At 44.0% G+C, this 72,089-nt stretch overlaps 4 pseudogenes across 4 annotated transcripts; 3 read left to right on the top strand and 1 right to left on the bottom strand.

Moving 5' to 3' along the window:
* Nucleotides 1–10,875: 10,875 nt before the first annotated feature.
* LOC310776660 (alpha-N-acetylgalactosaminide alpha-2,6-sialyltransferase 5 pseudogene) lies at nucleotides 10,876–11,763 on the bottom strand (annotated as a pseudogene). Its single transcript has one exon. The product of its transcript is annotated as an alpha-N-acetylgalactosaminide alpha-2,6-sialyltransferase 5 pseudogene (transcript).
* Nucleotides 11,764–36,447: 24,684 nt separating this feature from the next.
* On the top strand, nucleotides 36,448–38,175 carry LOC310776661 (GTP-binding protein 2 pseudogene; annotated as a pseudogene). Its single transcript has one exon. The product of its transcript is annotated as a GTP-binding protein 2 pseudogene (transcript).
* Nucleotides 38,176–40,970: 2,795 nt separating this feature from the next.
* On the top strand, nucleotides 40,971–41,909 carry LOC310776662 (E3 ubiquitin-protein ligase RNF144B pseudogene; annotated as a pseudogene). Its single transcript has one exon. The product of its transcript is annotated as an E3 ubiquitin-protein ligase RNF144B pseudogene (transcript).
* A 6,734-nt stretch (nucleotides 41,910–48,643) lies between these two features.
* On the top strand, nucleotides 48,644–49,495 carry LOC310776663 (E3 ubiquitin-protein ligase RNF144B pseudogene; annotated as a pseudogene). The gene has a single exon. The product of its transcript is annotated as an E3 ubiquitin-protein ligase RNF144B pseudogene (transcript).
* The last annotated feature ends 22,594 nt before the right edge of the window (nucleotides 49,496–72,089 follow it).

Consider the following 72,089-nt stretch of genomic DNA (forward strand, 5'->3'; position numbering starts at 1 on the left):
ACTTAGTGTGGGGGGGCGGGGACATACTTAGTGTGGGGGGGTGGGGACATACTTAGTGTCGGGGTTGGGGACATACTTAGTGTGGGGGGGTGGGGACATACTTAGTGTGGGGGTTGGGGACATACTTAGTGTGGGGGGTGGGGACATACTTAGTGTGGGGGGGCGGGGACATACTTAGTGGGAGGGGGCGGGGACATACTTAGTGTGGGGGGGCGGGGACATACTTAGTGGGAGGGGGCGGGGACATACTTAGTGTGGGGGGTGGGGACATACTTAGTGTGGGGGGGCGGGGACATACTTAGTGTGGGGGGGTGGGGACATACTTAGTGTCGGGGTTGGGGACATACTTAGTGTGGGGGGGTGGGGACATACTTAGTGTGGGGGGTTGGGGACATACTTAGTGTGGGGGGTGGGGACATACTTAGTGTCGGGGTTGGGGACATACTTAGTGTGGGGGGGTGGGGACATACTTAGTGTGGGGGGTTGGGGACATACTTAGTGTGGGGGGTGGGGACATACTTAGTGTGGGGGGGCGGGGACATACTTAGTGGGAGGGGGCGGTGATTTAACAAGTCTATCTTCTCCATCACACACCAAGATGCTTTCAGGATGTCTGAAATATGAAATAGTTCCCCTCTGATTTTTTTCCCTGTTGTTTTTTCTTTTCTTTTCTTTTTCTTTTTTGAGAAATTGGCATCTTATTTTTTTTCTTTTTTTCTTTTCTTTTTTCAAAACTTGGTGCAAAGTTTCTCAGTCTTTTTCCTGGAAAATGCATGCAAGATTTTCCACTTAGTTCCTTAAACAGTTGTATTAAGAGGAATAAAACAGTCCTAATGACTTAAATTGGATTTGCCAGGCGGAGCGCCTCAGGCAATTTACCTCCATATAATGCATGGAGAGCACAAAATGCCCAAACTTCATCTTCATTTTCCTACTTTTAACAACAAAATATAGAGCTATATTTTTGCAAAATTATACAGAATTCAGTCCTATTAGCTTTGTAGACTTCATAACTATTCCAACCCACATTTCAGCTTCCCTGAGGGTCAGACTAATAACTGGGACACATCCACCCTACAGTATATAGTGATGCAATGGAATGCAATGTTACTTTTCTGCTTTGTGTGGACATTTGCATAACCCTTGCATTATGGATATTACATGTGCAACCAAAGTCTACTGCTGAAAACCTCAACTGTAGCATCTTGACGGATTCCAACAAATTCAAACGTCAAGTTGTCGGTTACTAGCCTGCTAAATCTGCTCACGTTTCGTTTTGTTTTGCGGGACCGTCTGGCCTCCAGCCCGGGGGCGGGCCTTTTCAGAAATTCCAAAGCACACGGGCCAATCACGGACCTGCCTCGTAGTTGACATCGTAACCGGCCAATCAGAGAATGTTAATGTTCGTAGAGTAAACACAGCCGTAAGTGATAATTATTGGAGAAATAGACCCAATAATTACTGTAAGCAAGAAGTATGTACCTGTGGAGTTTCTTGTCGGAAAATACATTTTTGCCGTTATTCCGAGTGGATTTGATGGATCCGACGCTGATTGGTTGAAGGACTGGATTTGGAAATACTGATTGGCTGAAGGAGTTGTCTGTCGAGGCAAGTAGTAGTAAATTCGTGTAGATGCGTTGAGTTTTTGCCGGGCGCTGACTTCTGAGTTGTCAAAAACAGATTCACGCTGATCAGCAGTGTGTGTGCCACAGCGCGCTGTCAATCTCTCCCCCCGCATCATGCACACACAGAAAGGCAGGGAAATACCAAAAGAAAACTGGACTGGAACACCTAATTGGATTGGAAGTTGGAAAGCCTCATTAATGTCTTGCTTGCACCTGTGTTACTTCATGCCTTTTAGACACAAAACAGCCTCTGTGAAAAAGGTCCATTCAGTATCATTGTAAAAGCACCGGTACCATAGTGGTATATTTCGGTACCCAAAACTAATTATGGCAGGGTAATTTTTTTTTAAATTAAAACAGCTTTAGAAACTGTTCTGAACTGATATCAGAAAGATAGGTCCTGCATGGTTTCTTCTTCAATCGATTTCTTGGTATTGATTTGATTGGACGAACTGTTATTTTTGGAAAATAGCAATTCTTGATAGCGCTTTGGCAATATTCCTTCTCATGCACAGTCATGCCATAACAGCTATGGCATGAGTGTGCATGAGAAGGAATCTTGCCAAAGCGAACTGAGAGGAAGCAGGTGTGTTATCCTGGGGTGGTGTGGTCTAAGCACCGGTCCACCCACTTCACTGCTGACCACACTCCCAGTGTGATCTCCAGTCAGGAGACATGTCAGCTTTTTGGTAATTACACTGTAATATGTCAGCTTTTTGGTAATTACACTGTAATATGTCAGCTTTTGGTAATTACACTGTAATATGTCAGCTTTTGGATAATTACACTAATATGTCAGCTTTTGGTAATTACACTGTAATATGTCAGCTTTTTGGTAATTACACTGTAATATGTCAGCTTTTGGATAATTACACTAATATGTCAGCTTTTGGTAATTACACTGTAATATGTCAGCTTTTTGGTAATTACACTGTAATATGTCAGCTTTTTGGTAATTACACTGTAATATGTCAGCTTTTGGTAATTACACTGTAATATGTCAGCTTTTGGATAATTACACTGTAATATGTCAGCTTTTGGTAATTACTAGGGGTGTCACAATATATCGTCCCACGAAATTTCGCGATAGTAAAACGTCACGATATGTATCGTTGAGATGAAATCTCATATCGCAAAAAAAAAAAAAAAAAAATTCAAAAAATAGACTAAGAAACGTCTTTGTTTGTTGAAGTTCAATGTGTGGAAAGTAGTTCAGTTGAACAAGTCTCTGCAGAGACACATGAGAAGTTATACAGGAGAGAAACCATTCAATTGAGTTTCTGGCAAAACTGTTTACTTGACAGGAAAAACTGAAGATGCATAAAAAATAGATTAAGAAAAGTCTTGTTGTTTGAGTTTGAAGAAAAACTGAAGATGCATAATGAGAATTTATACTGCTGAGAAACCTTTTAGTTCAAAGTAAATCTAAGTGACGGTGTAACTAATTCTATTTCAAGATAAGCCTTATCTCCAATCTCATGTTTTTTCTAGTTGTTATTGTAATAACAATTTCCCACAACAGCATGTTTTGTATTTGTGCATTTCAAATAAAATACTACTTTTCCAGTCATATATTGTCATTATTCAAGTTTAAAAAAATATTGTTAAAATCGTATCGTATCGTATCGTTATCGTGAACCCAGTATCGTGATACGTATCGTATCGTGAACTGAGTGTATCGTGACACCCCTAGTAATTACACTGTAATATGTCAGCTTTTGGATAATTACACTGCGATTTGACAATAACCCCCTCGTAACCCACTCGACCGTCCCATTGAAAGAGAGGAAAAGCAATGACCCCCCCTACGTAGTTATCGCTGTAGTATCGTCTGTACAAAAATTAAATCACCGTCATTTTGGCTCCTCTTAGTTGCACCATAATAATAACTTTGCTTGTATAGTAGAGAGGTGCAAAGTGCTTTACAGGCACTAAAACGATCATGAATCAAAGCCAAAAAGCTCAGGCAAATATAATTACTGAAAGGGGGAGGGGTGCTGTAATTTAAAAGGCTTCTGTTTCATTTAAAGTCAGCAGATTCTTCACTTCTACAAATGACGAAGGAGCAGAGAGGACAGATTCGTTTTGAAGACAGGGCCATGTACTTTCATTGTAATTAGCCTGGATGATATTTATTATCAGCTGGAGATATCATGTAAAGATATACACGTGCTGTGCTAAATCACTGTACTTACAGATGTAGGCTATATAAATCCACCAAGAGTGCTTTGAGCTCAGTAGCATTTCACTGGTCCAATTGACTCTCCACATTGTCATTCCCTTTGCAGCTCTGGTGACTTTGGGATTTCTGTAAATGAGTAGCGGGCGGGCAGATATGGACCAATAATCAAACTTCAGTATTTGTAGGCTGTATGGTGATACATACTGTATATACATAGTTATGGTACATTAGCCTCATATTCAAACTGCATTGTCAATTCATAAACTCATGGCCTCTTCAAGAAGACTGGCTGCTGTGAAAATGATCAATTGTTTGCCTTTCTCATCCAGGCCCCCAGGAATAGCGCCGGGCTGTGAAGCAAATTGAACATGTGGCCAAGCTCGGTATTGCAAGTCGCAAGACTTCCGGGTGTCACTCAAAGTCAAAAACGACTCTTTAATTATCAAATCATTTTTTATGGGCCCATTTTTTATTCAGAAGCCACTAAGAGTGGTATAAACCTCTATTTTCAGAAATTAATTTAGTGATGAAATAAAAATTTAAATTGTGAAAAACTTATGGCGTCTCACATGAACGCTGGTCTCCGTCCGTCCGTCCGTCCATCCGAGGTTCGTTAACGTGATATCTGAGGAACGCCTTGACGGAATTTCATCAAATTTCACTCAAACGTCGTCCACTTGGACTCCAGGATGAAATGATTACATTTTGGTGGTCAAAGGTCAAGGTCACTGTGACCTCACAAACGCCATTTTCAAGCTCGTTAGCGCAATATCTCAGTAACGCCTTGACGGACTTTCTTCACATTTGGCTCAAACGTCAAACTCTGGACAGACATGTATGTCCACTGCTCACTTGTCAGGCATATATCCGCGGTGCGGCCGTTCTAGTTAGAAAAATTATGAATTCATGCATTTTCCCTAGACCTAACTCTTCACATAACTTACACAGTGATCCATTTAACATTGCTTACCATGAGGTAAACTATGTCATATCAATTGAACACTGCTTCCCATGAGGTAAACTATGTCATATCAATTGAACACTGCTTCCCATGAGGTAAACTATGTCATACAGATTTATGTCAGCCTTAAAAGGTGGGCCGGGTCCATGAGTTGAGGCACATCTCTGGATAGGGGTTTGCTATTTACTCTGAACGCTACGATCCGTTAAGAAGAGCCAGGATTAACCCCGCACGGCGCGCCTTCAACTCTGCCTTACCAGGGCTTGATGTTAATGACGGCCATAAAACACCAGCACGCTCAATTTTACATTACGCCCCTCTGGGTCACCCGTACGGAATCCATTAAAGTAAATAGTTTGCCAAAGTAACGCCCCCTTCCAGGTTAGGCAAACAAACCAAGGGATTTCCTTTCACCATTCTATTTTCCATAGACAACTTGTAAAATGCTTCTAAAAAAAAAGAGGTAGGATCAGGGTAGACATTTCACTCAGACCAAAACATACAAACAAAACAGGGAAACTACATATATATATATATATATATATATATATATATATATAATAGATAGATAGATATCTATAGATATAGATATATAGATAGATAAATAGATAGAGACTACGGTAGATAGATAGATAGATAGATAGAGTTATATAGATATATAGCTATATATTACTCCAAGTGAAATGTTCTGTGGGCTCTCCTCCTAAATATAGTCGAATGACTTGGTTTGAACAAGTAAAAGTACTTTTATCAGCATTTTAGTAAATATATATCAAAAAATGAATGGCGGATGAAATCCCTTGGTGCATATGCCTAAACTGGAAGAGGGCATGACTTTGGCACTATTATGACCAGAGAGAGAGAGAGAGAGAGAGAGAGAGAGAGAGAGAGAGAGAGAGAGAGAGAGAGAGAGAGAGAGAGAGAGAGAGAGAGAGAGAGAGAGAGAGAGAGAGAGAGAGAGAGAGTCCGTGTGTGTGTTTCCATGCAGGGTCCATATCTGGTGATCAGCATGACAGATATTGTGGGAGTGGGTTACAGAGTGACAGACTGACAGACACCAAGCACCTTCTCTCCTTTTTGCCGACATCAACATCCAGCTCATGTCCCCTTCACACAAATTCCAACGTTACACACCGCCACCACCACCGCCAACGCTATCATACACTTTGAGCACAGCGGCTGGCAATCTCCAAGCAAATGAGAGCGCCCTTTGCTTCACTAGGTAGATTTAAACAAAAGGTGCTGGAGATTGGCCCTGATGGCCCAGCACACCAAAAAGGTACTTATTGAGGTGTTTTTATTATTTATGTGCAAATCCAACACCCTCCTTGTTTGAGGAGGTCTGAAGATGGAATATTCGCCAGGACCGAGGCCTCCCATTTTAGAGCTACAACCAGGGACCAAAAACCACCCAAACTCAATCACCTTTTGATTTGCTGGAATAGAGTTGATGCTGATACACAGACCTTATATTCCCACAGTGACCATTTTGAATTCATGTCACAATTTGGGTGAGAAAATCGACATCCCAGCGATGTGCTGCTGTTGTTAGGAATGCACCGATGGTCGCTATACCGATAACCGTTGTTCACATTGCTGTTATGGGGTCGATAACAAATATTTACGGATGTCGATAGGATCAATATAAAAAGCAAGTTTCTACGATAATCAAATGTTGAAGATGTTGAATGCTGCATAGATTTACCCCATTGTTTCCTTCCTGAATAAAGATTTTGTCTGGCCCCGATAACCGATATTAACATTTTACTCATCAGACCGATGCCGAAATGTAAAAGAATAAAAAATAAATATAGCCACAAGCGGCAATGGCAGGGGTTCAAGCTTTAGCCAAATGTATTTGATCTAGGCAATTGCAGTTGTTCAGTCCTTCACTGTGGACAGTGACACTAATCTATTGTAAATAGTCATACAATAGCAAGCCTTGTTGAAATGGCAGTAATAAAAAGCATCGAACATTCTGAGACACAAATCCTAAGAATAGTAATAAGAGCAGGCAAAACAGCTGTAATGTACCAAATAGCTTATTCTTTAATATTTTGATTGTGGTTCTAAATGTAGGTACAGATTATCAATTGAAATATCAAAATAATAAAGGATACACGGATTCACCAGTGGCAGTTTGCATAATGTTTCATTTCTGGTTAGTAGTAGTAATCTGGGTGGAGAAAGATTAGCCTAGCATGAGTTGTTAATGAAGCAATTATAGTCTAATTCTTTAACTGAAAATATTAAATATATTGTAATATATAGCAAATACATAAGTCAGCATAGACAGAGAAGATATGATTGATAATAATAACGGCAATCATAATAAGAACAACAATCATAATACAGTGTAATTGTATTCCATTTATCAAAAATAGACTACAAAAAAACAAAAAAGCGAAATAATAGCAATAGTGAAATCAGTAACCAAAATAATGCATAGCTTTACATGAATTTCAATGCAACTGCACTGAAAAATAAAACATTAAGGCACTAAAATACATTAAACAAAAATGAGAATAAATGGTCTATCACAAAAAGAGTGCCTTAAGAAGTGAATGCTGGTTTAGCAAGCCTGTAACCAGGAGCCAGGTCTTGATATTTACACTAAAATTGCATTATAGTGATGGCCTTGTGCAGCAGTTCCCAACCTTTTCTTACTCATGGCCTCTAGAAACTCTCAAAAATGTCCCTGACCCACATCTGACCCTAAACAGTATGAGGGAGATGGCCAGGGAACAGTAAGAAGCTCAATTTAAATGAATTAAATTTCAAGTTCTTGGAGCACTTTTTACTGCAATGATGAAAGGAGCTGTTCATCAGCAACACACACAAATGAGAAACTTTTACACAACAAAAATAAATGATAAAAAAAAAAAAAAAACATTCAACAATGGAGAAATCCATTCTCATACATAACAATAGTATGATAATAGTATGTTTTGCCTTGCAAGAATTTTGTAAATGATTTGGTGGCCCACTTGCAATATGTTGATGGTACACAGGTTGGAAATGACTGCCTTCTACCATTGTATTTACAAAGTTGTGTGTTGATTTCTAAACAGTGAAGGTATTTTTGCTAAAACAAACACAGATGTCAAAAGAATATCCTGAGAATGTATAGGCAAAGACCAGGTGAAGGAATGAGCACTCCATCAAATGTGTGGCAGCAGACTCCATTACATGAAGAGAGTGGAGGTATCAGTGGGAGACATCATGTCCTGGCTGGTGGAATTGTCAATTTGACAGAGCAGCTGACCAAGGAAATATAAAATGCATACAGAATTCATGAAAATGGTAGTCAAAGATTCTATGTAATTATTGAAAAATAAAGGATAGGGGATATGTACAAATAGGAATCCTATACCATGTCATTTCTGGAGCATCAGGGCCTTTGGTTGAGTTGTTGAATGTGTTCACTGGTAGCTATGGTACATGATGAATCGTTGGCTGGTGGAACTATTCTTGAATCTCAGTTTTCACTGAGTAGCTGACAAATAAATGATAAAATCCATACATCATTACACAGCATGTGACAATTATATATGGACAGAAAATTGGCCTATTAACGGGCCGACAGTCGGCCTGGTGACACGGCCTGATGATACAGAGGAATGTGCCACGGTGCAGACCAAGCAACGTTCAGCCAGGAGGGGGCGCTGCAACGTTTGACTCGCGGGGACCCTCGTGTGAGTTTAGCTTTATCTATGAAGGTCGGAGAAATGTAGCTCGTCCCATTTGACCTCCTCAATCCTTGAAACCCACAAACCAACAATGTGGGGACAAATCCTACATTCTCAAATAGATGGAGTGAAAGAACACCACGTGTGATTCAAATGGCAGGATCAGTAGAGCTGGGTATTGGTTCAAATTTCAAGATTTGATTCCGATTCGATTAATTTCAATATCGATTTGGTTAGTGATACCAAAATGTGTTTTTTGAGCTGTAACCGGAATTACATGACTGTCCAGTTAAGTAACACAGGGGTTCCCAACCTTTTTTGCGCCAAGTAGATACATGGGGAAAAAAAGTTGCGGACCGGTTGTCAATTTTAATGGTTTTAGTTACACATATATTTACTCACCAGGTGGTGACAAAGGGTAAATAACAGCCTTTTCATCTGTCAATAGACACTTTCACAATTATGCACAGTGATTTGATTTCAGCCTATATAATTCATAAAAGTAGATATTAATGATCAAACATTTCCATTTATGTAGCCTACAGTATTTATGTTTTTGTTTAAACTACAAACATAAATAAACGTCAACTTGAAACTATGTTTCAACTACCACACACAGCATAATATTTTAGCCTGTTGGACATAATGAATCGATATCAAAGGATTAAAATAAAAATCGGAGAATCGATTTTTTTAACCCAGCCCTAAGTATCAGTGTTCAGGATGTACTGCGACAAATTACAGTATATCTCCATTGTCAGATGAGGGGTGTCCTAGTGGTTATTTGTAAGCGGTGCAGCCGCTTCTACACGTCACTGTACGTGTCGTGTGTCCGGTTGTTTGTAGCGTAAGACTAGGGCCATAGCTAGGGATAGGAAGGTCGTAGAGTCGGGATAACCACCAGCAGTGAGTCCTTCATAGTCAAACAGCGGCTTTGTGTTTGTACACTATTACAATCCCGCTACAGCTTGTGTGTGTGTGTGTGTGTGTGTGTGTGTGGGAATACCCCCCCGTCCCCCCCCAATTACATTTTGGTAGAGATCCGGCTGGAAAACACATGGACACACACACGCATGTGCACACATAAACAAGAAGGTCCACAGTAAAACATTGCATGCATGGGCAGTGGAGTGTGTGAAGGTGTTGGCCCCTATCTTCCGACAGGCGCTATCCCCTAATAGCGTTTGCGCACTTGTTTGCACCTGCCTTAAGGCACAGAAGATAGCACTCCGCCTTGCGCCGTTCGCCAAGGTGTTCTGCCGAGTTTTGCTCCCCCGCCCAGCATAAAAAAAAGCATGCCCACCTCACGGGAGCATACTTGTAATCATTTATACAGAAATATAACTGTTTAAAAGTGATATAATTGTCTGGTAGACGTGACCTCCCTGATTGCTAAGTTAAAACAGCCCCGAAATATGTTGGGGATGCAATTCTCGGCGGGGTGCGCAAACGTTCGCAACACGTCAATCATTTGCGCCCCAAAATGCCTGCGCAAACGGGATTTGGGCGGTCTTAACTAGCAGAATTATTCACAGGCGTGGCCAGGCAAGGCTGGGCATTACGTCAATCAAAACCAATCAGATTCCCGTCTTGCAATGTCTGTTTGCAAGGCATGCAATATGCTGTAATTCTCTCCATGCGTAATAGAGTGTACTCACTCGTGCGAGGACAGAGAGAGCTTATTGACAGATCGTCTGTGGTGCCAACGACCCTCCGGGTTATGAAGGTAAATAGCCTATGTCCATTGTGCAACACGTTTTCTCAATTAATTTCCCTCTTTGCGATGTGATAAAAGTTTCTCAGTGAGTTATAGTTGATTGCCTCACTGAATTATCTGCTAATACGCAATTTTAGCAGCATAATTTGATGGCTTGGCGTGGCAAGGCTGTGCTTAATGACATATCCAAAAGGAATTCCTATTTGCGCGTAAGAGGTCCTTTTCAAAGCTCTTAGCGCAAAGTAATTGTGCGCTGCTAATGATAGCATAATGCCATCTATCACCACATTTTAGCGCTGAAACGCCTGCTTTGGCTTGTGGCAGCCAATGCCCAGTATACTTATCACAGGCATGCGCTTGTGTCCGCCCCCAATTTGCATTGTGCATGGTGTTAAACGAGCGCAAACGCTAAATTAGCGCTTTTGGGAAGATAGAGGCCGTTGTCTCCTAATCTAACCTTACATTAACAAGCTTTCCAAGCCAGACGGAGTACAGATGGAGGCAGGAACTCTGAGTTGGCGAAAGGTTCATAGCAATGTCCAGCGGGAACACCATCTCTGTCCACCTGTGTCCACTAGGTTTCTTATATACTTCATATGTCTCCATATCCCATATCTGCAGGAGGTCCGCTAACCAGGCAGTCCTTCCATATCCAATCCTCAGTCCCTTTGAGAAAAATTAGTCCCCACTTTCCACAACAGTCACGTCTTCTGGGGCACCAGAGGCGCCGCGGAGGCTGCCACAGCCTCCAGTGTGCGGTTGTCCGGGAGGGGCGGGGGGCTCCAGTCGGGCTGGTAGAAGTGGATGTCGAACGTCCGTGCCCAGTCGGCGAAGACACGCTTCTCGGTGATGAAGCGATGGCTGCCACTCCGGCCGTGCTCGTGGGAGATGTACATGGCGCACTCGTCAAGGCCGTGAGGCCCGTAGTAGTGGTACGGGACCGAATGGTGCTCCCTGCAGTAGTCAGGGGCAGCCATGCCATAGACATTGATCCTATCACACAGCTCCAGGGCAATGGTCATGGTAAACCAGCCGGTACTCAACCACGAGTTGGAAATCCTTCTGTCCTTGCCGGTCTCCTTCTTGAAGAGCTCGTCAAACTGCAGCATCTTCTGCCAGGAGATGATGTAGACCTTGAGGTTGGGCGGCAACTGGTTCATCAGACTCTTGCCGACGCCGAGGCCCCAGAAGATGAACACTGTGTCCTGGCTGGCGTCGAGCAGCTCGCGCAGTACCCAATATATGCTGGAGTGGGCGATGACACGCAGCGAGGTGCGGCGCCCCACGTCCACCGCGTAACCCCGGGCCGTGGGTGCGTCGTTCATGCGGATGACGCACTCGCTGCGGTCGATCTCCTCCCCCCGACCGCCCCCGATGAGATGACCCGAGCTGGTGACCAGGGCGCAGGTCTGACAGTGCATCTTGAGAGGCTTGTGGTCGATGATGCCGCTGCAGCTCTGGAGCACCGGGGGGTGAGGCTTGGGCACCCTGTACACAATGTACACGTTGTACAAGCTGGCACACAGGAGCAGCACCAGGAGCACGACTAGCGCATACGTGTCTTCATTTTGCTGATCGATCAGAACCATGGAGATGTCTTTTAGGCTTTATTGAAATATCAGGCAGATGGAAGCAAGACCGAAGCAAGATACAGGGAGAGGTAGTATAGAATAGCATAGTATAACATCGCTTTTATACCCCACACACATTTGAGGTATGACATCATTGATGACCTCACAAGTCTGACATCACACAATCAACAATCAAGACCGTCTGACATCACCGATGACCTCACAGGGGGAACTCTGACATCATTGCCGTTGGGTCGCAGGGCGCGCATCCGGTTCGTGGGCGCCTCCAGGCCTGGTCTCAGGGCCTTTCCTCCAGCCGTCCAGCCTTTTCTACAAGACCCTTCTTTTCATGGTTGCCATTTTGTGTCAAAAAGGCAGGGTAAACACAGATGCAAACAAAACATTAATGAGGGTTTCCAACTTCCACGATTGGAAGTTACTAACCCTCATTACTGTTTTGCCAGTACAAGCTGTACAAAAGAGCCAGTACAAAATAAAGTTTTTTGTGAATCATGCGAAGCTATTAGGCCAACAATCAAATAATAATGCGTCATATTAGCAAAATATGGGCCCTTTAAAGTTGCCAACTTTATCTTGGTGTTGAGTTTCTACTCAATGATGAGCATAATAAATTCTGGAAGTTGTAGTATGATTCCCCCTTAAAACGTCACAAATTTATTTCGAACAGATAATTAATCACGATCCGATGTAGACGGCTCAGAGGTCGATTGGGGGTCGGCCAATCACGATGGTCGATGCCATCGTCCATCGTGCCAACCCTATTATCGGTCGACATCCCTAATGTGTAATGCGTAGGGATAGGTATTGTTTGGATTTGATCAATACCGGTACTGCTTATCGATACTGATACTTATCAATACTGATAATGCTCTCCATTATTTGATGCAAAAAATAGAAATACCATGAAAATATGGAAAAAGATTCAACAGTTATTTTACAGTTATTACTCATTACAAGTTAAATCCTTGAAAAGGCCTATTTCACTGCTATGAAAATGTTGATTTATTAAATCTAGATCACCTATGTAGTAGAAATATGAATTATTTTTAAAACTGGAACCCTTTGACCAGAGAAAACTACTGTACTTTTTCCCATTATCACTCTTAACACATTCACTGCCAGCCGTTTTTTTTTTACTGTAGGTAGCTTCTGCCAGAGTTTTTTTTTGAGGATTCTGGCTCATTTTACAAGAGCCGAGGATTATTTTCTGCTTGGACTTTGTGAACACAAAGTTCACAAAAGTACTAATAGAATGTGTGCTTTCTCTGTCTAAAAGAGTTAGTTTGTAGAGTTAGTAGTTATGTAGATATTAGCCGTTGAGTACAGCATGGTTTCAGCGTCTGAAAATTTAAGCTGAGATAAATGGCTTTTTGTGAAATTCGATCACAGTCACTTTAACCATTCATTTTTGGCATCAGTAAGACATCAGACATCTAAACAATAGTTTTGAACAGTAATTTCCTCCATAACAGCAGGAAACCCCCCTCTCCTTCAAACTCCTCCCTCCGTGTGTGTTCTCCTCCTGCCTCCCTGGCTCTGCAGCGGGCGTGTCACAAGCGAGTTTCTGCTGCTGCCTGTCTGCTGGCGGCCGCTCTTTGGGCGAGTCTGGATGGGCTCGCTCGTTTCTTGGGGTTTCGGTTGAGAGCTTTGATGAAGCTTTTGCGATTCTGGTCTTATTTATGCTGCGTGTTTCAAAGTGTGTTGCACCCATAATCTATTAAGCAAATTTGCAATCCCCCACCGCCAGCTCCCTGCGCGAAAGCGAAAGCGTTTTCGCCAATCCATTTTCATGAGAATGGCTTCCTCACGCGGCTGTTTTTGCTATCTTTCTCTCGTCTGGAGAGCACTGTCGCCACTTAGTGGGTCGGTAAAATAGATTATACACATTCAATACCTCCCATATTTTAATAGGAGATGTAAAAGGGGTTGATCGACGTCCCACCGTCAAAAAAAAAAAAAAAAAATTTGGGACGAGATATCTCGCCGTTTGCTTTTATTTGGTATGTTACATACAATTGGCTAAATTATTAGTTAATTCAGAGTTAGATGATATTGGAGCAACCAGCCATTTTCTTTTTCTTTTTTTTTTAGCCGGAAGTCGTCACACGACCACACAACCGGGACAAATGGGCGTGGCTACATAAGGTGAATAAGATGGCTAACTCATGCTGTCGATGGTAACTCCCTATAAACTATAGGTTAACTATACTTATTATACTGTATACCATGGAGGTATACAGTATAATGATGTGGAAAAATGGCAGGCCATTCATTCCAATGAAAGTTGCTCACGCAGCGCCTACGTGTGCCAAAAAAGTTGACTCCTCCTTCCCGAAACCTTAGATTCTGCGCAGTAGTGTTTTTCTTGGCCCCACCTCCCTCACATAAGCCAGAGCCATAGAGAGAGAGGGAGCTCTAGAAAACGCCTCTTGGTGGCTTCTAAAGACAAATGGAGCCATCATTTAAAAAGTTTTTCACTTTGACACCCACAAAAAAACAATCTCACATTTACAGCTGCTTCTTTGCCCGTGTATGAGTGTTAGAAAAAGGCTTTGTGGGCCCTATGGTGTCATGTGACTTGCAATGTACCACCCCACGAGTTGTATTACGCAAATAAGAAGGTCCGTGGTTGGTCAATTCAAATGTATGTCACGCGTTTTGTTTCGGTCTTAGGGGCGGTCCTTAACTGCTTTTGAACAGTTGTGCCGACTAGGCGTGAGCTAACTGCTTTACTTTTTGTGTGACCAAGAAACGAATTAGCAACAAGAAATACAATACAAAGAAAAAACGGAGAGAAGAACACCAACCGCCCACCCACACCCTACTTTCAAACCGTCAGTGTAGTTGTTCCTTAAATTGCTAGCTACTAGCTGTTAGGTCTAACTGACGTCCTCACTTATGTTTGAATGCTGGAACAGGCTCAGAGCCTGGTCAAAATTGCGTCTGTCGATTTCAGCAGCAGATTCAACACAATCTCATTTCCTGGCAGACCGCAGTCAGCAAGTTAGATTCAACTCTGCCATTTCATCCTCTAAAATCATTACTACAGGATGTGTTTTAGCTTCTATTTTATTTAGTTTGTATATTAACTCATTGAGTGCCATGGACGAACATGTTCGTCAATTGGTTTAGTAACGTAGAGTGCCAAGGACGAACATGTTCGTCAATTGCGTTTTTTGACGGTGGGACGTTGATCAAAGCCTTCTGTATCTCCTGTACAAATATTGTAGCTATTGGGTGTGTATAACCTATTTTACGGACTCAGTAGGTGGCGACAGTGCTCTCCAGATTACAGAAAGGTCCCGCAAACTGCAGCAAAAGCCGTGATCAAAGAGAAGCCGATGCATGCTGCAGCCAGAGCCATATAGATTGCTCTGTCTGCAGCTGACGTCGGGCTGCGAACATCAGTCAATCCGCGCACACAACTGAGCTCCTCTGCCTCTGTCTGTCTGTCTGCATATAGTTTCTCCACACGATTACCCGCCAGAAAGGCAGCACCCGACGCCGAAGGGGCAAACCTATCCCTGCAGTCCCGTTTGGGGTGCGTGTGGGGAGGAGTTTGCAGCTGAGGCGGGGAGAGGGGGGTGGGGCACGCAGGCTCCACAGAACTACACCACGTCACTACATCAGAAAATATTAGCTAGCGTCAGTGAATGTGCTTGAAATGCTGCATTTCACAAAAGGCTGAATATCTCAGCTTATAATTTGAAAACTGTCTTTTTGCTCAAAACAGCCTATCTTCTCCGGCTCATAACTAAAGAACGGAAAATGGGATCAATAAACTTTTTTTTGCAGATGATAGAAGAGAGTCTCCTCGTTCTTTGTGCGTGTTCGGTGTTTACATAGTAATATCACACAATATTCTGTGGGCCTCGAGAAATCACTGAAAACGCTCTGAAACTCTGGCACTGGGAGCTTCCGTTCTCCAAAAGTGGCTGGCACTCAATGAGTTAATGACTGTCGGGCATCTGGTTTACTTCATACTTATTTTAAATATGCAGATGATACAGCATTAGTAGGGTTTTTTAAAACCAGAGAATTCATCTGTAGAGAGTGTTGAGAGGTTGTATGCAGTGGTGCTCTGATCCTTTTCTTGAGGTCAACGTTAAGAAAACTAAAGAGATTGTCATTGATTTTAGTAAGAAAAAGATAATAGTTCCCCCCTCCAAGATTAATGAGCAATTAGTCGAACAGGTCTCTACTTAGAAATATCTTGGTGTTGAAATAGATGACTGTTTAAAGTTGAATGAATGTGCACGCAGTAAATCCAAGAAACTACAACAGAGGCTGTTTTTAATTCAGAAATTTAAACATTTTAGAGTAGACTGTCATATTCTGCAGATGCTCTATAAAGCCGTCTTGCACAGTGTTCTGTCCTCTTTGGCCTGATGTCCACCTTCAGTAACACGCGTGTCCAACATCATGCCAACTTGCAGCACAGCTGTACGACGACCTTATTCTTAAAAAGGCTGACCAGATCCTCAATGATCCTACCCACCCTCTCCACCTGAAGTTCTGCTTGAGCAGCAGGTCAAATGGCAGAATCCTACAGCGGAAAATCAGAACAACAAGATACAGCTGTATATTTGATGTGTCATTGATAGATCATTCTTTTTTTTTCTGTTTTCCTTTTATAAAGTACATTGTGTAGGTTTTGATATTTGAAGGACCCCAGTGGAAATAAGCAGGCAGCTATAGTTTGCAACTTTAAGATGCTTTACTGGGCTATCCTTGGATCATTTTCTTCTTCGATTCTTTTTTCTTTCTTACTATTAATGTTAATTTGTAATGCTTTTATGTATTTTTGATCCGAAATAAACCAAACCAAACTAAGTCTAGATTGAATATTCTGACTGAGATAGGCACAGCTCTGACTACCATCCCCTCTCGATGGGACCGTCTCGTTGCAGGGACACAGGCCCAGGGCTCCTCCCACTACACACTGATAATGGGGAGTTGTATTGTTTTTATATGTTCCGGTCCACAGCAATATTATTACCCCTGACCCCTGACCCCTGACCCATAGTGTCACAGTGACCCTTTAGACACCTGGCCCATAGTGTCACAGTGACCCTTTAGACACCTGACCCATAGTGTCACAGTGATCCTTTAGACACCTGGTCCATAGTGTCACAGTGATCCTTTAGACACCTGACCCATAGTGTCACAGTGATCCTTTAGACACCTGACCCATAGTGTCACAGTGATCCTTTAGACACCTGACCCATAGTGTCACAGTGATCCTTTAGACACCTGACCCATAGTGTCACAGTGATCCTTTAGACACCTGACCCATAGTGTCACAGTGATCCTTTAGACACCTGGCCCATAGTGTCACAGTGATCCTTTAGACACACTGGCCCATAGTGTCACAGTGATCCTTTAGACACCTGGCCCATAGTGTCACAGTGATCCTTTAGACACCTGGCCCATAGTGTCACAGTGATCCTTTAGACACCTGGCCCATAGTGTCACAGTGATCCTTTAGACACACTGGCCCATAGTGTCACAGTGATCCTTTAGACACCTCTGGCCCATAGTGTCACAGTGATCCTTTAGACACCTCTGGCCCATAGTGTCACAGTGATCCTTTAGACACCTCTGGCCCATAGTGTCACAGTGATCCTTTAGACACCTCTGGCCCATAGTGTCACAGTGATCCTTTAGACACACTGGCCCATAGTGTCACAGTGATCCTTTAGACACACTGGCCCATAGTGTCACAGTGATCCTTTAGACACACTGGCCCATAGTGTCACAGTGATCCTTTAGACACCTCTGGCCCATAGTGTCACAGTGATCCTTTAGACACCTGGCCCATAGTGTCACAGTGATCCTTTAGACACCTGGCCCATAGTGTCACAGTGATCCTTTAGACACCTGGCCCATAGTGTCACAGTGATCCTTTAGACACACTGGCCCATAGTGTCACAGTGATCCTTTAGACACCTCTGGCCCATAGTGTCACAGTGATCCTTTAGACACCTGGCCCATAGTGTCACAGTGATCCTTTAGACACCTGGCCCATAGTGTCACAGTGATCCTTTAGACACCTGGTCCATAGTGTCACAGTGATCCTTTAGACACACTGGCCCATAGTGTCACAGTGATCCTTTAGACACCTGGCCCATAGTGTCACAGTGATCCTTTAGACACCTGGTCCATAGTGTCACAGTGATCCTTTAGACACCTCTGGCCCATAGTGTCACAGTGATCCTTTAGACACCTGGCTCATAGTGTCACAGTGATCCTTTAGACACCTGGCCCATAGTGTCACAGTGATCCTTTAGACACCTGGCCCATAGTGTCACAATGATCCTTTAGACACCTGGTCCATAGTGTCACAGTGATCCTTTAGACACCTGGTCCATAGTGTCACAGTGATCCTTTAGACACACTGGCCCATAGTGTCACAGTGATCCTTTAGACACACTGGCCCATAGTGTCACAGTGATCCTTTAGACACTGGCCCATAGTGTCACAGTGAGTGATCCTTTAGACACCTGGCCCATAGTGTCACAGTGATCCTTTAGACACACTGGCCCATAGTGTCACAGTGATCCTTTAGACACACTGGCCCATAGTGTCACAGTGATCCTTTAGACACACTGGCCCATAGTGTCACAGTGATCCTTTAGACACCTCTGGCCCATAGTGTCACAGTGATCCTTTAGACACCTCTGGCCCATAGTGTCACAGTGATCCTTTAGACACTGGCCCATAGTGTCACAGTGATCCTTTAGACACCTCTGGCCCATAGTGTCACAGTGATCCTTTAGACACCTGGCCCATAGTGTCACAGTGATCCTTTAGACACCTGGCCCATAGTGTCACAGTGATCCTTTAGACACCTGGTCCATAGTGTCACAGTGATCCTTTAGACACCTCTGGCCCATAGTGTCACAGTGATCCTTTAGACACACTGGCCCATAGTGTCACAGTGATCCTTTAGACACCTCTGGCCCATAGTGTCACAGTGATCCTTTAGACACCTGGCCCATAGTGTCACAGTGATCATTTAGACACCTGGTCCATAGTGTCACAGTGATCCTTTAGACACCTGGCCCATAGTGTCACAGTGATCCTTTAGACACCTGGCCCATAGTGTCACAGTGATCCTTTAGACACCTGGCCCATAGTGTCACAGTGATCCTTTAGACACCTGGCTCATAGTGTCACAGTGATCCTTTAGACACACTGGCCCATAGTGTCACAGTGATCCTTTAGACACCTGGCCCATAGTGTCACAGTGATCCTTTAGACACCTGGCCCATAGTGTCACAGTGATCCTTTAGACACCTCTGGCCCATAGTGTCACAGTGATCCTTTAGACACCTCTGGCCCATAGTGTCACAGTGATCCTTTAGACACCTGGTCCATAGTGTCACAGTGATCCTTTAGACACCTGGCCCATAGTGTCACAGTGATCCTTTAGACACCTGGTCCATAGTGTCACAGTGATCCTTTAGACACCTGGCCCATAGTGTCACAGTGATCCTTTAGACACTGGCCCATAGTGTCACAGTGATCCTTTAGACACACTGGCCCATAGTGTCACAGTGATCCTTTAGACACCTGGCCCATAGTGTCACAGTGATCCTTTAGACACCTGGCCCATAGTGTCACAGTGATCCTTTAGACACCTCTGGCCCATAGTGTCACAGTGATCCTTTAGACACCTGGTCCATAGTGTCACAGTGATCCTTTAGACACACTGGCCCATAGTGTCACAGTGATCCTTTAGACACACTGGCCCATAGTGTCACAGTGATCCTTTAGACACCTGGCCCATAGTGTCACAGTGATCCTTTAGACACTGGCCCATAGTGTCACAGTGATCCTTTAGACACACTGGCCCATAGTGTCACAGTGATCCTTTAGACACCTCTGGCCCATAGTGTCACAGTGATCCTTTAGACACCTGACCCATAGTGTCACAGTGACCCTTTAGACACCTGGCCCATAGTGTCACAGTGATCCTTTAGACACCTGGCCCATAGTGTCACAGTGATCCTTTAGACACCTGGCCCATAGTGTCACAGTGATCCTTTAGACACCTGGCCCATAGTGTCACAGTGATCCTTTAGACACCTGGCCCATAGTGTCATTGTGATCCTTTAGACACCTGGCTCATAGTGTCACAGTGATCCTTTAGACACCTGGCCCATAGTGTCACAGTGATCCTTTAGACACCTGGCCCATAGTGTCACAGTGATCCTTTAGACACCTGGCCCATAGTGTCACAGTGATCCTTTAGACACCTGGCCCATAGTGTCACAGTGATCCTTTAGACACCTGGCCCATAGTGTCACAGTGATCCTTTAGACACCTGGCCCATAGTGTCACAGTGATCCTTTAGACACCTGGCCCATAGTGTCACAGTGATCCTTTAGACACCTGGCCCATTGTGTCATAGTGATCCTTTAGACACCTGGCCCATAGTGTCATAGTGATCCTTTAGACACACTGGCCCATAGTGTCACAGTGATCCTTTAGACACACTGGCCCATAGTGTCACAGTGATCCTTTAGACACCCTTGGCCAAAATGCAGAAATGAAATTTCACATTTATCTTCTCAATCTTCTCAAACATGTATGATTGCATGTAATTTGTGTTTCATCAGGGAAAACATTTGTGCTAAGAGAGGGTGTGTGTGTGTGTGTGTGTGTGTGTGTGTGTGTGTGTGTGTGTGTGTGTGTGTGTGTGTGTGTGCGCGTGTGTCTGTGCGTGTGTGTGTATGTGTGCGTGTGTGTGCGTGTGTTCACAAAATGAATAGTCACACAACTCCACATTAATGTTTAATCTATCATACACATATTCATACAATGTATGATAACACATTATCATGTGGTGCTGCCCATGTGCCTCCCCCCCCCCCCTCTCTCTCTCTCTCTCTCTCTCTCTCTCACACACACACACACACACTGCTTGGTCAGTCCTGTCACAGCGCTGGAGAAACTGCATTTCGAGGGGACCCAGCACCCACGACGACTTGTGAAGAAAAAGAGGGACACCTATAGGTGCTGTGGAGGTACTGCACAGTGTGACATGTCAGCCGTGTGTTGTGTCAGTGTGAAGGGGCAGGGAGCGACTAAACCAGACTAAAAACATAGGACAAAGAACAGGAGGCCTATGTGAAAATAAAACTCTTTTCCCCCTAGTGGTGACATTTGCTTCAGGTGTATCGGTTACTATGCACACATTTAGTGCGTGTCTGTGAGCACACACACACACACATGCACAAAGACACACTCGTTAGGTAATCGTCTGACAATGTCCGTTAGTGGCTTTTGAGTGATTGCGTAACTGCATGCTGCCACATTTGGAGCTGTTTGACATGATTATAATATCTCATCATCATCTGTAACCGGTCTCAAATTACCTTTTGGGCCAATATGGCCGATATCATCCAAGCCTGTTTAAGTAGGATGAATCTTACCTCAAACAAATTTTGTTTAAAAGAAAATGCTCCATAAATATATATATAAAAAAATATGGCGTTGGACATAACCTAAGTTGAAGTAGTTTATTTTGCCTGGTGAATGTGTACATTTTGAAAAGGATTGTTTTTATCTCTGCATCTGCCAGTGGGCCATCACGATAAGAGTTGTATTGTCACTCCGGTTGCACAGGGACACTCGTGTGAACCTCTTACTAATATACACATGGGCATCAATATAGCAAAGCAACACGTGGTAAATATGAAACGTAGCATAAGAGAACACAAACACACAACAGCAATAATAATAATAATAATAATAATAATACATTTGAAAAGAGAAAAACAATAATAAGCAATAATAATATAAAATTGACAGGAGGAAAATAGCAATGAGAACACTAGCAAAGGCAGTGCAAGGTGCAGTGAAGTGAGTGCATCATTGCAATGGTGCAATAATAATATATAATATATTTATATATTAATTCTACTACAGGAGAGACTTGATATTCTCTGAAATTAGGAGGCGGAAATGTGTGCATGTCGGCACTGGTCAAAAGACTTGGAAAATATTGGATATCGTCAAAATACAAATTCGTGCATCTGTAATTTGAGGACCCCCCTCGTAAACGAGATGCTGCATCTCAAGGGGCTCCGACAAATCAATACATTTATGAGTAATTATCAGAATTATGATGTATGAATTGTGTTTCCCTCATGATGAATTTGACTTCAAAAGGCATCACTATACTTACTTGTTGAGCGCACGCACACACACACACCTGATAATGCCATTATTTACCTTTGAAAGATTTTTATAATTCACGAATTATTTTACATTAATAGATGTGAAGCATTGTGAAAATTATCTCTCATTTTATATAAATGTATTTCAAAGGTAGTACATACACACGCACACACACACACACACAGATACAGTACACACTTTCTCGGTTAGCGCACACATGCCCACTTTCACTCTATTACACTTTTGCATACACAGGCGCTGCCTCACTCTTGCTCTCACACACACACGCACACATGATGCACACACATGCACACACACACACACACACACGCAGCTTGGATGGAGTGACATGGTGACAGTGAGTGAGTAGGATAGCGGTTGTGTGTTTGTTTGCAGCACTATATCAAACCATGTCAAACGTGCCCTTACATTAGTGACAAAAGACCTGTCTGCCCATGTGTTTCTGCATGATAGCATACAATGTAGCGCAGGAGGCTGATGTCTCGCTCTCACACACACACATACACACACACACTCACACACACACACTCACACACACACACACTCTCACACACACACACACACACATGCACACACACACTCACACACACACACACACACACACACACTCTCACACACACACACACACACACACACACGCACACACACACACACACTCACACACACACACGCTCACACACACACACACACACACACTCTCACACACACACACACACACACTTCAGAGGCAAGCTCTTTGTCCAGCATTGCGCAGGCAGAACGCTGCCCCCTATTATAACGTGGCCAGACTGAGACTACAATACAAAGTGTTAATTAATCCCGGCCGATACAATGCACTTGCAAATGGAGCCTGTGTGTAATGCAGTCTGGTGAGTACAAATAGATGCAGAATGACTTCTTCTTTTTGGTCTCCCATCGCTGTTGGGGGGAGGGGGGTGTGTAGAGGGGCAAGCTGCTGGGGGGTGTAGAGGCTGGACGGGTGTAGAGGCTGGACGGTGTAGAGGCTGGACGGTGTAGAGGCTGGACGGGTGTAGAGGCTGGGGTCTAGAGGCTGAGGGTGTAGAGGCTGGACGGGTGTAGAGGCTGGACAGGTGTAGAGGCAGGGGGGTGTAGAGGCTGGAGGTGTAGAGGCTGGAGGTGTAGAGGCTGGGGGGTTTAGAGGGGCAAGCTGCTGGGGGGTGTAGAGGCTGGGTTGTAGAGGCTGGTTGGGTGTAGAGGCTGGGGTGTAGAGGCTAGGTGTGTGTAGAGGGGCAAGCTTTTTTCTCTGTGTAAATAATGTTGAGTTTGTTCTGTTGAAGGTAGCAGTTGTAGCTTGTTTAGAGGTGATACAGCATCTCTGCATGTCAGCGTTTGGTGTATAATGTATGTGTACTTGCTACCTGTTTACAAGTATGACGGAGCTATGGAAATTATACACAAGGCAAGTTCTGAATCACCAAGTCATTAGTCTGAAGCAAATCTATTTTCAACACTGTGTTGTTGTGTTCATTCAAGAATGTAGTGCAACAGCTATGACACTGCTAAATAAATTATTTTGGCTTTGGTTTGATAGGAAGGTAGATACTTTGTACAAGCAATTGTATAATTACAGTAGAAAATTAATTTTGTCATGTTAGGACTTTAACAACAGGGCTGATAATGACTGACAGTTTTACATGGATGCCCTCCAGATACTGTGTGCTACTCATTGGCTCGTATGGAGATACTGTGTGCTACTCATTGGCTCGTATGGAGATACTGTGTGCTACTCATTGGCTCGTATGGAGATACTGTGTGCTACTCATTGGCTCGTATGGAGATACTGTGTGCTACTCATTGGCTCGTATGGAGACATGTACATGGGGGGAGGGGGGTGTGGACACATGTACGCGGACGATACTGTTCTGTACTCCTCTGCTCCTTCCTGTGAAGCTGCTATTGCCAATCTTCAATCTGATTTCACCTTTTTGCAGCACGAGCTTAACGAAGCTAAGCTGCTCTTAAATGCCAGCAAAACTAAGACAATGTTATTTGCACATAGCAGCACTGTGGCTCCTCCGCTTGCTATCCACACACTTGAAGGGACAGCCATTGAGTATGTGGATATTTATAAATATCTAGGCTTTTGGCTGGATAAGGACCTAAATTTTAAACACCATATTGCAACTCTGTCCAGGAAGCTCAAATTCACTTTGGGCTCCTTGTATAGATTGAAATCGTGTTTTTCTATGCCTTCTCGTAAACGTCTGGTGGCAAGCCTGTTCATGTCTCAGTTAGACTATGGCGACACTATCTATAGATTCGCGTGTCCTACTACCCTGGCCAAACTTGATCCACTTTTTCATGCTGCTTTGAGATATATTTCCACCTCAGGTTACAGGACCCATCACTGTATCTTGTACAATCTAGTTGGATGGTCCTCCCTGACTATGCGTAGGTTGCAGCATTGGTATATTCTCATGTATAAGACCATTCTGGGTAAGTTACCCTCTTACTTATGCTCCAAATTTGTGTCCATAACTACCTCGTATAATCTCAGATCCAACTGGTTGCGCTTTAAAGTGCCTCCTGTACGGACTGAGGCTGGCAAAAGAAGCTTGTCTTATTTTGGTCCCTGGTCCTGGAACGACCTGCAGACACGTTTTAAGTTGGTTTCTTTGATTTCGTTGTCCAGTTTTAAACACAAGTTGTCAGAGGTTCTTGTCTCGAGCTGCTCCTGTGGCAACATTTAAATTTCCACTGTGCACTTTGTCTCTTTATGCACTTTATGCCTCTCGTAGCAATATTTGGACTCCTCTGTGCACAATATGCCTCTGCACTTTATGCCGCTCTTATCATCATTTTATGACTATGATTTTAGGATGTATGTATGATTTTAGGATGTATGCTTTTTACTATTACTTCTGATGCAGTGTTGGTGTAGTCTGTGCTCTGTTTTAATTAGTTTTTGTATTTTGTATGTAAATGTGTGTATGATCTGATCTGTAACTTGCTGCCTTCTTGGCCAGGTCGCAATTGTAAAAGAGATTTCGTATCTCAATTTGTTTTACCTGGTTAAATAAAGGTTATAATAATATAATAATATAGTGCTCGTGAAGCATTTGAAAAGTGTGCGTTGACGTTGCCCATCGGTTAGTTTGGCCGGGGAAACTTCTGAAGCCTCGTCAGTCTGCAGAAAGAAAGGCAGGGCCTGTCAGCCACATGAAGGATGTGGGGGTTTATTGAGATGGAAAATGGCCGCCGGTTAGCGTCCTGCACTAAGTAAATGATATAAAAGCCAATCCCAGTGTCTTAATGGCTTCCATTCCTCTCCAGGGGGGGGGGGTGGAGGTCATTATAAAGTTCATTACTGTAATGAGATAGGCAGCGTATGAGAGAGAGAGAGCCATCAGTAACCACGGCGATACAAGTGTTGATCAAGACGTCGGGACAGGCCGCCGATAAGGTTAGGACAACTTATGATGATGTCATCTTTTCCCGCGGATCTCCTGCTTGCTTCTCAGATGATTGATGAACCTCCAATCAAGTGACTTTAGAAGAAGAAGAAGATGGTGGTCCTCCTCACTGTATTTTTACAGCGGGACATTTGCAACACCTTACTGTAAGTCACATGCTTTATATATTGTGTTATATAGGGAGATTTTGGAGCCACACCCAAACACACACGCACGCGCACACACACACACACATGTGCATGCATGCACGCACACACACGTCTTTTACAATCGAGTTGGATGTATTTTATTTTACATAACACAAGTGCATCTTGTAAAATGTTGTTTTGATTGGTTGTTTGTTTGTTTGTTTTGGGCAGTGTTGGGCAGTAACTTAGGCACAGTAACTTAGTTACTGTAATTTTCTTACTTTTACCAGTAACTAGTAATGTAAGGGATTACAAGTTCCAAAAAGTAATTATATTAATTACGTTTTTCTTTTTATATATATTTTTTCCCCCCGATTTGTTATCCCATTTTTATTAGTGCTAATTTTAATGTATTTATCCTGGTTGCTGCTCCACCCTCTGCCGATCTGGGGAGAGCTGAAACTGGCTCCATGCTTCCTCCGAGACATGGGCAGTTAGCCAGCTGCTTCTTTTCACCTGACCGGGGAAGCTTCACCGGTAGGACATAGCACGTGGGAGGTTCACACTATTCCAACGAGTTCCCCTCCCTCCCACTCGGGCGGTGGAGGACATGGACATGCGGACGGGCACGCACTCCTTCAGCGCCCACAGCTACATTATAGTTACATGAGTGTAAAACGCCAGTGAATGACCAATTTGATACAACTGTTGACCACTTGGAGTCACGCTCTTTCCATAAAGCCCATCAGCTTTGATTTCTGTTGGCCGGTTGTTGGCTCTAAACTAACGTTTTTTACGGAGATGCGGGGACATAATGATAATGGCAGCATATTGTTTCTGGTATTTCCACTGTGGGCACAGCCAAAGAGTTTAATGAAGACAAGAAGTGAAGCTGTTCTCTTTTTTCCCCTCTTCTTTACAACAGTGCTGCAGTGAATATGTTGCAGTGGAACAAGCTATTAGCCTTCGCTTCTTATCATTGCAAGTTCTTTGGCGCAAATGATGACGTGTGTTTATTCACCTTATTCTTTGCCCATACAAGGACGCTTCTGCATGACGTCATTTTGTAATCGTCTTTCCGGTTTTAGACACGGAAGTAGATTACGCCTACCGTACTCATTTTTAGACTTGCCAAAAAGCTGTTAAAAGAAAAAACTTTTAAAGTTTTAATATTTTTAGGGTGAGAACGGAACATGTGACCAGTTTATCAGAATAACGCCTATTTGGAAATATTTAACGAGCAGCAAGAACCGGGAGCGCTGGCTGTGCTGACACCGGTCGGACATAGCTATCTGTCAAACCCTACTGTAGTTAGGCTACTGGCAGTGAGAAAACACTGTCGACGTGCTTAAATGCCGACCGGGTACAGCCATCGGCTGCAGTAACGCTATGAACATGTCACTGAAGTTGCCCGCAGTGTAGCTTAATTCTGAATGTTGCCAAACTTCATTCATTATTATAGTGATGTTTTGTTTTGAAATTGGCCGCCAACTAGCACTGAACCGGAAGAACAAACACAATTGCGTGTAACGCGGAAGAGAGAAAAAGTGGGCGTGGTGAATAAGGTGAATACAAGATAGATATTAGAAGGTTTTCAGACAACGAAAATGGTTATACAGGGAGGAAAAGTGACTGGAGGGGCCTTTAACTCTCTCCCTCTCTCTCTCTCTCTCTCTCTCTCTCTCTCTCCTCTCTCTCTCTCTCTCTCTCTCTCTCTCTCTCTCTCTCTCTCTCTCTCTCTCTCTCTCCCTCCCTCTCTCTCTCTATCTCTCTCTCTCTCTCTGCAGAAAAGAACACCAAGCTGAAATAATGGTTCATTTTGATTGTGACTCAGCCGGTATAAAATATGCTTGATTTCCACTGTGAATTATACCGGCTGTTTGGCACCTGATTTATGGAATAAGGGGCCGTATTTGTAATAAAGCAGAAGAAATTATTGCCCGCTGTTAATATTGGAGATTTGATTGAAACGGATACAGGGGCCGTTGAAAATTGGACAGTAAATCATTGTGTTCCAGCCGAGCTCACGGTGCTGAGAGGGGCTGCTGAGATATTGACAGATAACAGCTTCTCTCTTTGACTTTGATTGGTCATTACAGAAACCGTCTTTTTCATTCGCATTATAACAGTGCTGCTATTTTCAACCAGCTGACGTCGTGGTGGCTTGTTGTGTGAACGTGTGCATGTGCACAACGAGTTGGGCTGTTATTAATGTTGTTATGTGATTGTGAACTTAAAAGTTATATGCAAAGCGGGACAGACCATGCAGGGTTCTCAAACTCTGGTGCAGGGACTCCCAGGGGTCCTTAAAGGCTCCCTCCGGTCAGTTCTACCTGGGTACCAGTTTGGTGTTCCACGTCAAACACACATGAGCGCCCCCTGCAGTCAGGTGTTCTACCTGGGTAACGTTTGGTGTTCTGTGTCAAACACACATGAGCGCCCCCTGCAGTCAGGTGTTCTACCTGTGTAACGTCTGGTGTTCTGTGTAAAACACACATGAGCACCCCCTGCAGTCAGATGTTCTACCTGGGTAACGTTTGGTGTTCTGTGTCAAACACACATGAGCGCCCCCTGCAGTCAGTTGTTCTGTGCCAATATGCAGAGGATGAATTTCCCCACGGGGATAAATAAAGGATAACTTCACTTAACTTAACTTAATAGCTCGTCTATCTTCCATTGTTGTCTTGTGGGTCTATTTGGGGATATCAGACAGTCTGTATTACTGGTTGATGAGGGTTCAAGCTCATATTGACCAAAATTGATGGAACTGTAAATAAAAGGTGACAAAAACAGAATGACATAGGCGATGTATATCCTACAAATTTTAGGCCAAAATTCCAAAACATATTTTCCAATTGTTAAAAAAAAACAGACCTATTGTCTACTGCTTGTGTGTGTGTGTGTGTGTGTGTGTGTGTGTGTGTGTGTGTGTGTGTGTGTGTGTGTGTGTGTGTGTGTGTGTGTGTGTGTGTGCGCGCGTGCGCGTGCGAGCGAGCGTACATGACATTGCCCCCCTCTCCCCATCAGCCCTGTCAGTGACAGTGGGAGACACATTACTGTTTACGCTACGCTTGTTTAGAACTGATTACATTTTCTACATCCAAACAATTCTCAGCATTGTGTGTTTGCTAATCTGCATGATGCACCTCCACGCTTTGGAAGTGTAGATACATATTTAGCATGTCAATAAACCCATTCACATAGATTTTAATTGCCTGACAGGGAGAGGAAGCAAGTAGGGACGGGGGAGAGAGACAACTCGCGGCCGTGGCATGGAGGCCATTAATTGCGTGTGACTCTGGCTGTGTCTGACCCCCCCCCCCCCCCCCCCGACCAGTCAATGGGCAGTGTTGCCCCCTCCCCCCAACACTAGCAGTCAATATATATATATATATATATATATGTATATATATATATATATATATATATATATATATATATACATACATACATACATACATACATATGAGTCATACGTTCTATATATTTTCTATAGAGGGCCGCCTTTAGCTCAGGAGGTAGAGCTGTCGCCTGGGAATCAGAAGGTTCCCGGTTTGAGGCTGGCTCCTCCCGGTGGCGTGTTGAAGTGTCCCTGAGCAAGACACTGAACCCCTAACTGCTCCCGGCGAGCAGTTAGTGCCCTGTATGGCTGCAGACGCCGTCGGTGTGTGAATGGATGAATGTGAGGTATTCATGTAAAAGCGCTTTGGGTAGTCGATAGACTATATAAAATGCACTGTATAAATACAGTACAGTCCATTTACCATCTACTGTATGTGTGATTCTCCACCTCTTTCATATTAAGGACCCCTAATTGAGTCCATGGAGACCCCCATTTGAAGAGGTTTTGTCTCTCTGATCCCAAATCTGAGAACATGTTTTATTGCTAGATACATTTGCACATTGGACACTCAACAAGGCGCCTTCTCAAGGACCTGGGACTACGGGGAGCCAGACTGCACAAGGCAACCAGGGAGATATCGGAGGAGGTGGAGAAGGCCAGCTTTTTTTTGACAAGGCATTGGGAGCAAGCTACTCCTGAAGAAGGTTAGCTGCAGGGAGTGTCAGGGAGACGTCCCTGTTCCAGGAGCTGTTCTGGGCTAAGCCCTGTTCACTGCCCCGGCACCAGGAGATGTTCTGGGCTAAGGGGCGAAACATCTGTGAGCGGTGGTCCCCAGCTGATGAGCCTGCAGCTAACAAAGTGGGCACCGGTGGAGGTGCGGCAGGCCTAGAGAGCCTAGCAGGAAGAACACCTACCTATACAGATTAAATGTACAGAACTGCATGATTATCTGTATTGTAGGTACTAGAGAGGAGACATATAGAAACAATGATCAAAACAGTCACTTTTCTACATTCTCCAATTGTCTTGTAAATGAAATAATGCTGAAGTGTATACAATTAATTTAACAGGACCCCTGAAACCCCTCAGACTCCTTCCCCCGGTGGTCCCACAAACCCACATTGAGAACCACTGCTATCGGGCATTCAAAGGAATTATAATAGACTCACAACCTCTTACGAGCACGTTGGTGAGAGCACACACACATATTATGGTTTTAATCTCAGTGGGACAACCTCTACTAGATAACTAGTCATAAACCTTCATGCACTTATGTGCTTAAAATTCATTTGATGCTCCGTCTATAATGTTTTACGAGTGTTGCCATAATGGATCATTAAGTGTTCTTATGACTGCATTATAATTCATTACAAGCCCAACTGCCATCACATGACCTCGCGCATATTTGAGTTCTTTAGTTATGTCCACTTAGGTATATGGAAAGAACAGGGGGGATGAACATTCATTCAGAAATCTGTGAGAGATGAGTGACGATGGATACAGATAGAAGATTCGTGGGAATTCTTAAGTTCCGCAGTTTGAACTCATAAATTACGCCTCCAAGAACTCAACTGATTTGATTTCCATTTACCAGAATCGACTAATGTATTTTAACAACTTGGCACAGCTGTCCTTAATTCACATTTAGTTAACTCCATTAAAAAAAAGTTTCTTCTATCAAGGTAGAAATCAAATCAGTATAGGCACTGCGGAGCGCGTCATCACTCAGAAACCACGGCCAAAACGGGGGAAAACAAAAACTCCCCCCCAATCCTGGCATTCTCCTACTGTATGTCGCGTGCATGGTTGCATGTTGCACACAAAGATCGTATATATGGAACATGAACACTCCAACTTACTTTACTGACAGCTAGATCCACATTTTTCTTCTCGCCAATTCTCAATGGCTTCCTTGTTTTGCTCAGGAGTACAAAAAGTCTTTAATTGGCGATTTTTTTTTACATTTGTTGTCTGCGCAGCCCCACCACACAACAGCTTTTAGCTATGTTTAATTCAAGGAAAAATGACGCTGGTGTGTGGAAGTGAACGGACAGCTTTCCCCCGTGATGGGCATGGCCTATTTCATGCAGTGTCTCTATCCATTTTTTGGAGATTTGAAGAACATAATACTTCTGTGGTATCATTTCATTCAGATTGCACATATGGAAACATTGATCTTTCAGTTTGATGTTTTTAGATTAGAACTTGTGAAATATATGTGTCAGTTAAGTTTAGCCGGTACAGTAAGTACCACGACGACAAATCAAACCTTGAGCCAAAGTTTCCAGCTGCTCCTCCACACTTCATCTGGCTTTCTGAAATTACCCCAAAGAAAAACCTGTCACCTCCAACCGGCAATTTCACCACTTTGGAAATTTGTCATGGAAGTGCATTTCCTTTACTTTGCAGGTTCACCTTAAGGAGATCCAGTCCAATTTCCGCCTGTTCTCAAATACAGTAGATTTTGCAAATTAAAATGTATCACAAATTTGACAGATATATTTAGAAAGCAATTTTCTTTGGGGTCAAATCAGTAATATGGCGGCCGGGTTGGAGAAGCTGGGGGAAGGTGCAAGGGACCTGAGAAAAACAGATTCAGCGTTTGAATGCACGGTTGCAATGACTGATATAGGTTCGGAAAATATTATTGACATGCGAATTAGTCGCACGAAAAAAAAACGCTCCCGATGTCTAAGGACCTTAACTCAGTTCCATTTTTCGTGTTATTCAATAGTGAGTAATGAGTCCAGCTGTAACACTGTTTTATATCATAATGACAATGACAGTGTACAGTTGTCAGCATTCATGGTTCTTCCAAATGACACTGCTAGCTGGACTGCTCACAGCACCTGGACAGCCTGTGGAATGTTATGAGCACCATGATAGCAGCATGCTGGCTAACGCTGTTGATCAGGCACATCATGATACTGTACCAGTGTAACCCCCCTGGGTTATTTTATATTGTTTTGTGCACAAACTTTATTATTTTCCATGTCTTACTATTTTCAATGTTCTCAATGAACAAGAAAGTGTCTAAATGTCTGTAAACTCGGCGTCCACCCGCAGTGCCAACGTTATGTTTAGACGTGGGGGGTGGGAGAGGTTAGGTTTAGTGTTAGGGTCTGGGGGAGGTTAGGTTTAGGCGTGGGGGGTGGGAGAGGTTAGGTTGAGGGTTAGGGTCTGCGGGAGGTTAGGTTTAGGCATGGGGGGTGGGAGAGGTTAGGTTTAGGCGTGGGGGCTGGGAGAGGCAGCCGGTCCCCCGACACGCTGCACACCGCCTCGCTCAGCTGGTTCTGCTTGTGGGCTATCGGCATTGCGGACTGTCGGCACTGCGGTCTGTCGGCACATAGACGCGGCACCGTAAACTCTTTACAATGAAATGTGTTGTTTACTACTACAACTGAACGCAGCATGATAATTTGATTGAGAGGTTTACAGTTTAATCTAACGTGCTTGTTCTAATACTGTCTTGTATTCTACCTGTCATTGGTCTGTCATGGTGGTAACGTCAAGTTCCATTATTCCATTGGCTGGAGGGCGGGTGGAGAAGAGTGACGCAGTATGGAGGAAGGACTTTCTCTTCTCTCTCCGGCAGCTAAGCAGCATGCCGTGTTGTGTCCCTGCTCTCCACGTGAGCATGGTAAAAGTGACGGGGTCATCCCTATGTTCCCCGGGTCCTATGTTCCCCGGGTCCTATGTTCCCCGTTTTTCCCAAATGGTGTCCACCCGCTATGCTGACCACCCGCAATGCCGACCTTAGGTTTAGGCGTGGGGGTGGGAGAGGTTAGGTTTTGGGTTAGGGTCTGGGGGAGGTTAGGTTTAGGCATGGGGGGAGGTTAGGTTTGGCGTGGGGGCTGGGAGAGGTTAGTGAAAAACGGGGAATATAGAACCCGGGGAACATAGACATGATCCCAAAGTGACTTCTAATATAAGTTAAACAAGTCTACCGCTGTCAGAAGTGCTTCGGCGGAGTGTGGAAGCTGCGCGAGTGTGGGTACAGTCATTCAGTGCGTGCAGTGCGGACAGTGTTCAGTAGGCTACTGTGTTGGCGGTGGTGCTAAAGTAAGTAGCTACCGTTAGCTCCCTGCATCGACTGTACAGTGTAGGCTACTGTGTTAGTGCTAGCAGGTAGCAACAGTTAGCTCCCTGCAATCGACCTGACAGAGACTGTGAAGCTAATAGTTAGCCACGTTAGCTTCCTGCAGCTTTCTTGACAAGAGGACAAGAGAGGCTGGCATTTTCCAAGCTAGCCTCCAACATCAACTCAACAGTGGAGGACCAGACGGGACCGGACAGCGCTGTGTGGGACCACCAGGCAACGCCCCACCTCATGTCTGCCACCGAGGGGGAGCAGAGAGTTTCCACTTCAAAGGACCAAGAAGCGGGAGAGAGGATCCACGCTCAGTGGCTGCCGAGAGCCGCTGCGCACTGACCCACGTTCGGTGGGAGAGTTAACCCTTTCCCTGGAGCCTGCTGGAGGGTCACAATCCGTGGTCATCATCTTCCGTGGACCAGCGCTCACAAGCAGCAATCAGGCCTGCATCGGGGGTACCGTTGTGTGCACACTGCAGTAAACAGGTTGCCGGCTTTTTCTTTGTTTATTTTGAAAAGATAACTAATAGTGTGGGCCCACTAATACTTTTCTGTGTTAACAGTTTGAATCCCCTTTGGGATAAGATCATTAAAGGTGCAATAGGCTATATTTTCTTTGATTCAAGTGAAGAGGACTTACGAAAACCACCGACCGGGCGTGCCCGCAGCGCTACAGCGGGCGCTGGGTGATCGACCAATCCAGCATACTTCGGCGCGCTGATTTAGCATTTTCCGCCTTCGCGACTTATCGTGCGTTCCTTTATGGCAAAGGAACTGGGATGTGGAGGCTAAATGACGTCACATCCGTTTTGTTAGCATTCCATTTGCAGAAAAGTTGAGCTGGGAAGTTCACTGTTCACTGGTCAGATCCACTAGCTAGCCAGCCAGCGCTGGCTAGCTAGTACAATGCTAGCCATTGTTAGCAATAACAGTTGATAACATGGCATTTCGTGGTATTTTGCGCATACAAACACTGCAGCCTCATGTCCACAAAGATAGAAGTAGGCCGTGCTGTGTGTACAGCTGATTTAATGAGACACAAACAAGACAGTGCAAAATAGCATTTATACGATTATAACTACTGTTGTTGCGCGGCGCAGCCATCTTGGATTTTTTACGTCGGGGCTGCTGAGGCTCCTACGAGTTTGGAATGGGAAATACCAGCTCTAGTGACGTCACGTCCCAGCTCATGAACTTTGAACCGGTAAGATTATCAGTTCCCAGTTATAAAGGAATGCACGAATACGCTCAGGCGCTGGGATCTGAATTAGTGTTTTGGAGTCACCACGGCATTTGCCTTTTGGAATCATTACTACCGCTGGCACTTTCTCACCCCTAATTACTTCAGCGACTTAAGATTTTAGAGACAACTCCGGGCTTTTAGCGACTTACGAAAACTACTGACCGGCTTGGCCTCAGTGATACAGCGGGCGCTGGATAGAACAAGCACTTGTTCGCCAAGCGGCTTACGTCGGCGCGCTCAGTCTCTACAGCGACTTACGAAAACCGCTGACCAGCTTGGCCTCAGCGATACAGCGGGCGCTGGATGGAGCCGCGCAGGTTTACTGCGGCGCGCTGTATTAACATTTTTGGACTCACCACAACCTAGACCGGCTCCAGTGACTTACGCGCACGCGGCACTGGAAGGGGAACGCTTGTTCGACCGGCTTACTGCGGAGCATTACCACTGCTGCACCTGGCTTAATTCTGAGCATTACTACTGCTGCATGACTCTGGAAGAGGAACGCATGTTCGACCGGCTTACTGCGCAGCCTTACTACTGCTGCACCTGACTTACTTCTGAGCATTACTGCTGCTGCACCTGACTTACTTCTGAGCATTACTACTGCTGCATGACTCTGGAAGAGGAACGCATGTTCGACCGGCTTACTGCGCAGCCTTACTGCTGCTGCACCTGACTTACTTCTGAGCATTACTGCTGCTGCACCTGACTTACTTCTGAGCATTACTACTGCTAGCGCTATAACTCCGAGCAGATGCCTCAAGAAGAGAGGCATCTTACCACGGAGTCATTACGCCAAAGAACTAGTTGCCATGCTATCAGAATTAGTTGCCATGCCGTTTCATGCCATAGATCTTATCGCCATGCCATACTTGAATAACGCTTGCTTGTTAACTCTACCCTCTGGTCTCTCATGATTGAAATACATACAGTACATTTTATTTTCTACTAATTAAGCCAACTTTTGTAATAAATATATAATTTTTTGAACTGTTTAAAAGTGCTTCATTTCATTAAGGTGCATTTTCACTAAAAGGGTTAAAAGCCATAAAGGACACAACACACCTGCTTTAAATAGTGTTTATTATTTCATCTTAAGTATTTCCTTTAAAACTAGACAGTTACCCACTCAATACTCTTAACGAAAATATATATTACCAGTTGTAATATCATTGAGTGTTAGTTAACCAACCTGGGCGCTGTTTATAAGACTACAGAGCAGAACAGCGTTACACCAGCATACTGGCTAACGGTGTTGATCAGGCACATCATTATTTGCGAGTGCTGATTTGGCCAACCCGAGTGATCGCGGCCAAATGACCTTTGACACGGGATCATGACCTCTCATCACTTACTGCGCGGAAGACGAGTGACAATGTTTGATTCATTCACATCAGAGGAGATTGATGTGAGATGGGCAGATAATTGCTATTATTTACTGCTATTAACTCTTAAACACAGACAATCTTATGTCAGTGGTGGTCTGACGCTAGTTATAACAAAGCAGCCAGACAGTATGACTGCAGATGACTTCACAAGGAGAAGCAGGCAGTGTTCTTCTTCTTCTCCTGTGGTGTTTTATGGCAGTTGGCATCCTTTATGTTGCATTACTGCCTCCTTCTGGATTTATCCATCCCCTGTTTCCCTACATTCTGTTCCCGCACCCTCTGTCAGGGATTGGCTTCAGGGATTGGCTGTAGAGAGCAAGAGCAATCCCTGACAGAGATGACAGAGTGACATCACTGATGACATCAGAATTGTGCAAGTGACATAACATAACTGATGATACCATCACTGATGACATCACAATTGCTCGAGCAACATCAGTCACTGATGACATCACACATCACTTATGCATAGAATTGGCGATGTCGGGATTGCACCGGTCCTACTTAGCCTCTGCAGGGAAGGATTTATGACCTCACTGATGGACTTTGACATCATGAGTGTCTGTCATAAATCCCTGATGTATAGAAATGGTGATGTCACCAAAGATTAATCAATCAATCAATCAATCAATATTATAGCGCCAAATCACAAATGTCACTACAGCACTCGATGATGAGATAAGAGATGTAACCAGTGAGTGATGTCATTAGTGATGCCATCAGTGATGATGATGTCACCAGTGATGTCACTCGAGCAATTGTGATGACTTATGCGTAGAATAGAACGCTTTGGATAAAGGCATCTGCTAAATGATGTAATGTAATGTCTCAAGCAACAAGCCCCTTACCTCCAGAGGCTTTAGAGGGCAATATAGAGTACAAGTTGAAGCTGTTGAATCTCACACAATACCGCTTTGAGCAACTAGCTACACAAATGAAATGGCGGCTGCAGGAGGGCCGAGGCGAAGCGATCTATCAGATTGGTGTTGAGGACAATGGCATGCTGGTGGGACTGTCCGAGGAGGACATGAGGGCATCACTGGAGAACCTCCATAGGATAGCAGAGAAAATTGGAGCCGACGTCACTGTTCTCAGAGAGCGAGAGGTGGAGTACCTCTCTGATGTCCCTCATAAGATTGCTGAGGTCCTCATTCGCAAGGTGCCAGACGACCAGCAGTTCTTGGACCTGCGGGTTGCCGTACTGGGTAATGCGGATTCGGGCAAATCCACTCTGCTAGGTGTTTTGACGCATGGCAAGCTAGACAATGGATGGGGCCGAGCAAGGCTCAACCTCTTCAGACACCTTCATGAGATCCAGACTGGACGCACCTCAAGCATAAGCTTTGAGATCCTCGGCTTCAACAGTAAAGGGGAGGTTGTGAATTACAGCGGGTCTCGGACTGCAGAGGAGATTTGTGAGGGTGCATCTAAAATGATCACATTCATTGATCTGGCAGGCCACCGCAAGTACCTGAAGACCACTATCTTTGGCCTTACCAGCTACTGCCCTGATTTTGCTCTGCTGGTCGTCAGCGCAGATACTGGCATTGCTGGTACGACGCGGGAGCACTTGGGGCTCGCCATAGCTCTGAAGGTGCCCGTCTTCATCGTGGTCAGTAAGGTGGACCTGTGCAGACGGGCCACGGTGGTGCGCACAGTGCGGCAGCTGGAGCACGTCCTGAAGCAGCCAGGCTGCAACAAGATGCCTCTGGTCATAGGCAGCACAGACGATGCCGTCACAGCAGCACAACAGTTTGCCCAGTCGTCCAACATCACGCCTATCTTCACCTTGTCCAGTGTGTCTGGAGAGGGCCTGGACTTGCTCAAGGTCTTCTTCAACATCCTCCCTACCCTCACCAACAGCAAAGAGCAGGAGGAGCTTATGCAACAGCTGACTGAGTTTCAGGTGGATGAGATCTACACAGTGCCCGAGGTGGGGACCGTGGTGGGAGGTACCCTCTACAGCGGTATTTGCCGTGAGGGAGAGCAGATGGTGGTAGGGCCTACGGAGGCGGGCCAGTTCCACAAGCTGACCGTCGGCAGCATCCAGAGGAACCGCTTGGCGTGCCGGGTACTCAGGGCCGGTCAGGCTGCCACACTCGCACTGGGAGACTTTGACCGGTCACTACTACGCAAGGGCATGGTGATGGTGAGCCCAGAGATAGACCCTACCATCTGCTGGCTCTTTGAGGCTGAGATTGTCCTGCTGTTCCATGCCAAGACCTTCCATAAGGGCCTCCAGGTTACTGTGCATGTTGGCAACGTGAGACAGACCGCCACCGTGGTGGCTGTGCACGACAAGGAGGAGCTGAGAACAGGAGAGAAGGCAGTGGTTAGCTTCAAGTTCATCAAGCAACCAGAATACCTTAGGGTGGGGGCCAAGCTGCTCTTCAGAGAGGGCGTGACCAAAGGCATCGGTCATGTCACCAAGTTGCATCCTGTCGCCAGGTACCAGCCATCCCACAGTGAGAATGAGGAGGCCCCTAGATCCCAGAAAACATGTGGATTCCAGAACAACACGCTGTCCCTTTCAAAACCAGCTTCTTTAGTGAGTTCTTTCGCCTCGTCATAAACATCCTGCTGTCTCTAAAAGAGTTTTTTTAAAGAACTGCTGGCATTTTAGTCTGCTGTCTGGTGCTGAGCTTTTTATGTTTTTGCCATCCCTTCGGGACCTGCACACCGCCAGGACGCGGCCGACCACCCCCACCCAAGCCATAAACTCTTTGTGGAACTCCCCCTTGGCAGAACCAGAACCTCTCGTCACAAGGACAGTTTCTTCTCAACTGCCATTTGCCTCTTCGACACCCGAAAGCCCCCACGAATAAGGACTTTATCACTCCCCCCGATATTATCCTACCCTTCCACCACCACCACCACCACCCCCGTCACATCTCACTTTAAAGGCCCAATCCGTCAATACTCACTATTACTGACGCCGGTGGCCGTTAGTGTAACTGCAGGCAGCGTGTGAACGAGCTGACGCGCGGGCACCATACTCGCACGCGCACAAGCAGTTGCCTGGCAACAGCAGAGCTGTTGGTTGCTTTGTAACGTTAACTCATAAAAGTCACTTGAAAACGGCAACCTGGACAATTTAGGCTATCGGTCAGATCAGCCTCGAGATGCCCAGGAAGGATTCTGGATGAATTAGGGGACGTTATTGTGGCATGTTTGGTCGTGTTTTGGCTTGTGTTGGCTGCGGGGAAGTCGATACTCATGTTAGCACAAGCCAGGAAATAGCCTGCTCCCCCTGTATGTACGGTACCATGTAATGCTTGGAGTTGACCAAACTGAACAATCAAACAATGTACCGTAAGCATAACAGACAGTAGGCTAACGTTAGGCATATTTCCGACTGTTAGATTAATTATCAACACAAGACAGTAACATTATTAGTGGGGCTGGTGGTAATTTCTATAAATATAGCTAAATATATTAGTTAGCCGCGTATAGCATCAAGCTAACGTTATGTTTATAATAGGCAGACTCACCACCGCAGCTAACTACAGTCAAACAATAATGTTCCATGACCATAAGCATAACGGTAGTAACGTTAGGGTTGCATTACTTCACACAAGACGGTAATGTTAGCAGAGTTTCTGACCAGGTGGTCAGATACTTGTACTACGGAGTGACAGTAAAAATCTTGAATCTTGAAAATCCATTAGCAAGCAGCTAACGTTATCTGGTCAAAACCACATTACAGTAGCTACAAGCAGCAAGTTTCCTTCATGAACCGAAAACACAGTCCTGACTCTAGTTTCCCCCCGATGTCGGTCACATTGCTGCTGTCTGGCCAGACGGGCTTCATTTGATAAATATTTATTTATTCATTTAGTGTGGACTTTTTCTGGAGTCTGTGTTGTTTCCTTTTGCTAGCAGCTAGCGACGAACGTAACGTTAAAAGCTACTTTAGCCATTTCCTGTCAGCCGTCTAGGACAGGCGAAGCTCATGAACGCGCGCAGACGTCACATCCTCTAGCTGTGGCTGGAAATGCTAACCCCTTCGAAACAGGTATTTCCATGTATCTTCTGAACGGCTGGTCGGAGAGAAACGCCCCTGGTCGCCATTTTTAAGTTACGTCAAGGCGCATTCACTCATTGCCAATAAAAAACACTTTGTGCACATTTATTTCTCGCCAGAACCGACGGAATGGGCCTTTAAAGGACTGCACTTCATAATTTGTGATATTTTCAGATTTGTTTTTTCCGTATGCTTTGTCTTCTCCTATTGATGTGACCGATACGGTGCATATACACTAGCAAGTCAAATTCCTTGTTTGTAATCAGATTACTTACTGTGGCTATTAAAGGGAATCTTGAATCGTGAATCATGACACTGATAATAGGAAACCCCTCAGCCACCTCTTGAACTTGGTTATTTAGAACATCTACCAAAGTGAAATAGAACAATGCACACTGAGATCGAATGGCAACAAGTCTATAAAAGCAATCAAGAAGCACACTACTGACTCACACCCAGGGCGAAGTGCTGCTTACACAGTTTACACACTCGCACTCCTGAAACACACTTGGAAAAGGTGTACGCAGAGCCACTCTCACGGGCTGGTGGGGGCATTGAGCAAGTTGTGCAACCTCAGCCGGGAAGGATTTATGACATCACTGATGACATCATAATGTTTATGCATCACTGATGAGTATCACCACAATGTCTACGACATCGCTGATGATGTCATAGGATTGTGGATGCTGAGCTTGAGTAACATCACTGATGACATCTGACTCATGACATCATCACTGATGACATTCACTGATGACATCACACTAGACCCTTTTCACGGGGGCCATTTTGTGTTGAAAAGGCAGGGCAGGTGCAAGCAAAACACTAATGAGGGTTTCCAAATTCCAATCATGGAGGTTGGAAACCCTCATTAGTGTTTTGCTTGCACCTGTGTTTACCCTGCCTTTTCGACACAAAATGGCCCCCGTGAAAAGGGTCTATTGCTCGAGTGACATGACTGATGGCATCATCACTTGATTCCATCATCACTCGCTGCTGATGATATCACTTATGTGTAGAATTGGGGATGTGGAGGTCATCAGTGATGTCACTCAAACATTTGTGATGTCGTCAGTGAAGTCACCAGTGATGATGTCACCAGTGGTATCACTCCATCATTTACAATATTATTACTATAGTGCGGCCTTTACTACTATAATAGGGTGGCATCCCGGCATTGATGTCATCATTGATGTCATCAGTGGCAGTGAAGATGTCACCAGTGATGTCACCAACCAATTACCAATCTTTACTACTATAATAAACGTAATGTTTGCTGAGGGATAAAGTCACACACTGCTGCACTGAGTGACACCTCGCTCCCTGCCTCGCTCTCTTGCACCACCATGGGAACCAGGAGTCCCACCCTGAGCCTGGAAGCCAGGGACTCGGAACCCGGGGCCTGCGCAGCCAGCACCCAGCCAGGCCCGGACATCTACTGCAAACTCTGCCTCAGCGAGCAGCCGTCAACAGCCACCAGTGAACTGCACACCTGCAACTGTGTGTTCTGCACTCCGTGTCTGCAGCAGTATGTTCAGCTGGCCATCAGAGAGGATGGGGGTGCACCCGTCACCTGTCCTGACATGGCCTGCCAAAAGACTGGAGTGCTACTGGACTCTGAGATAGCAAGCTTGGCCCCAGCAGATCAGGTGGAGCTGTATGAGCGTCTGAAGTTTGAGAGAGGAGTGCTGCTGGACCCCAGTAAAGTCTGGTGTCCGGTGGTTGAGTGCCAGGCGGTGTGCAGCGTGAGCCCGAGCACCGAGGCCACCGCCGTGCCCTGCCTCGCCTGCCACACCATCTTCTGCTCCAGATGCAGGGGGGCCTGGCAGCATGGCCACGTCTGCCCTGAGAGCAAGCCCATGATGTCATCCTCACCCTCTGGTGAAAGCACTGGCCGGTCTGACAGCGTCACCGACACGCCCATCAAGCAGTGTCCCATGTGCGGCATCTACATAGAGAGGAACCAGGGCTGTGCCCAGATGCAGTGTAAGAGCTGCAAACACATCTTCTGCTGGTACTGTCTGCAGAATCTGAATGGTGATATATTCCTGAGGCATTATGATAAGGGGCCGTGCAGAAACAAGCTAGGCCACTCCAGGGCCGGGGTTATGTGGCACAGAACGCAGGTGGTGGGCTTCCTTGTTGCCGTCAGCACCGCGGTGCTGGTGACCCTTCCGGTCCTCCTGCTGGCCTCGCCCTGCATCCTGTGCTGCATCTGTAAGCCCTGCCGAGCTAAGAAGAAGAAGAAGAAGACGGAGCTCAGCCAGTCGATCTCCACATTGTAGTAGAGAAGTTTTCCGCCATCTTGGCCCAGGGGTCTCTCCCCTAACCACATGTAACTGTGTGCCTGCCCAAGGAAACAAACTAGGGTTTTCTCTTCTCTCATAAGCCACTTCTTAACATGCAGTGGAATCCGTATTATAACCTGCACCTAGCCGGTTGGCCTGCATGTTAAACAACAATTAGCCGGCCTATGCGCACTCCCGCGACTCTGTATCTTATCTATCTCGACCACCGGTATAAGATCCGCTTCCACGCAATCGTGGCTCATGTTTAACAGTGGCAGGTCATTATCCGCATATCCGTAGTGGGCAGGTGTGGCTCTTCGTGACTCACTTCACGTTCACTAGTTTATTAATTAATGAATCGTTCGGGCAATCGCTTATATCAACGAGCAAACTCGCGGTTTCCTCAAGGGCTGCTGATAAAAATCGCAAGTTTGCTTTGCACATGCTGAGCGCTCATCATGAAGAAACTGCCGCAAGCGTATTGCGAGAATTCTCGCAGCGACAGAAGTCCTCTGCAGGTTGTAAAGCTTATTATTATGTCCGTTAATTTAGCCACTAATATCAACATCATTTCAGCATAAATAACCTACTAGAACCTCAATTGATTTGCCATGGAGTAAATGGGCAGCTTTCATTTATTTGTCTGAAGACTTTATGGAGCGCATCGTCTCAAAGCTCACAACACGCAACAAGGGATTTCGTTCTCAGATCTAGGCTACAGGTAACACAATATTCTTACCTTTTGCCCTTCAGTTGAAAGTAAAGCAAATATTCTCATGTTGTGAAGTAGGCTATAAGTCCGTTCTGAAAGCGAGTTGGATGCCCGCGTGTCAACCAGCTGCAGTCCCTCGTCATCGTGTCAATATAGACCGCTTCAGAAAATATATAGGCTATAAAGTTTGACTGACTGCACGTCTCATCTCTGGCTTGTTGCAGGTAGGCAACTTCTTAATTTAGATTATCTTTCAAGTTATTTAATTTCATGTTCTTCGATGCAAAGAGACATTTAATGTAGGCCCACCAGTGTTCTTTAGGCTTAATTAAACGGGAATATATGACAAACTCAGTTCACAAAGTGTGTGACGAGTTCATTCACTATAATAAAATACATTTGTTGGATAATAGCTTTTGTTTTTTGTGTTTTATTGTTTAATCTTAATGGGTCTGCAAACCCGAACCGAATTAATTAATTAAATAAGGAGCGGTGTGCGTGCAGCTCCTCCCTTTGCGCAGACCGCACCGCAGTGAATAGTTAGAAAATTATTTGGAAATCAAAAAATGATTTAAAATTTAGATTTCGTTTGCTAAGAATTATACAATAATGTGTTATGTATTTATGAAATGATCAGGCTACATCTATCTTTTTTCAATAGGCTACATTTTGACTACTGGGCCGGTAATTATTCTATAAGGCCGGAATTCTGGAATGTTGCGGCTCAATTGGCCGGCCAAAAAAAATGCTAGTGGAATCCCTGGTTTGGTTACAAATTCGCTAAAGCTGTTTCCTATCACATTTCTTTTTTTCGATAGGCCTACATGCTACCGCGCCGCACCCCAACCCCCCCCCCCCCCCCCCAACTGGCAGAAAAAACGGCTCATATCCAGTTGTTTCTTAACAAAGACCCCTCATGTTTAGAAAGGCAAAACCTGAAAATATCCTGCTCTGTCTAGCCTGACATGATCCAGATAACATGTTTAAAAGGCACTATAGCCTACTGTACCTCCTCCTCTCAGCAACAGCACAGAGCAGGAGGAGCTTATGCAACAGCTGACTGTTTCAGTTGGATGAGATCTACACAGCATCCGAGGGGACCGTGGTGGGAGGTACTCTCTACAGTGGTATTTGTCGTGAGGGAGATCAGATGGTCGTAGCGACTACTACGGACTTGGGCCAGTTCCACAAGCTGACCGTCGGCAGCATCCAGACGAACTGCTCGGCGTGCCGGGTACTCTGCCAGTCGGTCAGGCTGCCACACATACTGGGAGACTTTGACCGGTCACTACTACGCAAGGGCATGGTGAGCACAGAGATAGACCCTACCAGCTGCTGGCTCTTTGAGGCTGAGATTGTCCTGCTGGCCCATGCCAAGACCTTCAAAAAAAGTGCATCCAGGTTACTGTGCATGTTGGCAACGTGAGACAGACCGCCACCGTGGTGGCTGTGCATGGCAGGGCAGCTGAGAACAAGAGAGAAGGTGATTGGTGGTTCGCTTCAAGTTCATCAAGCAACCAGAATACCTTAGGGTGCGGGCCAAGCTGCTCTTCAGAGAGGGCGTGACCAAAGGCATCAGTCATGTCATGAGGATGCCCCTAAAGCCCGGAAAAGGTTTGGAGTCCAGGAGAACCACAACAACACACTTTCAAAACCAGTTTCTTTATTGAAGTCTTTCTCGTCATAAACAACATCCTGCTTTTTTCATGGGCCATTCCTGATGCACAGTAATCTCTTTACCAGGGGTTTGTTTTTATAACACTGATAGCATTTCCAAAGTCACCAAGGTCCTGTCATTCTCTTTCTTGAGTTTTTATTCTTTTACTGTTGGCATTTTAGTTTGCTTTCTGGTGCCGAGCTTTTTAGGTTGTTGCTTTTCATGACTGATAGGAACCCCGTCGGCCACCTATTGAACTTGATCATTTAGCACATCTACAAAAGTGATCTAGTGTCAAGAACAATGCACACAGTATAAAAGAACAATGCACACAGTATAAAAGTGATCTAGTGTCAAGAACAATGCACACAGTATAAAAGAACAATGCACACAGTATAAAAGTGATCTAGTGTCAAGAACAATGCACACAGTATAAAAGAACAATGCACACAGTATAAAAGTGATCTAGTGTCAAGAACAATGCACACAGTATAAAAGAACAATGCACACAGTATAAAAGTGATCTAGTGTCAAGAACAATGCACACAGTATAAAAGAACAATGCACACAGTATAAAAGTGATCTAGTGTCAAGAACAATGCACACAGTATAAAATAACAATGCACACAGTATAAAAGTGATCTAGTGTCAAGAACAATGCACACAGTATAAAAGTAATCTAGTGTCAAGAACAATGCACACAGTATAAAAGTGATCTAGTGTCAAGAACAATGCACACAGTATAAAAGTGATCTAGTGTCAAGAACAATGCACACAGTATAAAAGTGATCTAGTGTCAAGAACAATGCACACAGTATAAAAGTGATCTAGTGTCAAGAACAATGCACACAGTATAAAAGAACAATGCACACAGTATAAAAGTGATCTAGTGTCAAGAACAATGCACACAGTATAAAAGTGATCTAGTGTCAAGAACAATGCACACAGTATAAAAGTGATCTAGTGTCAAGAACAATGCACACAGTATAAAAGTGATCTAGTGTCAAGAACAATGCACACAGTATAAAAGAACAATGCACACAGTATAAAAGTGATCTAGTGTCAAGAACAATGCACACAGTATAAAAGTGATCTAGTGTCAAGAACAATGCACACAGTATAAAAGTGATCTAGTGTCAAGAACAATGCACACAGTATAAAAGTGATCTAGTGTCAAGAACAATGCACACAGTATAAAAGTGATCTAGTGTCAAGAACAATGCACACAGTATAAAAGTGATCTAGTGTCAAGAACAATGCACACAGTATAAAAGAACAATGCACACAGTATAAAAGTGATCTAGTGTCAAGAACAATGCACACAGTATAAAAGTGATCTAGTGTCAAGAACAATGCACACAGTATAAAAGTGATCTAGTGTCAAGAACAATGCACACAGTATAAAAGAACAATGCACACAGTATAAAAGTGATCTAGTGTCAAGAACAATGCACACAGTATAAAAGTGATCTAGTGTCAAGAACAATGCACACAGTATAAAAGTGATCTAGTGTCAAGAACAATGCACACAGTATAAAAGTGATCTAGTGTCAAGAACAATGCACACAATATAAAAGTGATCTAGTGTCAAGAACAATGCACACAGTATAAAAGTGATCTAGTGTCAAGAACAATGCACACAGTATAAAAGTGATCTAGTGTCAAGAACAATGCACACAGTATAAAAGAACAATGCACACAGTATAAAAGTGATCTAGTGTCAAGAACAATGCACACAGTATAAAAGTGATCTAGTGTCAAGAACAATGCACACAGTATAAAAGTGATCTAGTGTCAAGAACAATGCACACAGTATAAAAGAACAATGCACACAGTATAAAAGTGATCTAGTGTCAAGAACAATGCACACAGTATAAAAGTGATCTAGTGTCAAGAACAATGCACACAGTATAAAAGTGATATATTGTCAAGAACAATGCACACAGTATCAAGAAGCACAGAACTGACTCACACACCCACGGCAAAGTCACTTGGACAAGATGCACGCACACAGCCACTTGTGTGCGATAACGTGGGCGCTTGCCTTGTTACATCGCCCAAAAGCCTCAAAATAGTGGTCGCACTAACGTTAAGCGGTGGATGATTTTACAAGTGGCATTCAAGTCATATCTGACTAGTTTTCAATGTATTTCTCCGCACAAAAGTTAGGCTATATGTCTTGAATATATAATGCAACACTATCACCCTCTTGCATCGGGAGGAAAAGAAACCATTCAAGCCGTTTGCAGCACTTGAGGAAACCGTGAGTTTGCTCTGATTCATCGATGTGCGCGATTGCGCGAACGATACATGAACGATACGTGAATGTTAATAACGGGCACTTATCACCCAATAGCCTAATGCAGTAGTAGCCCAGCAAGCACGGACGGACCCGGACGAATGGAGAGAGCCCAATCGGGGCCAGCTCAAGTCATATCATGACGAGTCAGATCTGGCCCAAGTATCACTATCCAACTAATTTCACTCACCACTGAAATATCCATGAGGATAACTAAATGGTTGCAATCAATCACGTATTTCTCAGCCTGGGCTATTTCTTATCCAAAATCCGAGTGATCAGTTTTTATGTTTATTCGTGGAGGTGGGACTACGAGGAGATGAATTGCGGGGGAATCCTGCACTTGTCTCACTTGCATATGTTGTTGCCAGATTGTTTTGAAAGAGAGAAAATACACTGCGAGGCGTAAACTATACATTTGAGTTGGAAGTTGCATGCTGTAGCATTGGGCGGTGTTAATGTGTTTCTACCGTCGCATCCGGACAATTTTGAAACCCCGACCCGAGAGGAGCCGAAGTCTGCAGCATAACATTGGAATGGCTCAACGCGAGAGACGCGGCTAGCTGGGCAGATTTTTTAAGTTACGTTCACTCATTGGTAGGGGTGTCACAATATATCGTCCCACGAAATTTCGCGATAGTAAAACGTCACGATATGTATCGTTGAGATGAAATCTCATATCGCAAAAAAAAAAAAAAAAAAAATTTTTTTTTTTTTTCCCAAAAATAGACTAAGAAACGTCTTTGTTTGTTGAAGTTCAATGTGTGGAAAGTAGTTCAGTTGAACAAGTCTCTGAAGAGACACATGAGAAGTTATACAGGAGAGAAACCATTCAATTGAGTTTCTGGCAAAACTGTTTACTTGACAGGAAAAACTGAAGCATAAAAAATAGACTAAGAAAAGTCTTGTTGTTTGAGTTTGAAGAAAAACTGAAGATGCATAATGAGAATTTATACTGCTGAGAAACCTTTTAGTTCAAAGTAAATCTAAGTGACGGTGTAACTCATTCTATTTCAAGATAAGCCTTATCTCCAATCTCATGTTTTTTCTAGTTGTTATTGTAATAACAATTTCCCACAACAGCATGTTTTGTATTTGTGCATTTCAAATAAAATACTACTTTTCCAGTCATATATTGTCATTATTCAAGTTTAAAAAAATATTGTTAAAATCGTATCGTATCGTATCGTTATCGTGAACCCAGTATCGTGATACGTATCGTATCGTGAACTGAGTGTATCGTGACACCCCTACTCATTGGTAATAAAAAACCCTTTGTACACATTTATTTCTTCCCAAATTCTTCTTCTGTAGTGTTTTCTCACGGAATGGGCCTTTGATAGGGCGGCGTCTGTAGCTACCGGATTGGCTCGCCCTACCAGATCGGCTCGCCCTACCGGATGTGCTCGACTCGGGGTCCGCAACACTAGATGAAGTTAAACTCTCATAACATTTATTTTGAAAAAGTAAGGCTTGTTTTTATGAGAAATGGTTCTGTACACTTGAATCATGATCATGGTTTGTATGATTCATATTTTTAATGTCTATCATGTCTGATAACATCAGTAGCTTAGCTTCTTAGCTAATCTAAAGCTGTCGGACATTTTGCCCACATTAATCCCATGTGGCCGACGTACAGATAATCACATCAATGCGTGCCCGAGCCGATCTTCTAATGGCTTTCCGGCAGACTGGATGCCTTGCGGCACATTGCTGCCTCTCACAGAATATTACACAAATTCCAGACTCGGGGGTCCGCCCCCTCCTCAATGCTCCTCCCTCCGGCCGCCTCGCTCTCCTATTTGACCTCTGTGCTCCCTGACCTCTTGGCCCTCGTGCCAGCACGCCTCGAGATCCCTCCCCCATGTCACTCTGTCCCCCAAGCCGATCTGGCAAGTGAGCCGAAATTGCACCGACACTGGCAGTGATGTCATCAGTGATGATGTCACCAGTGATGTCACTCGAGCAATTACAATCTTTACCACTATATGAGCTAAGCAGTTGCAACCCGGCTGCACTGACCGACACCTCCTGCCTTCCTTACCTTCCTCTCTCGTACCACCATGGCAACCAGGAGTTGCACCCTGAGCCTGGAAGCCAGGGACTCCAGCACACTGCAGCCAGGCCCTGACATCTACTGCAAACTGTGCCTCAGCGAGCAGCCGTCAACAGCCACCAGTGAACTGCACACCTGCAACTGTGTGTTCTGCACTCCGTGTCTGCAGCAGTATGTTCAGCTGGCCATCAGGGAGGGTGGGGGTGCACCCGTCACCTGTCCTGACATGGCCTGCCAAAAGACTGGAGTGCTACTGGACTCTGAGATAGCAAGCTTGGTCCCAGCAGATCAGGTGGAGCTGTATGAGCGTCTGAAGTTTGAGAGAGGAGTGCTGCTGGACCCCAGTAAAGTCTGGTGTCCGGTGGTTGAGTGCCAGGCGGTGTGCAGCGTGAGCCCGAGCACCGAGGCCACCGCCGTGCCCTGCCTCGCCTGCCACACCATCTTCTGCTCCAGATGCAGGGGGGCCTGGCAGCATGGCCACGTCTGCCCTGAGAGCAAGCCCATGATGTCATCCTCACCCTCTGATGAAAGCACTGGCCGGTCTGACAGCCTCACCGACACGCCCATCAAGCAGTGTCCCATGTGCGGCATCTACATAGAGAGGAACCAGGGCTGTCCCAACATGCAGTGTAAGAGCTGCAAACACATCTTCTGCTGGTACTGTCTGCAGAACCCGTGCAGAAACAAGCTCGGCCACTCCAGGGCGCAGGTGGTGGGCTTCCTGTCTGCCGTCAGCGTCATTGTGTTGGTGACCCTTCCAGTCCTCCTGCTGGCCTCGCCCTGCATCCTGTGCTGCATCTGCAAGAAGCTAAGAAGAAGAAGACGGAGCTCAGACAGCTGGGACTCCTCCACATCGTAGTAGAGGAGGGTTCCCTCCTGTCGGCCCGGCCCATAACCACATGTAGCTGTGCGCCTGCACAAGGAAACAAACCTCTTCTTGTTTTCATAGGTGTAAGTATAGCAGGAAGGAAATTAATCAACTTTTGGAACGCCGGAGTTCTTTTCTGGAAGCTTTCAGTGGCTCAATTAGCGAGAAATGTTTAAAGAGCAGACATCGAGATCGACGGGTCACTTTAGAGACCTCCCAGCGTAAAGGTCCTTACACATCGGGAGCGTTTTTTTCGTGCGATTAATTCGCACGTCAATCATATTTTCCGAACCTATATCAGTTAATGCAACCGTGTATACCAACGGCAAAGTTTCGCCGAGCGTTATTGCGGCGTTTATTTTTTCGAACCACGGTCGATTTTTCAGAAATTCGCCTCCGACGTGTACACATCTGTGGCTGTGATTGACAGGTGGGTCAAAACTCGCATCGCAATTTCGTGCCGTATATTCGCATCGCTCCTGATGTGTAAGGACCTTAAGGCTCAAAGACAAAGGCAGAGATTCTTTAGGAGTCCGAAGGCAAGTTGAAGCAGATTGGTATGTTTCTCATGCAGAAGAAAAGTCTCATGGAGGCTTCTGCAGAATAAAAGTCCAGGTATCACTTGAAATTGAATTACAAGAGACTCCTTATGTGTGGTGAATATCTGGAGAATGGGTTTGGATATCTGGCAGTCACTCATACTCAACTAATTGTTTCATATGCACAAGAGTGTTCAGTTCTGGGTGACTCCCCAGTTAACACGGTGTAGTCTTTCCACTTCCTGGAGACCATCATCACCCAGGACCTGAAATGGGAGCTGAACATCAGAGCTGTGACCAAGAAGGCACAACAGAGGATGTACTTCCTGTGGAAGCTGAACAAATACAAAGTGCCAAAGGCAACGATGGTGCAGTCCATCTTGCTGCTGCTACTCTCAAGGACATCAGCAGACTGCAGCGCAGAAAAGGTGATCGGATGCAACCTGCCTTCACTTCAGGACCGGAACCGCCAGCACGCTGAAGCGGTCTCATGATACCATGGCCAATCCCTCCCATCCTGGACACAAAGTCTTTGAAATGCTCCCCTTCAGCAAGAGATTGAGGTATAGGGGTGGTGGAAAATGCATTGCGATGCAGATGTGGGCGATTATGAATCGATTCACAAATGTCAATAATGTATATTTTTTCACATTAGTTATAACTTGATGTTGACAGAATGAAAAGGCGGAAGGAAGTAAACTGCGAGCGCGAGGCAGCGCCCGGACACTTTATGGTGTGGTGCACACGAAAGAAAAACAACACGTGTGAAGATGGCAGAACATGAAATCAGATCGGCTGATTAAAAGCTAGTGTACGTATGGAAGCATTTTGGCAGGAGCGGCTTGCTCTCCCGAAGCACACGCTGATAACTGACGTGTGCACCAGATGAAACGAGATGGTGTCTGAGGCCTTGGCCACACTGATCCGGTGTCCACCCGCTATGCCGACCACCCGCAATGCCGACCTTAGGTTTAGACGTGGGGGTGGGAGAGGTTAGGTTTTGGGTTAGGGTCTGGGGGAGGTTAGGTTTAGGCATGGGGGGAGGTTAGGTTTGGCGTGGGGGCTGGGAGAGGTTAGGTTTTGGGTTAGGGTCTGGGGGAGGTTAGGTTTAGGCATGGGGGGAGGTTTGGCGTGGGGGCTGGGAGAGGTTAGCTCCACCGACACGCTGCACGCCGCCTCGCTCAGCTGGTTCTGCTTGTGGGCTATCGGCATTGCGACCTGTCGGCACTGCGGCCTGTCGGCACATAGACGCGGCACCACTGATCCGTGGTGTCTGTCCGTGTGCGTTCATTTCTCTGTTCACTTCCATTCATTTTCAATGACAGCTGTCCGACTGTCCGTGGAGTACTCAGAAGCGTACATATCCAGAAAATTTGCATAGGTTTTGATGGACAGAAAGTTAAAGAGGGATGAACTTTTTCTGGATGGACTGGTCGGATAGCCCATACGGAAGAGGCATATATACACATATATGGACATACATCCGACACAAGGTCCACATATATGTCACCATACATGTACATGTATGCACTTTGCATACAAACCCACCTGAGATATATGCATATATATGTGAGGATCATATATGTGATCCAAATATAAATTGACATATATGATCATATAGGCAATTAACATATATGAGTACTCCCATACATGTGATCATATATGCTCATGTAAGTAATGGACATATAGGATAATTCTAGCATATGTTTAGATATATGTACATATAAGCAATTAACATATAAGAATATTTCTACATATTTCCGCATATATGCAAATACAAGCAACACACATATATGTTATTCTCTTGCATATCAATATATGTGTGCATATGAGCATTAAACATATATGATTATTATTACGTATGTCAACATATATGCTCATATAATCAATTAACATATGTGGATGTTCGCATACATGTAATCATATATGTTTGTGTAAGCATTGAACATATAGGGTTAAACTTACATATGTCTACACATATGTGCATATCAGCAATTAACATATAAGAATTTACTTACATATGTAAGCATGTATGCTCATATAAGCAATTAACATATATGAGTATTCTCATACATGTGATCATATATGTTAATGCAAGTAATGGACATACAGGGTTATTCTTGCATATGTTTAGATATATGTACATATAAGCAATTAACATATAAGAATATTTCTACATATTTCCGCATATATGCAAATGCAAGCAACACACATATATGTTATTCTCTTGCATATCAAAATATGTGTGCATATGAGCATTAAACATATATGATTATTATTACGTATGTCAACATATATGCTCATATAATCAATTCACATATGCGGATGTTCGCATACATGTAATCATATATGTTTGTGTAAGCATTGAACATATAGGGTTAAACTTACATATGTCTACATATATGTGCATATCAGCAATTACCATATAAGAATTTACTTACATATGTAAGCATGTATGCTCATATAAGCAATTAACATATATGAGTACTCCCATACATGTGATCATATATGCTCATGTAAGTAATGGACATATAGGGTTATTCTTGCATATGTTTAGATATATGTACATATAAGCAATTAACATATAAGAATATTTCTACATATTTCCGCATATATGCAAATACAAGCAACACACATATATGTTATTCTCTTGCATATCAATATATGTGTGCATATGAGCATTAAACATATATGATTATTATTACATATGTCAACATATATGCTCATATAATCAATTAACATATGCGGATGTTCGCATACATGTAATCATATATGTTTGTGTAAGCATTGAACATATAGGGTTAAACTTACATATGTCTACACATATGTGCATATCAGCAATTAACATATAAGAATTTACTTACATATGTAAGCATGTATGCTCATATAAGCAATTAACATATATGAGTATTCTCATACATGTGATCATATATGTTAATGCAAGTAATGGACATACAGGGTTATTCTTGCATATGTTTAGATATATGTACATATAAGCAATTAACATATAAGAATATTTCTACATATTTCCGCATATATGCAAATGCAAGCAACACACATATATGTTATTCTCTTGCATATCAAAATATGTGTGCATATGAGCATTACACATATATGATTATTATTACGTATGTCAACATATATGCTCATATAATCAATTCACATATGCGGATGTTCGCATACATGTAATCATATATGTTTGTGTAAGCATTGAACATATAGGGTTAAACTTACATATGTCTACATATATGTGCATATCAGCAATTACCATATAAGAATTTACTTACATATGTAAGCATGTATGCTCATATAATCAATTAACATATATGAGTACTCCCATACATGTGATCATATATGCTCATGTAAGTAATGGACATATAGGGTTATTCTTGCATATGTTTAGATATATGTACATATAAGCAATTAACATATAAGAATATTTCTACATATTTCCGCATATATGCAAATACAAGCAACACACATATATGTTATTCTCTTGCATATCAATATATGTGTGCATATAAGCATTAAACATATATGATTATTATTACGTATGTCAACATATATGCTCATATAATCAATTCACATATGCGGATGTTCGCATACATGTAATCATATATGTTTGTGTAAGCATTGAACATATAGGGTTAAACTTACATATGTCTACATATATGTGCATATCAGCAATTACCATATAAGAATTTACTTATTATGTAAGCATGTATGCTCATATAAGCAATTAACATATATGAGTATTGTCATACATGTGATCATATATGTGCATGCAAGTAATGGACATACAGGGTTATTCTTGCATATGTTTAGATATATGTACATATAAGCAATTAACATATACGAATATTTCTACATATTTCCACATATATGCAAATGCAAGCAACACACATATATGTTATTCTCTTGCATATCAAAATATGTGTGCATATAAGCATTAAACATATATGATTATTATTACGTATGCTCATATAATCAATTAACATATGCGGATGTTCGCATACATGTAATCATATATGTTTGTGTAAGCATTGAACATATAGGGTTAAACTTACATATGTCTACATATATGTGCATATCAGCAATTACCATATAAGAATTTACTTGCATATGTAAGCATGTATGTTCATATAAGCAATTAACATATATGAGTATTGTCATACATGTGATCATATATGTTCATGCAAGTAATGGACATACAGGGTTATTCTATTATGTTTAGATATATGTACATATAAGCAATTAACATATAAGAATGTTTCTACATATTTCTGCGTATATGCAAATACAAGCAACACACATATATGTTATTCTCTTGCATATCAAAATATGTGTGCATTTAAGCATTAAACATATATGATTATTATTACGTATGTCAACATATATGCTCATATAATCAATTAACATATGCGGATGTTTGCATACATGTAATCATATATGTTTGTGTAAGCATTAAACATATATGGTTAAACTTACATATGTCTACACATATGTGCATATCAGCAATTAATATATAAGAATTTACTTACATATGTAAGCATGTATGCTCATATAAGCAATTAACATATGTGAGTATTCTCATACATGTGATCATCTATGTTCATGTAAGTAATCCAGGGTGCAGCAGAGAGACTGGTTGGAGGGGGCGTGAACATTTCTCCAGAATTTGCATGGAAGTCCCATGATGCATTTGGGGCAGAGATTAGGGATCTAATATGGTTAATAACTCCACAGGATTTAAGTTATGAAGCTTTTAAATTATATATTTGGAATCAGCTTTACGATGAGCTTCTAAATCATATATAATATATAATGTTTACACTAAAACCATAATATAGACTATGGGGCATTTTAATGACTCCACTGTCAAAAAACCCTTATTTTTCAATCTCATGCACACTGGACTAACCTTGAAAATATCCAGTAGTGCTGGAAGTCTTGCACAAAACTAACCATTTTTATGGTGGGTTTCACTTCTGAGATGTTGTTCAATCAAAACTAATTTGGAAAATTATATTTCTTTTAATTAAGAGATATGTGTTTTGATTCCAATCTTGTTCCAATTCCATACATGTTCATATATTGTGATATATATGCACATATATATTGGAAATATAGGTGGATATATGTTGAATACAGATAAATACATAGTTATACACAGGTAATAGTCATATATGTTCATATAAAGTAAAACATATATGTATAGTTATTATTCATATATAGTTTTATATGTATTAACCATATATGCCTGTATAGTGTCAATGCATACAAATGTACATATAATTAATTGCCATATGTGTCCATATACAATCTATACATGTATGCACATATATAATTATATAGGACAAACATATATGGACCATATATGAAACGTTCCAATTCCATACATGTGCATATATTGTGATATATATGCACATATATGCACATCTATCCTGCATATATAGGTGGATATATGTCGAATACAGATAAATACATACAGTTATACACAGGTAATAGTCATATATGTTCATATAAAATAAAACATATATGTATGTATAGTTATTATTCATATATAGTTATATATGTATTAACCATATATGCCTGTATACTGTCAATGCATACAAATGTACATATAATTAATTGCCATATGTGTCCATAATACAATCTATACATGTATGCACATATATAATTATATAGGACAAACATATATGGACCATATATGAAACGTTCCAATTCCATACATGTTCATATATTGTGATATATATGCACATATATGCACGTATATCCTGGATATATAGGTGGATATATGTCGAATACAGATAAATACATACAGTTATACACAGGTAATAGTCATATATGTTCATATAAAATAAAACATATATGTATGTATAGTTATTATTCATATATAGTTGTATATGTATTAACCATATATGTCCGTATAGTGTCAATGCATACAAATGTACATATAATTAATTGCCATATGTGTCCATATACAATCTATACATGTATGCACATATATAATTATATAGGACTAACATATATGGACCATATATGAAACGTTCCAATTCCATACATGTTCATATATTGTGATACATATGCACATATATGCACATATATCCTGGATATATAGGTGGATATATGTCGAATACTTATATGAACATATACTACATGTATGTTTACTACATATATGTGTATATATGCCTCTTCCGTATGGGAGTCACTGTCCGTTTAGCCAATCAGAGTCGAGGTCTCGAGAGGAGGTGTTTCCCGAGATTTGTTTCAACTTTTCAAAGAAGATGGCGGCCGAGGCGGTGAAGGAGGCTATAATTAATGTTGTGTACACCATCCCGCTGTTGTACAACGTGATAGTCAGTGTCACCGTCTGATTTCACCATCTAATCTGGTCATTCGGTGGCATTTTATTGCCACATAAGTAACGTAGCGCACAGAGCTAACAGCTAGCTTACGCCAGCTTTCTTCTTCTCTCGGTTTATAGGCGGGTCGCTGACACCTTCAAGGTGCTTACCGCCACCTGCTGTACAAGTAGGTTACTTGTACAGTACATGCAACGGACATAAATCTATCCATCTATCCGTTCTGTCCATTTTCTGACGGATCAGTGTGGCCAAGGCCTGACAGGTTTCTGGAGCAACAGCCTGCAATCTCTGCTGCCTTGCTCTCTGAGAGACAATCTGCACCCTGAGTGAAGCAGACGTCTCAAATATGCAGAGGATGTTGTCAAGGCCCTAAAGCCAATGAAAGATGTCACTAAACTCATGTCAGAAGAGAAGAGCCCCAACATCTCTACGATTGCTCCTTTGCATGCTCAACTCATCCAGGACACAAAGGACAGTATTGGACAGTCACCAATGGTCAGAGAGATAAAGCAGGCCCTCAACGAGGACCTCAGCAGGAGATACACCAGTGAGCAGGAGAGAAACACTGGCATGGCCTCTGCTCTTCACCCACGTTTCAAGGGGCTGCCTTTCCTTTCGGAGGAGAGAGTGGAGATAGATGGAAGACTGGTTGCTGAGGCTGCATCACTAGAGGTCATTCATTTTGCCATTTTATTTTATGTCAAAATTAATGTAAAATCTCAACTTAATTATTTAACTTATCCAGTTGGGGGCGCAGTGGTAGCGCCTTTAGCTTCACAGCTAGAAGGTCATGGGTTCGATTCCCGCCTGGGACGCTGTGGGCGCCCCCATGTCCTCAGTGCCCACTGCCCAGGTGGGTTATGTCGTGAAAGAGCCTTTCTGTGTGTTGGAGTTTGCATGTTCTCCCCGTGCTCCCCTGGGGGTTCCGCCATAACATCAATATGAACCCCCCACTAAAAACATGCAGAAGATCGTTGACTGACCAGAGGCGGCTGAGAGGAAGTTGGTTCCCGGGCGCAGAGAGGAAAAAGCTGCCCACCGCTCCTGGCCTGCCCTGAGGAGGAAGCTGCCCACCGCTCCTGGCCTGCCCTGAGGAGGAAGCTGCCCACTGCTCCTGGCCTGCCCTGAGGAGGAAGCTGCCCACCGCTCCTGGCCTGCTCTGAGGAGGAAGCTGCCCACCGCTCCTGGCCTGCTCTGAGGAGGAAGCTGCCCACCGCTCCTGGCCTGCTCTGAGGAGGAAGCTGCCCACCGCTCCTGGCCTGCCCTGAGGAGGAAGCTGCCCACCGCTCCTGGCCTGCCCTGAGGAGGAAGCTGCCCACCGCTCCTGGCCTGCCCTGAGGAGGAAGCTGCTCTGAGGAGGAAGCTGCCCACCGCTCCTGGCCTGCTCTGAGGAGGAAGCTGCCCACCGCTCCTGGCCTGCTCTGAGGAGGAAGCTGCCCACCGCTCCTGGCCTGCTCTGAGGAGGAAGCTGCCCACCGCTCCTGGCCTGCTCTGAGGAGGAAGCTGCCCACCGCTCCTGGCCTGCCCTGAGGAGGAAGCTGCCCACCGCTCCTGGCCTGCTCTGAGGAGGAAGGACGAGCCAGGATGGGAGAAATGCGGAGAGCACATTTCATGGCGCCTCTGTAATTGTGTGTGTGTGTGTGTGTGTGTGTGTGTGTGTGTGTGTGTGTGTGTGTGTGTGTCGGCGCCTGCATGCGTTGTGGTGGTCGTCTGTGACGAATAAAGACGAGCTTGTCCTTCCTGTGTTTGTTTTTGTTTGTTTTGACAAAGTAACAAATATTCCATAATAATACAAGGTTTTTGATAATAAATGTATAGGAACAGTAAATTTATATTTTGTTAATTTGTTCAATTGTGGTTTCTACTGATTGACATTGTGATTTAAAAATCTAAGGCTTTTGTGTACCTGTTCTTTTCATTGTGTTTACCGACAGCAAGAGGAAAAACCAGAGCACAACACGGAGAGTGACAAGGACCCCCTGCTAGTGTTGCACGGTATACCAAAATTTCGATACTATTTTGATACTTTTTATTAAAAACGGTTCGGTATTGGAAGTTCCCAAAGTTCGGTACCATCACTTTAACTAGCCGTTGTGCTTTTAAAAGGAAGTTGCGGGATTCCTCATCTAATTAACCTTACACGCGACGCAACAAATAAACAAACACACATTTCCCAGTGTCTCTACCATCACACTGGACATCAACACTAGCGGGAGACTTCTCTCCCCCTCCCGCAAATATACATGAATGTTATGCGTAACGAACATAAACATTAACATCTTACCGAGAGGGAGAGAGCTAAGCTAAGTAGCTAACAGCTAAGCTAAGTAACTAGCCGATCTGAAAAGCATGTAAACAGCGGTGAGATTAGTGAGAGAGTAAAAGGAGGAGAGACCTGTGAGTGCTTGTGCAGAACTAGTGCACGTTGTGTACAGCGGGTAATTGTTGTGATATGCCTTTAAGACCTGTACAGTGCGTGGTACGATGTAATACGTCACCCGGATGTAAACGTTCTTGTGGGAGCTGTAACGTTGCCAGACATGCTCAGTAAAGGAACCAAGTGAATCAACGTTGGTGGTCTATTATTATATCAGATAATACTTCATGGTGGCAGCGGAAAACTACCGCGCATAAACGGCGAGAGGTGCCGCTCCGTGCCCGACGAGACATAAACAGCTGATTGTCCGAGGATAATTACTATCGCTGTTTGGAGCTGCAGTGCTGATAGCTAGCGGGAGCTAGGCTAATTGTGTGCAGACGAGATGGCATCGCAATTCCCAACCATGAACTGGTCCGACCCGGATCTGAGTGAGGCTATTTCACTGTTTAAGCAAAAGATGAATCTTTATATGGAAGATGAGGGAATAACAGATGCAGCCAAACAGGCAAGGAAAATATGTCGTGGCATTGGAGATGATGGACTAAGAAGGCTTAATGCCAGTGGGCTCAGTGAAGCTCAAAAGAAAAAGCCTGATGACCTGTGGAATTTCTTTGAGAGCCAATTGAAATTAAATGTGAACTTCAGGATCCATAGGCTACAACTGATGCAGTACAGACAGAAAACGGATGAGAGCATTGATGATTTTGTGACCAGAGCTAGAACCTTGGCACAAAAATGCCAGTTCACTGATGGAGAGCTTAGTGAGCGTCTGATCGAGCTTATTATTGCTAGTACACCCCATGATGCTCTCAGGAATGACCTTTACAGCAAACCCCAAGGTCATTCTTTAGCTGATGTACTTGCAGAGGGACGAAAATACGAAGCTCTATCAGCAGGAAATGAGCAGCTACAGCAACTTGGTCTATCTTATACCGAAAAAGTCCATGCTGTGGATAGAGGACGAACATGCCAAAACTGTGGGAAAAGCCACAAGCCACGTCAATGCCCTGCATACAAAGATGAATGCTCTGCTTGTGGTATCAAAGGACACTGGGCGAGATGCTGCAGAAAGAAAAGACAGGAGAAACAACAACAACAACAGCATCACTTCAAACGGGACCAGAGAAGCAAGTCTCGACCACCACAAGACAAGTTCTACAGACGCCCGACTTCCAGAAATGACCACAGACGCAACGAGTCACACATCGATGCAGTGGACGGTGAAGAGGACGGGGAAGACTGCACATACCAGAAACAGTTCTACTCCATCACCATCAGTGACAAGTGCATGCACAGCATCGACTGTAGACCGCCGAGAGAGGAGGCATACACAGTCTTGAATGTGAGACCACCAGACCTACCGGGTCATAGACACACTCTCTGCCTGAAAATCGACACGGGGGCGTCAGGGAATACGCTTCCACTCCGTACATACAAACAGATGTACGGTGATGAATCACAGGCCCACAACAGGTTAAAGAAAAATAACATAAAGCTAACTGCATACAGTGGTCACCAGATACCGTGCCTTGGAACTATAGACATTCCATGCCAGCACAGAGAATCCAAATGGGTTAATGCTAGGTTCTACGTAGTGGATGTACCAGGGCCAGCTATAGTTGGCCTACCCACAAGTGAACTGCTAAATATCGTAACTGTTAATGTAGATGCCATAACAGAGAAAACAAATGACGTGAAAAGAACGCACGATAGAAAGATGAATCCACTAAAACGCATAACGACCAGTGCAGACCTAAAAAGAGCATACCCAGACCAGTTTGATAAAATTGGTAACTTTAGTGGAACCGCTAGACTTCTCTTAAAAGAAGACGCTGAGCCATTCATAGACCCACCGCGAAAATGTAGCATACATATCAAAGACAAACTCCAAGGAGAACTAAACAACCTTGTCGAACAAGGCGTGCTACGAAAGGTGGAGGAGCACACAGACTGGTGCTCCAGCCTTGCATTTAGCACCAAGAAGGATGGCTCCCTTCGAATATGTATAGACCCCCAAAAGCTAAATGCCAGCCTTAAGAGGTGCCCACACAATATTCCAACTGTGGAGGAACTTAACCCGAAATTTGCAAATGCAAAATTATTTAGCAAGCTAGACGCAAAAGCAGGATACTGGTCGATACACCTTGATGAAGACTCACAACTCCTGACAACGTTTCGTACTCCTTTTGGCAGGTACTGCTGGAAACGCTTGCCATTTGGACTGTGTGTCTCTCAAGATCTCTTTCAGGCCAAGATGGATCAGATCCTCGAAGGTCTCCAGGGCGTGGTCAGCATAGCCGATGACATAGCAGTCTACGGAGAAGATGAGGAAGAACACGACAGAAACCTGGTCAACTTAATGGAACGAGCAGCTGAGGCAGGTCTGGTGTTCAACAGTGACAAATGCACCATAAAACAGAGTTGCATTTCATTCTTTGGCAACATATACACAGCCAGCGGCATCAGGCTGGACCCAGCTAAGGTCAGGGACATCCAAAAAATGCCAACTCCCGAAAACAAGGATGACCTACACAGGTTCATAGGGTTGTTGACCTACCTATCACCATACATACCAAAGCTAGCAGAAAAAGCACACACTCTGAGAGGGTTGCTAAAAAATGATGTGCCGTGGACATGGGACATAGATCACCAAAAATGCTTTGATGACTTGAAGTCAACAATCACAGATGACGCCTGTTTAAAATACTATGACTCAAACGCAACACTAACTCTTGAAGTAGATGCGTCACAGAAAGGCCTAGGCATAGCCTTGGTACAGAATGACAGGCCCATAACTTTTGGCTCGAAAACACTGACAGACTGCCAGTCAAGATACAGCAATATCGAACGCGAAATGTTAGCCATCGTTTATGGGATCCAGCGATACCATACATACCTGTACGGTAAATCGTTCATAGTGATAACCGATCACAAACCACTCGTCACCATATGTGCGAAACCACTGCATTCTGCACCACCGCGACTCCAGCGCATGCTGGTGAAGACACAAGGGTATAACTACCAAGTCATATACCGGCCTGGGGCACAAATGATCCTGGCAGATACCCTCAGCCGGTTACCAAACCCAGAGAACCATGGTGACATAGAGCTAGACGAGCGCATAGACGGAATAGAGGCAGAAATCGAGGACCCAGAGCTGCACACTGTCGCAATAATAAATTTCTCCTCTGAAAAACAGGCCGCTCTCCGTACAGACACTGCAATGAGCCCCAGACTCAATGCACTAAAAGAACTAATCCACCATGGATGGCCAGAGAGTATAAAGGACCTGCCAAAAGACCTGCGTGGTTATTGGTCGTTCAGAGATGAGCTCGCAATGGAGTCAGGAGTCATATTCAAAGGGCGACAGGTGCTAATTCCAGACTCCATGACCGAAGATATCCTAAAACAGCTACATGTAGGCCATCAAGGCATTGAGAAAACACGTCGTCTTGCAAGAGAAAGCGTGTACTGGATAAAGATGAACGATGACATTGAGAGAGTTTGCAGATCCTGTGATGTATGTGCGGAGCATCAAGATGCGAATCCAAAAGAGCCTCTTAACCCGCACGACATACCGTCAAAGCCGTGGCAATCTCTAGCATCCGATCTATTTGAAATCAATGGCCGCCAGTACTTACTGACAGTGGACAGATATTCAAAATATCCGATTGTAGATGAAATACCCATGCCTGTGTCTAGCCAGGCAGTTACCCAGAAAATGAGATCGTACATGTCGCTATTCGGGCGCCCTGACGAGATACTGACAGACAATGGACCGCAGTACACAGGGCAAGCCTTCAAGGACTTTGTCGCAGACTGGGGAATCAGACACATTACAAGCTCACCCCACTACCCAAAAAGCAACGGGTTCATCGAGCGGCATGTGCGGCACATCAAATCAATAGTGAAGAAAACACTGAAACATAGAGGTGATCTACAAATAGCATTACTACAAGTCAGGGCGACACCTATTGATAGTAAGCTACCATCACCCGCAGAACTGATCTTTGGGAGACCTGTCACCACTCTGCTGCCGAGTCGAACAGAGCCAGGCAAGGAGGGACACCGACTGCACCTAGAACAGAGGACAGCTGACATGAAGGAGCATCATGACCAAAGCAGCCGCAGGGAACTCCCACCGCTCTACCCTGGACAGTATGTGACTGTGCTCAATAAAGAGAGAGGAACATGGCACCCTGCAATTGTTCTGCAAAAGTGCAATGAGTCAAGGAGCTACATTGTTCAAACACCAAACGGAAACAAGGTCAGGCGTTGCAGGAGCCATCTGCGTGAGCTGTACAATCCACATGTGCAGAAAATCACAAAGAAGATCCGCTTTGTAGAGCCTGAACGTCAAAACGAAGCTAACAAGAGTCACAGCGACCCAGCAGAGGTGTCCACGACACCACCCCGCAAAGTAGGAACAGACACACAGGAACTCAGGAGTCCAAATCCAACACGCACAAGATCTGGAAGGACTGTAACAAGACCAGCTCACTACAAAGACTATGTGTAGACTAGTCTAATAACACCTTGAGCAGCAACAGTCTACTCTGCTGAGGTCTTCTATATTTTCTATAGGTTCATGTTCATATATACGTTTATAGAAGAAGAAGAAGAACAAAATCTTATAGTAACAACAATTGCACTTAAACCTAACCCATATGTGTGGTAAATTGATATTGAAGATATATGCTGCAAACTGAAACTTAGTTGTTTACTATTCTACAGGACTGTTATAATATGTTTTGTTATCATCTGTGGGGCACTCCAGCTAAACAGGGGGGATGTTGTGATATGCCTTTAAGACCTGTATAGTGCGTGGTACGACGTAATACGTCACCCGGATGTAAACGTTCTTGTGGGAGCTGTAACGTTGCCAGACATGCTCAGTAAAGGAACCAAGTGAATCAACGTTGGTGGTCTATTATTATATCAGATAATACTTCAGTAATGAGCAGCTGTGATGAAGATTAAAGCGATATTAACGGAGTTGAGAGCAGACAGACACTATCGCAGTTGCATCTTCTCCAGTCGGTAAAGCACGCGAGTGTGGCCTATCTGTAATGTGTCGCTACAAAAGAAATAACCTGGGTTACACTTACTATGTTATCATGTGTTACTGGACAGACGCACTACTAACTTTTTAGTCTGAGCCATCTTACATAGCCTACAGTGTGCTGTGCCAGTGCTGCAGTTCATATTTTTCTATTGTCTTTCTATTTTCAATGAGACAGGCAAAGGACCTGTTTTAAACATTGATATATCACAGGATGTTGTGAAGAGTGCAATGGACATGGCTATATCATTTGTAAAGAGTGTAAAGAAAGGCTGTCTCGTGTCGAAGGTAAACAACATACATTTATGTGGAGTGAGTGCGCACATACGGCTGCTCTGTGTGTGTGTGTGTGTGTGTGTGTGTCTGTCTGTCTGTCTGTCTGTCTGTCTGTGTGTGTGTGTGTGTGTGTGTGTGTGTGTGTGTGTGTGTGTGTGTGTGTGTGTGTGTGTGAGTGAGAGAGAGAGAGAGCGACTTGCAAGGCGAGGGGAAAAAACTCTGTCAAGATCTTTGTTGTGGTGGGTTGAATCTTGTTATGGTGTACCGCCACGAAAGGATCAATGTATAATGGGAAACACTGGACTCTGTACGTAACGCTGTTACGCTACTCTGTATGTGTCTGTGGGACAGAGCAGAGAGACTGTGCTGTGCTTTGGTTACCCCACCCAGATCAGCTGTGGCTTGAAGGAGTGCTAGTTTTTTGTTTCAGCCGGGAGGGACAGAATTGAACACAAATGTATTCATATTGAGCAGGTTTTGCGTCCAAATTGCACGAAAACAGTGCTCTGCACTCCGTCAGGTCCCCCTTAGCACACTCCCCAAGTTTGAAGTCGATCCGAGATACGCAAAGACAGCCAGAGAGAGACTGAGACAGACAGACACTGCTGGCATTATAGTGTAGATTATTATTATTGACGTGCAACTTTATAGCAGGCACTCATAGAACGTATTAAAAAGAAAATACTAACTGTTAACGGGTAGAAACACTTACTGGGGGAAGGGGGGGGGTCCAGTAGGTGCTGGAGAGCCTCAGCACAGCACAGCCGTACTTGTACGTGCTGTACTGTATTTGCTGTAGCTAATTCCACTCACAATGTGTTCAATATTAAGGGCTCCCTTAAGTACTATTCAGGCCCATTTCCCCAGCCAAGCTGAGTAGTAAACCCAGTCATTAGCCCAGCCAAGCTGAGTAGTAAACCCAGTCATTAGCCCAGGCCTCTCTGCTCGACGGGGGGCTGCTTGTCTAATCCCAGCACTTCATCACAATTGTTTTCGCAACATGGATCAGATTATGGCTCAGTAGGGGGCCTCTTGCAGCTTGGCACACATGAGCCCCCCGGTCGGATATTATATTTACTTGATGAGGAAAATGGCCAAGTCCATAGGACCTACTCCAAATGACAAGTCCATAGGACCTACTCCAAATGACAAGTCCATAGGACCTACTCCAAATGACAAGTCCATAGGACCTACTCCAAATGACAAGTCCATGGGACCTACTCCAAATGACAAGTCCATGGGACCTACTCCAAATGACAAGTCCATAGGACCTACTCCAAATGACAAGTCCATAGGACCTACTCCAAATGACAAGTCCATAGGACCTACTCCAAATGACAAGTCCATAGGACCTACTCCAAATGACAAGTCCATGGGACCTACTCCAAATGACAAGTCCATGGGACCTACTCCAAATGACAAGTCCATAGGACCTACTCCAAATGACAAGTCCATAGGACCTACTCCAAATGACAAGTCCATAGGACCTACTCCAAATGACAAGTCCATAGGACCTACTCCAAATGACAAGTCCATAGGACCTACTCCAAATGACAAGTCCATAGGACCTACTCCAAATCAAATGACAAGTCCATAGGACCTACTCCAAATGACAAGTCCATAGGACCTACTCCAAATGACAACTGCAGATAACAGAGAGTTAGCAGAGCTGCGGTCCGGGTCCAGGGTCTGCCATGGGTCTTTGAGAAAAATAGAATAGTTTCATTTCACTCTCATTTAATTGACCAGAAATGATTGCAATTAGAGAATGCCTATCGTAGAATGCCTAATTGTAATCCTATAGGTTCCTATAATCTCACCATGTAGAGTGATAGTGCTACAATTCAATGCTAAAGGGGGTTGGGTTGGGTGGGTTGGTTGGTGACGTCAATATTACAAAGATCGGCCATAGAGACACGGGGGAAAAGACAAACTCCCGCCCAATCCTGGCGTTCTCCTATGTCGCGTGCGCAATATTTTTTTCCCGGATGATTGCGAAGGCTCGAGGCACCCTCTCTGCCTGTGATTGGCCTAGCGTCAAACGTTCATCCAATCACATTCGCTTGGCTATCCTGTGTCTCTTTCTACAGTCTGTGGTCAGACAGACAGCAGTTTCGCTTGCTAGCATGCATGAAAGACGCCACTGTGTGTTTATGTTTTTGATATAGTCTGGTCTCTGGTTTAGAATGCTGCCGCTACTCTTGGCAGTGCACGTATGTAACCTACAGACAAATAAAAAATAAAAGATAAAAGATGAATGAGAATTGATCAAGGCTTATATAAAAACAGTGTCAATGCCCATTTACTCATTCTAATACAAGAGTGGCATGTATTTGAATTGGAAAATGTATCAGTATGTGGTGTTTGCCCAGCCCTTCATTGGGAAATGCAGCTTTATGGAGTGGGATCACGTGGAGATGGTCTTCAGAACCTTGGATGAGATTGACAGTAAGTAAACATTGTTTCAGATACATGGTGTAGTTGTGGAAAAGTGTGTGTGAGTTTGGAAAAGGAGTGCACCACTAGGCGGAGACATGCATCCATAGCAGTGTTGATTTCGTGGACGAAAACTATGAGGAAAAATGTTAGTTGACTACCTATTTTCACTGGTGAAAACTAGACTAAAAATGTTAGGGAGGGACGAATTGGGAAGAGATCCAATCAGAAGAGAAGAAGTTAAACATCTGTGTCTGTATTGCACATTCAAACCTTGTTAGTGAATGAACAGCCTTTTGGCTGTGGAATTTCATTCTCTAACAAACCTTAAAACAATTCCAGAATAACAGATTAATATATCTTTACAATAAGTTTGGAAATTCGAATGAATAGTTACGGTTTTCTTTGACTAAGATGAGATGAAAATCCTTAGACACTTAGTTGACGAAAACTTGACTAAATAAAATCAGGATATCAGGAGGCCTATTTCATGCAGTGTCTCTATTAGGAAAATTCAAAGAAACGTAACTTTAAAAGGTGAGTTTCACCCAGTAGAGGTCAGTCTCTATAAATAAAATCACACCCAGGTGTTGAACTAAGCGGTGCGGTTTTGTGCAAAATCCAACCCGTGCATGCGTGTGTGTGTGCATCCGTGCTGTGTGTGCCTGCATGCGTGTGTGCGTGCTGTGTGTGCGTGTGCGTGCTGTGTGTGCATCCGTGCTGTGCATGCCTGCATGCGTGTGTGCGTGCCTGCATGCATGTGTGCTGTGTGTGCCTGCATGCATGTGTGTGTGTGTGCGTGCTGTGTGTGTGCATGCATGTGTGTGTGTGTGCGTGCTGTGTGTGTGCATGCGTGTGTGCGCGTGCTGTGTGTGCCTGCATGCATGTGTGCGTGCTGTGTGTGCCTGCATGTGTGTGTGTGTGTGTGCTGTGTGGGCCTGCATGCATGTGTGTGTGTGTGCGTGCTGTGTGGGCCTGCATGCGTGTGTGTGTGCCTGCATGCATGCGTGTGTGTGTGTGTGTGTGTGTGCCTGCATGCATGTGTGTGTGCGTGCGTGTGTGTGTGTGTGTGCCTGCATGCATGTGTGCGTGTGTGTGTGCGTGCTGTGTGTGTGTGCATGCGTGTGTGTGCGTGCGTGCTGTGTGTGCCTGCATGTGTGTATGCGTGCTGTGTGTGTGTGTGCTGTGTGTGCCTGCATGTGTGTGCATGCTGTGTGTGTGTGCATTATAAGCTTGTGCGTGGTTCTGTAACAGCCAGTGTGGCCAAGGGGCGACTTGGCCACTCCCAAACAGCAGCAATGTGTGACTCTTTCTATCTCATGTCAATTCAACATAAATTCATATTTATTATCCACGAAACACTCCTCCACTCATGTACATATATTTACTCGATTTGATTGCACTTGCAACGTTGTGATTGCAGCCGGATGCAGAACTCACCATCTTCGGCTGCTCGGAGTCCTCTATGAACTTCCCTACAGCTGTGCAGCAATCTCTGACTGACACTGTCGCCAAAAGACTCAATTTGAAGGAACGGAAGTCCTCCTCTTCACCTTCTTTTCAGGTGTGTGGCTGATGGACATGATCTCTGTTATACAGATGGAGAGACTGAGGTTCCTGAGAGCCAACTCACTTAGAAGGTTCTCAACTATCTGGGACCCGTGTTTGGCCTACTTTGACAGTGATGTCATAAGAGCACCACGTTACAATGCTAAATGTCAAAGATGTAAGTATTTTTTTTCTCTCTTCTTTTCCTGTGTCTGTTTGTTTGTCTTGTTTGTTTGTTTTGTTTGTTAACTGATGGATGCAGAAAAACAGCAGTGCTGTCATCAGTAAGAATCCAAGAGACATTATAATGCCATAGAGTTATTATATTCTGCTTTCTTATCTTTCTCTTATCCTTTATAAGTGTTTCATGATCAATTTTATGTCTCCTCTTTTCTTACCTCAGAGGTATGCATCCTTCATCCATACATCTTTTTAATACATTGGTTATTATGGTACTAATTTTTAATCATCTGGGGCCGGTTGCACCAACTGGTCTTACACTGGTCTTAAGCTAAGTTGGTCGTAACTTTACGACCTACAGCTACGCCGGTTGCACCAAGACGACTTAAGCCTTATTTTCACTAAGACCAGGCGTAACTCCTACGCCTCGTCAGGAGGAGGCGTAGAGCCTGCCTGTAACAGAGATCTCCGCGGAGACCTTTTTGACCGTCATCGTCGTAACATCGCCAGTTCGCCGTCTTTGAAAGCACGACGTTAGATTATAACTAACTACTTGTGTGGCTTAGCCTTCCCAAATGTTGGCGTTAATTATTTTAGAATTTAATACATAGAATTGGGAACGTTACATTCAATTTCATTCAGACTCCCTGACACTAATGGGCGCCGCCATTTTCCCCCGGGGCTTCCACAGGAGGAGGGGGGTGGGAGGAGGGAGGGTGTAGTGACGCACATACAGTAGTGGGTGACGGCGCGAGGCACATTTGGGCCAATCAGAGGGCGTTCCCCGACAATTCACATGAACGCGCATTGCTATGACCAGCGTAGTTAAGACCAGAGTATAAGCCGTGTTGGTGCAACAGGCGTAAGGCCTAAACAAGTCCATGGTCTTAACTAAGACCGACGTAGGAGTTACGACCAGGCATAGTTAAGACCAGTTGGTGCAACCGGCCCCTGAAGCCCCTCAAATTACATTCTTTGTCGAAAATGTGCTATTTAAATGGAAGTTCATTAATTGATTGAAGATGTTGGGTTATGATCTCAGTACTAGGTCCAATAAAATAAAAAAGACGTTGAAGTTGTTATATCAATCATATTAATTTCTCAGAACCTGTTGTACCATCACTGATGTTGCCTTGATGTTGAATCTACGGTGTGATGGGATGCTGTTCATAGGCTAGTATGATATTTTTTTCTAGAAAAATCCTGCCTATAGTATAGTGCATCTGGAAGCTCATCTTTAACTCGTCTCTATTCTCCACTTCTCTTGCTTTTTCCCTTGATATCAGCAGCTCTCTCCTCTGGCTCGCTGGCTGTCTAGTGTCTCCTTCAGACGGCCGCTTTGCATGCTAGGCGGCGGGCAATCGATAACCTGCCCTCTGCGCCTGCCGAGCGCGGGCCATCACCGCTGAAATAACAGCTGCTTGGCCTGTTTGTATAGATCGCTCTCTCGCCTCATCCAGGCCACTCAGGAAACTCAATGCTAAACAATAATTTACAGCAACACGGACGATGGAGAGCACTGAACGGTGGGGTTCATTCCTGTGAAAGAATAGGGTGAAGACCGAGAAATGGCTTTGCTGATAGTGGGCCGTTAATTAAAAAACCTCGGTCCGGTCAGAGTGGTCCACCTCTGATGTGATGGATATAATGCGGATTGTTTGATTGCATATTTATTGTAGAATTGGTCAGTGTTACGTGATTTTCAACCTTCTTCATAGCAAGTATGCCTAATGTAGTACACATTAAGGTAACACTTTACAATAAGGGTACATTAATTAACCCTTAATTAATGTATTCTTATTGTAAAGTTAAGGCCACAAACCCTAATTTGATGAGATTTCTGTCTCTCATTCCGATGCAAATATGAGAATATGACTATTGTTTGATATGATTTTGTCCAGATTCCCATGATTATCTGTATTGTAGGTAGATGACAGAGAAAACTATGATCAAAAGTTTTAATCGTAGTTTCGGACTGTTTTGATTAAAAAGCAGTCATTCATCTGCATTGTGTAATTGTATTCACTACTTGTACATGAAATAATGAAGTTTAATACGTTGTTTCCCAGCAAACATTTTCACGTATAACGACCATCTGCTGCACGTCAAACCACTACATCTAGTCAGGGTCTAATTATATATCCGAAATGGAAATCTTAGCGACGTAATTCCTCTACTTCCCCACAACGTGTCCAGATTCAACGATTTTTGCTACATCGAAAGAAAAAAGATTGCACCTCATGGGGGATTCGATCCTGTGGCACCGGCTTCGCAGTCTTGTGTCTTATCCATTAGGTCACAGAATTAGTTACAAATACTATGGATTTGGTCATATATAGAGATACTTAACATTGAGAACTTGGCATTTTGATATGACGTCCCTACTGGAAGTTGCATTGATAGGCTAGCTGCCTCGCTAATTCTGTTTCATGATTTCAACCAGCGATGAGACAGGTATATTTATATCATTTACGATAATGTAACCAACGTGACTTTAGCAGACAGCATAGCACATCCAAAACCCACAACACTGCGTTTAGTTACGGCAAGAGAAATGGGACAATACCACAGGATTCAGGAAGTTTGTGATAAATACAAGCCCATAGCAAGAGACACTTGCACTTATATGACATAAACGTGTTTTCATATTAAAAAAAGAAAAGGGCGTTCAATAAAAGTCGTCATTGCAGGTGGAGTGCATGTCACACTGTGATCCACAAGGGCTTACACCATTTGTATACCAAGGACATGATATTTTAACTAAATCTCTACTTTTGGAACCGTTTTCTATTTGTTTCTTAGGATCAACAAGGTTATGAGGTGAAACTGTCTCCAGATCTACATAAGGTCATCTGACATTAGTGTGGGACGTGTGTGATTTTCTCACCAAGGCTTTCAGAGCTTCTTGCCAGCCTTAACCCATTGATACCTGATGCAGCATTTGTGTGTGTATCCCTTTACGCGGTTTGCGGTCTTAAAGGGATACACACACAAATGAGGGATATACACACAAATGCTGTATCAGGTATCAATGGGTTAATGTAAGGAGTTAGCTAGTTAAAATGGCAAAACACGTTACAAAAGTTGATATTTAATTGGAAGAACTGTGTGGCAGATCACTTGAGGATCCACAGTAGTGATGCGCGGGCCGCAGTTATAACCGCGCTGACCGCGGATATCCCGCCCCGCGGGCGGGCGGGATCATAAAAATAAACATTCTGATTAATAGCGGATGGGTTGCGGGCGGTTGAAACGATGTATCATTAATGAGGAAAAATAATATGAATTACGTTCTCTAGTCTATGAACATATTTTAAGCTACATTTTTCATCAGGCACATTCTTAGTCGCCTATTGTAGATCCCCCAAAGGACCCACGGCCGTAAACACAACAATAGCCATGTGCTAGGTCGCTAAGCTCCACTTTTCGTCCATATGGTCAATGATGTCACCCTCAAAAAGGAGTCTCCGCTGAAGACGTGTTTGAAGAGAAGACGCGTTCGTATTTTCCCATACAATGAGGCAATCCAGCAAACTAAACTTAAAGCTATAGCGTTAGCCGAGTAAACTACATTAGGGCAAGTGGTGGACTGGACATAATACAGCATGGAAGTTTATTTGGAGTCTTGGACTGCAGCGATCGCACCAACTGCAGCAGAAACCGTAAGTTCGCTCCTTTTATAGTGTTTTATAGCGTCTATAGCGTCGGGTGCATGGCGGGCGCGGATCTAGAAATAGTATGAAATAATTTGCGCGGATTTATGGCGGCCGGAGGGTTCATGCATACACGCGGATTA

The sequence above is a fragment of the Poromitra crassiceps genome (genome assembly GCF_964638095.1).
Source record: "Poromitra crassiceps genome assembly, chromosome: 5".
In the NCBI taxonomy this organism is placed as follows: domain Eukaryota; kingdom Metazoa; phylum Chordata; class Actinopteri; order Beryciformes; family Melamphaidae; genus Poromitra; species Poromitra crassiceps.